The sequence below is a fragment of the Acomys russatus genome, chromosome 13, assembly GCF_903995435.1.
Source record: "Acomys russatus chromosome 13, mAcoRus1.1, whole genome shotgun sequence".
Taxonomy (NCBI): Eukaryota; Metazoa; Chordata; class Mammalia; order Rodentia; family Muridae; genus Acomys; species Acomys russatus.
This window is the reverse complement of record NC_067149.1, coordinates 16,538,063-16,603,992: the sequence shown is the minus strand read 5'-3', so window position 1 is coordinate 16,603,992 and position 65,930 is coordinate 16,538,063. Positions and strand designations below refer to the sequence as shown.

The 65,930-nt window shown below is 45.4% G+C and overlaps 1 protein-coding gene across 4 annotated transcripts; it reads left to right on the top strand.

Annotated features, from left to right (window-relative positions):
• The first annotated feature begins 52,900 nt into the window (after positions 1-52,900).
• On the top strand, positions 52,901-62,360 carry Cnbp (CCHC-type zinc finger nucleic acid binding protein). Of its 4 annotated transcripts, none has more exons than XM_051154868.1 (5): positions 52,901-53,068; positions 59,352-59,468; positions 59,588-59,680; positions 59,844-60,042; positions 61,300-62,360. In XM_051154868.1, the coding sequence occupies exons 2-5, from the start codon at positions 59,366-59,368 to the stop codon at positions 61,415-61,417; spliced, it is 513 nt and encodes a 170-aa protein (XP_051010825.1). In that variant the 5' UTR covers positions 52,901-53,068; positions 59,352-59,365; the 3' UTR covers positions 61,418-62,360. The 4 variants fall into 4 exon arrangements, with proteins under 4 accessions (XP_051010825.1, XP_051010824.1, XP_051010823.1 ...); XM_051154867.1 differs by having other exon boundaries at positions 59,841-60,042; XM_051154866.1 differs by having other exon boundaries at positions 59,352-59,489.
• The last annotated feature ends 3,570 nt before the right edge of the window (positions 62,361-65,930 follow it).

The following is a 65,930-nucleotide window of genomic DNA, read 5'->3' as shown; positions in this document are numbered from 1 at the left end:
GTGTGTGTGTGCGTATATATATATATATAAAATCAGTGGAGTCCAATTTGTTTTTACAAAGTGGAAAATCACTTGTTTGTTGGACAACCATGATACTTCACTGAACTAAGGGGATGAAGCCAACTTACACTCAGAAAGCCCAACCCTCAGTGTCCTGAGTTAATAATAACCTTGTCCCAAAAAAACACTGTCACAGAAACACCCAGAATCATGTTTGCCCAAAGATCCAGCACTTGAGGCTCAGTTAAGCTGACATCTAATGGAAATGTTCACAAGCCATCGCCCCACCTTCAGAGTGTTGGCTGTGCCTAGTACTTGGCACATAGTAGATGTTGTTTTAAAGAAAGAAAATCCCAAATGCTCGATTTTACCAAAGAAGACTCAGGAGCCAGATGCTGGGGAGAAAACCTGCTAGCTCAGAGAGGCAGAGAAAGCACCCAGCTGACCTACCTACTCAGCCCACGTCCTGAAGGAAAAAGCAAAACCAAAACAAAACCCAAAAGCTCAAAGCTAAATATCTCCTTCTTCTTCTCCACACTGTCTTAAATACTCTTCTCTCAAAGTCTCTCCTTTCTACTTAATCCATGTCAGCTGGTTTCTTGCTCTGCCTCTTGAGCTGGGGTTAACTTTATAAAACAGAAAGCTCTTGGACTAAAGGTGTGTGCCAGGGCTGAGCCACACCAAACAATAAACAGGATTTTACAGCTCACAATCTTGAGATCCACCATGGGATCCAATATCCTGCACAAGAAGATATTCCAAAAATAGCAGTTAAATGACTGAACCCAGATTCCAGCACCGGTCCGAACAACTCCAGGTTTCTTTATCCATTTATTTTTTATTTTTTAGTAAGAAACTGCTTCAGGTTGGAGGGACAGTTTAGGAGTAGAGTGTTTGTTTGGCATGTGAATGGCCCTGGGCTTGATCCCAACACTGCAAGAAAGCAAAGGCTGGGGATGGAGCTGGGGGAGAAGGGAAGGGACGGGAGGAGGAGGAGGAAGAAAGGGAAAGAGAGAGGGAAGACAGAAAGGGGAAAGGAAGTGAAGGAAAGGAAAAGGAAGGGGAAACAGAATGTTCTCTGGGGTTGGCTACTTGGAGCTGGGCAGCGGTTGCAGATGATCCCTGAGTTTGAGGCCAGCCTGGCCTACCGAGTGAGCTCCAGGAAACCCCCCTGTCTTGAAAAACAAAAGCAAAAGCAGTTTCATGGAGGGAAAAAATGAATAGAAGTTAAATTAATGTCCCTGTAAATGGTGTGGTGGGGAGTTTCTTTTCGTGTGCAAAAATCAAAAGAGGTTTGAGCTGGGTGCTTCGTGGGCCCTCAGATCTTAAGTGGTGAAGTTCACCCCGCCCCCCCACCCCCACCCCATCGTCCTCTTCAATGTGCTGGTTAGCAGAGTAGGCTACTGGGAGCTGCTTTCCTGTTGCTATGGCACCCACCAGAGGAGAAACAGCATCTGCAAGATCCTCCCTCCATCCTGCAGGAGATGTGGTGTAGGAAGAGCTGCTAGTGACTCACCAGAAGCTGCTGACAGTGAAACAGAAAGGGCTTGGAACATCTCCACCCACAGCCAACTGAAGAATAAAACTAAAGGGAATGTTGGGAACTCTGTCTCCCAGGCTCATGGCCCTCCCCACCAAGGTCACCGTGCGTGAGGACTTTCAACACTGGGTTGTCCCTGTGTCCACAGGAACAAGTCTGCCTTTCCCATCCGATGATCGTCATGTTCTCCCCACCCCACACACACCTCAGAAAAATACGTGATACTCTGGGGGTGCACACAGACATAGGTCGACAGAGCCGGAGCACATTTTCTTCTTCAAGGACTCAGCTCCGCCAGCTTCCTGAGAGGCACTGATGTTTGTGTTGGGGCCTTGGGCTTAGAAATACTATGAAAGGTCAATGTCTGAAGTGATTTTATTTTCTCAGTCCAAAATACCACAGAGTGCTGGTGGTGGTGACGGCTGAAGCAATGGTTACTGCTTTTCCAAAGAGCCTCGATTCTTAGCACTCACGTGGCAGCTCACAGCTGTCAGTAACTCCAGCTCCAGGGGATCCAATACCCTCTCTGACCTCCAAGGGCATTGGGGCACATGAATAGTGCACATATACGTATGCAGGCAAAGCACATATACATATTTACACACACACACCACCACCACCTGTAGGCATACTTTTTTTTTTAATTAATTTATTCTTGTTACATCTCAATGTTTATCCCATCCCTTGTACCCTCCCATTCCTCCCCCCCCCCATTTTCCCATTATTCCCCTCCCCTATGACTGTTCCTGAGGGGGATTACGTCCCCCTATATATTCTCATAGGGTATCAAGTCTCTTCTTGGCTACTTGCTGTCCTTCCTCTGAGTGCCACCAGGTCTCCCCCTCCAGGGGACATGGTCAAATGTGAGGCACCAGAGTACGTGAGAAAGTCATATCACACTCTCCACTCAAGGTGGCTGGAGAGACAGCCGTGGGTGCTGGGAACCGAACTCTTATATTTTTGGTTGTGAGCCTAGCCTTTAACGGCTGAGCCATCTCTCCAGCCCTGTAGGCATACTTTTGGGGGCGCTACTTAATTGGGTTCCTATAGTTACCTCCCTTCTCCACCCCAATTCCTTCCAACCCTCAATACTAGGTAGGCAAGAAAGAAGGTTAAAGGGGAGATGGGGCAGAGACTACTTCCTGCCGATTAGGGAGGTCAAATTCCTTAGGGCAGGGTTAGTCTTCACTGACAGGATATGCAAATACTTCTATTTATTTCTTTGCTCTTGACCACTTGACAAACCACAGCAAACTACAGCAGCATTGGCAGAGGGAGCAGCAGCAGCAGGGGGAGCAGCAGCTGCCTCTTCAGTGCTTCAGATCCCTCTTAGGGCTGTGGTATTGATCCCCTCTGAAAAAACTTCCGGAATTCCAATTGACTATCTTCAGCCAACAATCACGCCCCTGCCAGTGCACGACACACATTGCAGTCCGCTGCTGAAGACAATCCAAAGCAGCGCCACATCCCACACCTGGAATTAAAACAAAAACATAGTCACATAACATAACTGGGTTTTTAAAGAAACCAAAATTCTCACTACCACCACCACCATCAGAGGCCTTGTACGTGACAAACATAAATTGATGGGATTGGCTGGGGAGAAGACACAGACACAGACTGCCTACGAGATGACACTCTGAGTCTGTCTGCATCTGAGCCCAACAGGTAACTAGAAGAGAGAAAGGGGAGGAGAGAGAGAAGGGACTGGAGAGAAGGAAAATACTGAAGAAAAAAGAAAGCGCTATTTATCCTTCATAAACGATGAAGGGGAGAAAAGCAGGCATCACGAGAAGACGCACTGGGCTGGAGAGATGTCTCAGAGGTTAAGAGCACTGACTGCTCTTCCAGAGGTCCTGAGTTCAATTCCCAGCAACTACATGGTGACTCACAACCACCTATAATGTGATCTGATGCCCTCTTCTGGCCTGCAGATGTATATGCAAGCAGAGCATTGTCTGTATCTGGTATATTGGGAGAGGTGGGAGGAGTCCTGGTTGTCACCAGAGTGGCAGCAAGGAATGGAAGCCAAAAACACGGACTGGCTGGAAACGAAGGCGGGAAAGTGCAGGATTTGTTCCTGACTTTCTTTTAACGTGGAAGGAGAGGACAGAACAACAGCCCCGATTGAGAACGTGCCCTGCCACAACCCTCAGGGCTTTTGGACTTGATGACAGACACAAAGGAAGTAAAGCTGGGATTAGGATGGAGACACCAGCTTTATTCTGTGTTTATGCTCATTCAAACAGGGGTACACTCTCCTCACACCACCCTACTTTTGGCAGGCTCTTTACTGATTGGCCCTTAGTCACCCGTTCACTTGCATGCAGACAGTCCATCAGGGCTCACCTGTGAAAGACGTTATAAACCCGGTGCACAGCTTCTCCCCAGGCAGAGTGGTTGGTATCAGCAGACCCTTAGGTGGAGCACGTTACCCCTGCCTCGCCTGAGACCTGCTGCTTGGAGTTGGGGAGACGGGTCCCTACTCCAGCTGCTGCTTTTACTTTCACAGGTGATTTGTTCTCTACAGACGCCCGACTCTGGACACCCACACAGTGAGCTCGCCTGCCATAATTGCCCTGGGGCCAGCGACGGAGAATTCAGAGACCCCACTTCGCTAGCGGAGCTGTCACCCCCGTGTGAGTTTGTTCACCCGTTTCCGTTTGCCCACGACAGTCTTAGAAGGTGGGCAGTACGAAAGCCATACGGGATTCGAAACAGGAATCATCTGTTTCAGTATTGGTCTTAATTCTTTTTTTGTTTGTTTGTTTGTTTGTTTGTTTGTTTCGAGACAGGGTTTCTCTGTGTAGCCTTGGCCATCCTGGACTCACTTTGTAGACCAGGCTGGCCTCGAACTCACAGCGATCCGCCTGCCTCTGCCTCCTGAGTGCTAGGATTAAAGGCGTGTGCCACCATGCCCGGCTGGTCTTAATTCTTTTAAAGAGTTGGGGTCTTGCGGTGTTGTCTCGGCCAGTTCCTAACTCCTGGAGTCAAAGGAATCTCCTACTTCAGACCTCCCCAGTGGCTGTGATTACTTAGACATTAAGAAGTAGTGCCATTGTGCTAAACTTACTGGTCTTAGTTTAAAATTTGTTTCAGAATTAGGGAAACCAGCAAAGCATTCTGGGTAGCTAGCCTTATGAATTTAGGATCTATTTAACCTGGATTATAGGCCGAGTCCTCTACAGGATTTTAAACATGACTGGTTATTTTCTGTCTCTTTTTAATTTTTTTTTGGTTTTTCGAGACAGGGTTTCTCTGTGTAGCCTTGGCCATCCTGGACTCACTTTGTAGACCAGGCTGGCCTCGAACTCACAGTGATCCGCCTGCCTCTGCCTCCCAAATGCTGGGATTAAAGGCGTGCACCACCACTGCCCGGCTTAAATTTTTATTTTATGTGCATTGGTGTCCTGCCTCCATCACATCCTTGTGAGATGTTCAAATCTCCTGGAAGAGCAGCCAGTGCTCTTACCCGCTGAGCCATCCCTCAAGCTTCCAGTGGCTGGTTATTTCTTATATCTTTTTTGTTTTGTTTTCTGTTTGTTTGTTTTGTTTTTGTTTTTGTTTTTGAAACAGAGTTTCTCTGTGAAGCCCTGGCTGTCCTGAACTCGCTTTGTAGACCAGACTGACCTCGAGCTCACAGATCCTCCTGCCTCTGCATCCCAGAGTTCCGGGATTACATATTTCCTATATCTTAAAAAAACTGTTGAAACCAAACTTCCCTGTAGTAGTAGTTTAGGTCTGCCTGAAACTTGCAGTGATTCCCCTTGCCTTAGTGTCTCTGGTTAGTGTACAGATTTCAGGTGCGCACCATCACACTCTTTAATCCCAGCATAGGGGCAATTCCAGGACAATTCAGGGTTAGCCTGGTCTACAGAGCAAGTCCAGGACAGCCAAGGCTACACAGAGAAACCCAGACTCAAAAAAAAAAAAAAAAAAAAAAAAAAACCAAATAAATAAAAGAACCAAAAGAACAGCCAGTTGTGGTGGTGCACACCTTTAATCCTAGTACTCGAGAGGGAGAGGCAGGCAGATCTCTGTGAGTTCGAGGCCAGCCTGGTCTACAGAGTGAGTCCAGGACAGGCAAGGCTAAAACAGAGAAACCCTGTCTAAAAAAAAAAAAAAAAAAAAAGCACTTGCGGTGAAAACCAGAATTTGGACTCAGGCATCCAGCACATGTAGGTGATCCCAGCTGCAAGGGAGACAGAGACAGGAGAATCACTGGGGCTTGCTGGCTTTCAGCCTAGCCAAGACAATGCTAGCCCAAGGTTTAGGGATATTCTGCTTTAAAGAATAAGCTACATGTGGAAGGCAGAGGACAACTTGCAGGTTCCCCAGGCTTGGTGGCAAGCACTTTTGCTTATTGAGCCATCTTATCAGCCAGAACCCTGTAACATTCTGAGCCTCCTAAGACTTGTAAGATCCATTAGCGAGTCAGGTGTGGTGGTGCACACCTCTAGTCCCAGAACTTGGAAGGCAGAGGAAGGCAGACCTCTGTGAGTTCGAGACCAGCCCAGCTTGGTCTACAAAGTGAGTCCAGGACAGTCAAGGCTACAGAGAGAAACGCTGTCTCAACACACACACACACACACACACACACACACACACACACACACACACATCCATTAGCTACCCGAACCTCCTTCTTCCCTCAGGTGAACAATATCTTAATTCAGAGACATAGCCACACAGTAGCAGTTTTGTTTTAAAGATTTATTAATTTGTGTGCTTATATGTATATGTGTTTGTGTCTGTATGAGTGTATGCACACATGTGTGTGGGTATGCACACACCTGTGCATGCACAGGGTATGGGAAAGATTAAGCTTTGTCACAGGTGGAAGCAGTCTTGGCGGGCTTTACCCTGGGGCACCCCATGAATACTTTGTGACAGACTGAGTGGAGCCATCCTGGGCCTGGAATTCAAGAAGCAGACCTGGGAACCCCACCTGGGCTATTGTTTTTCTAATTGACCCTCAACAGGAGAAGACTGCCCTTCCCACGTGACTCAGGCAGGTGGGGAGGAGAGAACAACAGGTTCAGACTGGGCTGGAGCGTGTGTGGAGCAGCGAACAGGCTGGACCAGAACACGGGCCAGAGAGACACCTAAGGACCCGTCCTGTGGAACAGATACCGGAAGGTTCACTCTTTTGTCCCTATAACCTTTTTTCCTTCTTGTGTAAGCTAGTTGGGTTGTATAATAAAGTTTAATTGTTAAGAAACAGAGCCAACATCTGGTGCCCAATGTGGGGCCCAATGGGTTCCACAGTCCCTAATGGTTTGAGGGAAGATTCAGTATTTGAAAGTACAGAAATGCTGTTTCAGGGTATCAGCAAAGTTGCAACTGCTGTTGCAAAACTCTTTCCTGCCTTATACTTAGAGGGAATTCTCTGTTTTTTCATTGTCCTTTTATTACAATATTTCATGCTTAGAAGGATTAGAAGAAAGGCTAATGACATAGAAAAGCTGAAGGGTCAGTAAGTTCTATTCTTTTGGAAAAGATTGCAGGTTTGACTGGACAGATGGAAAGGCTGAGGAAAGAAAATGAAGGGATGGGAAAGCGGATAGAATTTTTGGTAACTGGTAGTGATGAAGGACAGAAAATAGAGAGACTGGAAAGCCAGAAAAAACCGGAAGAGTCAATAAGCTCTATCCTTTTGGAAAGAATTACTGACTTGACTGAACAAATGGGCAAAATGCAGAAAAAACTGGAAGGGCTGGGAAAGCAGAAGGCATCTTTGGTTAATAAGGGTGGAGAAGGTCAGAAACCAGAGGCAAAGGAAGCCAGACCGACCAAAAGGTCTTTGGAAGTAAATGTCCCAGTGGAGGACACCTCCACAGTCGCCCAGACACCTTCAGCTTTTCCAGTCACTGTAAGACATGTGCCCGCGCAAAATGGTGCTGAGGGTTATGACGAAATGGCCTGGAGTCCTGTAGACATGATGGATTTTAAACATTTTAAGGAATCTATCGTCAAATATGGTATGCACTCTACCTTCGTTAAACAAATGTTAAACAGCTAGGCCACTCAGAATAGACTTGTTCCCCAAGATTGGAAAAATTTAGTTTCAGCGGTATTGGAAGCAGCACAACAGTTACAGTGGTTATCATGGTGGCGAACAGAGGCTATAAAAATAGAACAAGAAAATACGGCACGGGGAATAAATATTAATAGAGATCAATTGCTTGGTGAAGGGCAATATTACTAACATTAGAGAACAAATTCAAGCTGAAGATGGAGTGATTGAACAATGTTGTAATGTAGCCTTGAGAGCTTGGGAGCTGGTAGAGGAACCTGGGAAAACAACTACTCCATTTACTAAAGTGTTCCAAGGACCTCTGGAGCCCTTTACAGAATTTTTGCAGAGATTAGGATCTGCTATGGATAAGGTGATGCCAGATTCTGACAACAAACAGGCATTAAAACTTATCATGGCTTATGAGAATGCAAATACTGAATGTAAGAGAGTGCTTAGACCATTAAAGGAAAGAGGCACTCCTTTAGACAACTGGGTAAAGGAGACAGTTAATATTAACTCTCAGGAGTATCAAAATAATATTGTGGGACAAGTTTTAGCCAGAGAGCCCAAATATCATAATACTCGGTGCTTCAATTGTGGTAAAATTGGTCATGTGCAAAGAAACTGTAGAGATAGAAGGTGCAATAACCCAGGAGACAACGTAATTCGTAGGAGAGAACAAGGAGGTTCTGGTTATGATGGTAATGAGGTACCAAGACTCCCAGGGTACTGTAGTTGCTGTGGAAAAGGGAAACATTGGTCTTGGGATTGTCAGTCTAAGACAAGGCAATATCTTGCTAACGGGAAATGGCAGGAGGGGGCCATCGGCTCGGACCCCCGTAAACAATGCCAGCCAAATTCCTTTGGCCAGTCAGGAAGTGACAACCCCGCAGGAAAACGGGAACTGAGTGTTAGTGATCTAATGCATGCTACTGAAGGCAGTGCAGCCTTGAGTGCCTCTTACTCTATCTCCTCAGGTTGAATGGTACAAATTAAATACTGGTGTTTTCGGACCTTTGCCTTCAGGCACAGTAGGAATGGTTCTGAAAAAAAGTGGGCTGACTTCTCATGGTTTTATTGCGCATCCCGGTATTATAGATGGAGATTCTAAGGAGGAAATAAAAATCATGACATGTGTGAAAAAGGAGATGAAAATCGATGCGGGGATAGAATTGCTCAACTCCTACTGTTTCCTTACATTAAGGGCAAAGCCGCTCCAGTGGAAAGGACTGGTGCGTTCGGAAGCACAGGGACACGTGTGTTCTGGCAAACAGTAATTAATGACCAGAGACCTAAGTTAATTATACAATTGAATGGTGTTAAAATAGAAGGCTTAGTAGACAGTGGAGCCGATGTCTCCATCATTTGCCAGAAGTCTTGGAAACAAAATTAGCCACTTAAGAAGATTTATACAGAAATTGTTGGAATTGGTAAGTTATCTCAAATAAAACAAAGTGTACAGTGGCTTGAGTGTGTGGGACCAGACGGGCAGATAGGGAGGCTGAAACCCTATGTGGCTGATATTTCCATAAATCTATGGGGAAGAGACCTCTTACAATAGGGTACTCAGATTACTAGTCCTGCAAATACCGAGATAAACAAGGTTGAAACTATGGGTGAATTGGTACGCACTTCTGGGGAAGAGATTAATGTAAGTGATCAGGGGCGACCACAAGCTATGCCCATTGTCCAACCTCAGAACTCTTTAGGTTTAGAGTGTCAAAATTTATAAGAGGGGCCACTGCTGAGATACCAACCGCCTTGCCCCTAAAGTGGATTTCAAACAGACCTGTATGGCAGGAACAGTGGCCCTTAACAAAAGAAAAGTTACAGGCGCTTCATGGTTTAGTGAAAGAGCAGCTAGAGGCTCAACACATCGAAGAATCTTCCAGTCTCTGGAATTCCCCTGTGTTTGTGGTAAGAAAGAAATCAGGTGGATGGAGAATGATAACAGATTTGAGGGCCATAAACAAGGTGATTCAACCCATGGGTTCGCTTCAACCTGGAATTCCTTTGCCTTCCTTGCTACCTAGGTCTTGGCATATAATTACAATTGATTTAAAAGATTGTTTTTTCACCATACCTCTACATGAGAAGGACAGGGAAAGGTTTGCTTTCTCAAGACCTACTCTGAACAGTAATTCTCCAATGAAGAGATATCATTGGAAGGTACTTCCACAGGGAATGTTGAATAGCCCAACTTTATGCCAGTATTTTGTGCAACAACATTTAGAAATAATTCGTAGGCAGTTTCCTCAGTCTATCATACATGGATGATATTCTGTTAGCTGATTCTGATCCTAGTGTTGTAGAAAAAATGTTTCAGGAAGCACAAAGAATTCTGCCATGCTGAGGATTACAGATTGCTGTGGAAAAAATACAAAGAGGAGATTCAACTATCTATTTAGGCTATAAAATAACTGAACAAAAAATTCGACCACAAAAGGTACAGATCCATAGAGATCAATTGCAAACTCTTAATGACTTTCAAAGATTATTGGGAGATATTAACTGGTTAAGACCTACAATCAGGTTAGCTACTTATGAGTTAAGTAACTTGTTTCAAATTCTACAAGGGGATTCGGATTTAAACAGCCCTAGGTGTCTAACCGCTGAGGCAGAAAAGGAGTTAATTCTGGTGGAGCAAAAACTTCAAAAGGCATATGTGGATAGAATTGATCCTGAACTTGGTTGCATTCTGGTTATTTTGCCTTCAAAACATTCTCCTGCTGGGTTTCTTATGCAAAGGGAAGACAGGATCATAGAATGGATATTCCTGGCAAATAAACAAAGCAAAAATTTGAAAACATACATAGAGAAAATTTCTGAATTGATTACAAAGGGAAGAATAAGGTTGTGCCAACTGTCAGGGATGGACCCGGCGGAAATTGTAGTGCCTCTTACTGATTCTGAGATTATGTCATTATGGGTAATTAATGAAGATTGGCAAAAAGCTTGTAGTAACTATTTGGAAGATATTTGGTTTGGTTTGGTTTTTTGACACAAGGTTTCTCTGTGTAGCCTTGGCTGTCCTGGACTAACTCTGTAGACCAGGCTAGACTTGAACTTACAGAGATCCACCTGCCTCTGCTTCCTGAGTGCTGGGATTAAAGGCGTGCGCCACCACCGCCCGGCTCTATTTGGGAGACATTAACAATAGATACCCAAAAAGCAAACATATACAGCTTATAAAAAGAACTAATTGGATCCTTTCAAGTATTGTAAAGAGGTCACTAATCTCAGGGGCACCCACCTTTTTCACTGATGCAAATAAATCAGGTATGGTTGGTTATAAGTCTGAGAAAATGACTAAGGTGATTAAAAGCCCATTTACATCAGTTCAAAAATCAGAATTATATGCAATACTTATGGTATTGTTAGATTTTCCTGAATGTCTTAATATAATTACTGACTCTCAATATGCTGAAAGAGTTGTTTTGCATATAGAAACTGCTGAATTTACTCCTGAAAACACAGAATTGACTACCTTATTTATAGAACTGCAACAGGTCATCAGAAGCAGAAATTATCCCTTGTATATTACTCATATTCGATCCCATACAGGTTTACCAGGTCCATTGGCACAAGGAAATGAAGAGCTTGACAAATTATTGATAGGTAATGTATTCAAAGCCTCAAAATTTCATGAAAAACATCATGTCAATGGTAAGGGGTTGAAGAAAAGATTCTCTATCATTTGGCAACAAGCCAGAGAAATAATTAATAAGTGTCCTACATGTTCCTTATATAGTCAACTACCATTACCTGCTGGAATTAACCCTAGAGGTAACAAAAGGAATAAAATTTGGCAGATGGATGTGTTTCATTTTGCAGAATTTGGAAAAATGAGGTATGTGCATCATACCATTGATACATATTCAGGTTTTCAATGGGCAACTGCCTTAAGTTCTGAAAGGGCTGACTGTGTGATTACTCATTTGCTGGAAATAATGGCATTTATGGGAATACCTGCCCAAATTAAGACTGACAATGCTCCTGTATATGGTCCCTTAAGATGAAAAACTTCTTTATGTATTATAATATAAAACATGTTACTGGTATACCTCACAACCCCACAGGACAAGCAGTTGTGGAAAGAGCTAATTGTACCTTAAAAGAAATGCTTCTTAAACAAAAGGGAAGGGTAAAGACACCCAGGGACTGATTAAATAATGCTTTGTTGACTCTAAATTTTCTTAATGTGAATGATGAAGGGACGTCAGCTGCGGAGAGACATTGGGTGATAGAAAAAACTGAGGAGTTGGGACAACCAATATTCTACAAGGACTTGTCAAGTATGAAATGGAAACCTGTAGTAGTTTTGAGATGGGGTCGTGAGTATGTGTATGTTTCCACAGGGAGTGAAAAAAATATGGCTACCAACTAAACTTATAAAGATTAGATCTGACCATATAACAAGTGAATCTTAAGAGCTACCTGGTTCTTAACAACTTGACATTGTTTCTTACAACTTGGGGAACTAATGCCCTCTTCTGTCCTGTTGGTGGACATGCAGGTAGAGCCCTGTATTTTTTGCAAAATGCAGGACAATGCTGAAGACGAAGCAGGCAGCATGGGTGATTTAACCCCAAAAGCATGCCTCTGGCACCTCGAGCAAGGTGCCTCAACTGATGTTTCCTTGAAAAATTATATATGTACTAACATACCTGTACTAATGATTTCAAAAGTCTGCTTACCTTCAGAGCAAAAAACGGACAATTATGAAGACCGAACTTCTGCCTTTGGCAATACTGCTTCTTCCAAAAATTGCAGGCATATTAACAATAAATCGGCTAGCCGAAAGGATCGATCCCAAAAGAACTGGACAAAAACAGCTAGCTTTTCCAGTGCTTGGCCAATATATTATTTTTCTAGGGTACTCAAAAAAGATTTTTCTCCTAAACAGCATAAAGTAATTTTGAAAACACGATGCCTCCATTCCCAGTAGGTGGGATGTGTGTTTTTGGTGGGTTACCAATGCTCATTTTTGCCTAAGGGGGTTAGTTACAATTAATAAAAGTTTCATTTGGGGATTTCTTTCTTCTATCTTTCTCTCTTACTTTCTATCCCTTCTAATATTAAGGAAAAGGGGGAAGGAAGGGAGGATACAGGTTTGTAGAATAAAAGGTAGATTATTGAATCTACTAACTTCAAAAATCCTACATTGGTATTGTAGATTGGTGAAAATTTAAGACTTTTGATTGATGGAAATTTAAGACTTCAACTTTCGCTTCACATTGATAAGAACTTAAATTGTATATTGTCATTCATTTTTGCCTTATGTATTGTATGTTATATGTTGACAAAATATTATATATTGTGTGTTAGAAACTTAAGTTCATTTTGTTCAATGTTTGTTTAATGTATTATTCGTGTACCACTAATGTCTTATGAAAAACTGTTCGGGAAGATCGGGGATAAAAGTTGGTATTTAGTTACGTAGAAGTCCTACTAGATACTAACTTACTTTGTCATAGAGCGGGTTTGTTTAATTCCTTGTATATGTCTTCAAAGGAATAGATTGATAACTGTAAGAATAGATAGAGTTGATCTTCTAACTCTTCAGAGATCCACAGAATATGGCATTTAACGATGAGGGCTTTCCAGACAGAGAGAGACATCTGTTCCTGCCCGCATCTCCATCTGCATCATTGAAGATGGTCACTGGACTGAGAAACAGCTCTTATCTCTACTGCTGATGACAGGCTGACTGTCTGCAATGATCAACAGTGATGCTGGAAAGTTGACTGTCCAGCTTTGAAGAGACTAGATGGACCAGACTGTCGAATTTCCTGCTTCAAAAAGCAGTTCGTTGGATGTTTTGGGCCGATAAGGCTGAAGACTGATTGCCCCAATGAAGGAGAGAATCCGGTGACCGTCCAAGCGGTCTGCTCTCTCTGTCCTATGCAACTTGGAAGTTGCCCGCCAGGACTTCCTTTATTAGATTGATTTTTCCTTCTTGAGTCTCTGATGGGATTGAAGACTAGATAGCCACAGTGTTACTAGAAGCTTTAGTTTAAGAATTAAAAACACATTTATAGATTGATAATTGCAATTTCTCATGAAAGAAAAGGACTCTCTTTGGTAGGATAGTGGAATACTTTCTCTTGAAAGGGAAAATTTTTAATTAGCATTAAAGCAACCAGAACAGCAGAGCTCTCTAACTCATAAGTACAGGTTGGCAGGTATGCTAGCCCAAGGTCCCAGACGATAAGTCACAAAGAATGCGGAGCTAAGAGACAAAGGCCTATTGAGTGTCCCAGGGACCGGCTGGCCGTAAAAGATAGAGAGGATAGACAAGGACAAATTCCTGAGAGAAACAGGTACCGGACATGGTCGACTGAGTAATAAGCCAAGACCCCTCATCCAATCTTATGGTGTTTGCTTAATCCTCCTTGAGGCCCGCACACAATGTTCCAGGTTTGAGTTTAACCAGATGTGTCCTTAGCTCAGATAAACATCTACCCTCGGGTTCCCAGAAAAACAGGAACCAAGGACTGTTCCTGTGTGATTAAGTCTGACCTTACCCCAGATCTGCCTACGCAATTTGCTGATGTTCAAATGTTTGAAACATCCAATCGTGTGTGGCCGCGCCAAAACTTCCCGCTCCCCCCGACCTTTGATCATATAAACCCCAAACCCCTGGGCTTCTGGGTCAATCCCTCTGTCTCCTGCATGAGATACGTGTCGACCCAGAGCTCCGCCAATAAACTGCCTCATGCGTTTACAGGAAGAAGGTCGTTTGTGTGTTTTTGGGTGCGCGCCATCCCAAGGCTTGAGTGAGGGTCTCCCTTCGGGGGTCTTTCACTCTCAGGTTAACAAGTATAAAGGACTTGGTTATGTACTTGATACCTGATGTATATATGTATATGTGTGTATATAGTTCTTAATTTTTTTTAAAAGAGAAGGGGGATGTGTGGGAAAGATTAAGCTTTGTCACAGGTGGAAGCATTCTTGGCAGGCTTTACCCTTGGGGCACCCCATGAATACCTTGTGACAGACTGAGTGGTGCCATCCTGGGCCTGGAATTCAGGAAGCAGACCTGGGAACCCCACCTGGGCTATTGTTTTTCTAATTGACCCTCTATAGGAGAAGGAGGCTGCCCTTCCCACGTGACTCAGGCAGGTGGGGAGGAGAGAACAATAGCCCAGGCTTGAGCTCTTGTGGAGCAGCGAACAGGCTGGACCAGCACGCGGGCCAGAGAGACACCTAAGGACTCGTCCCGTCCCGTGGAACGGATACCGGAAGGTTCACTCTTTTGTCCCTATAACCTTTTTTCCTTCTTGTGTAAGCTAGTTGGGTTGTATAATAAAGTTTAATTGTTAAGAAACAGAGCCAACACAGGGTCAGCAGAAGAGACTGGGTATCCTCCTCAATCACTCTTTGCTCACCAACAAATGTGTATTCACCCAGATAGGAGACCTCAAGACTGAGGACCTGAGTTTGAACCCTGGAGCCCACATAGTGACCTCCACAATTGAGCCGTGGCTCCTGTGCCAGCGAGTGTACACCAATACACACATACACACAAAGAATAAATAAAAGGTAATAAAATAAAAGACTTTTACAATTTTACTAGGTCTTTCCTCCAGGTTATAAGGCAATAAGAGAGGAGACTCCCTGTGGGGGTGGAGCTAAGGGACACATTGGTGAACCTTTTAGTTCTCTCTCCCTCCCTCCCTCCCTCCCTCTCTCTTTCCCTCCCTGTCTCTCTCTTCCCCTCCCCCTCTCTATCCCCCTCTTCCTCTCTCTTTCCCCTCTATATCTCCCTCCCCCTCTCTCCTTTCTCCCCCCTCCTCCTCCTCTCCCTCCCTCCTTCTCTCTCTCCCCTCTCTCCCTCCCCATCATTCTCCCCCTCTCCATCCCCCTCTTTCCCTCCTCCTCTTCCTCCTTCCCCGCCCCACTCCTCTCTTTCTCCTATCCTCTTCCTCTCTCTGTTCCCCCTCCTGTCCTGCCTTCCCAAGGGTTTCATGATTTGAAGCAATGCATTAGAAACCAGCCCCTGAAGGCCTAGCTTACATCAACTATTAAGATACTTGGTTACTACTGGCTGGAGTCTCCCTGAATACCAGGGATTGGCAGACAATGAAGGACAGACATTACTGAGAGGATTATGCTGGACAAGTGTTCAATGCTTAGCTCACTGGACTGGGGAAGACCATAATCACAGGAGAATTAGGGGAAATGTTGAAAGCTGGGGAGACGGCTCAGGTGTTACAGGCAATGTAGTTGATCTTCGCTGCTTTGTGGGTTCTTCTTTTTCTACCCTTTGTCCCCACCCACACCCCCTGGTTTCACCCTCTAACACTAGATAGGAGAGAAACAAGGATAGAAGAAAGAGAGGAACTAGGAAAATCCTTGAATATAATTTCTTTCCTTTTGTTTCTTCTTTAACTATGGCAACTAACAAACCACAGCCAACCTCCCTAAATGACCAGCAACCACTGAGCACATCTCTCCGGGCTCTAGCATTTATATACCCTCTGAAAAGTTTCCAGTATTCCAAATGTCACATGATCACAGAAACTCTCTGCAGCTGGCAAAACCACAGCTTCGCTAGAGCATGAGGCAAATCACAGTCAGCTGCTGTGAAGCAGCCCCATAGCCCACACCTGGCATTAAAATAAAAACATTTTTTTTGTTTGTTTTTTTGAGACAGAGTTTCTCTGTGTAGCCTTGGCTGTCCTGGACTTGCTTTGTAGACCAGGCTGGCCTCAAACTCAGTGATCCACCTGCCTCTGCCTCCTGAGTGCTGGGATTAAAAGTGTGTGCCCCACACCTGCTTTATATTTCTGTGTTTTTAAAGAACCCAAAATTCGGCTGGACATGGTGGCGCATGCCTTTAATCCCAGCACTGTCTCCAAAAAACCAAAAACAACAACAACAACAACAAAAAAACCCCACCAACCCCCCCCCAAAAAAAACAAAAGCAAAAAAAACCCCAAACAAACCCAAAATTCCAGAATTCTTGCTACAGGGCAATACACTGCTCTTCCCACATCAGGCAGCTCACAGTAGCTTATAACTCCAGATGTAGAGGATCTGACGCCCTCTTCTGGCCTCTGTGGGTCTCTGAACCCAGGTGTGCAAACCCACACACATATGCATTTATTTATAAATAAATAAATAAGCTAGGTAGGGAGGCACATGTCTTTAATCTCAGCAATTGAGAGGCAGAGGAAGATAGATCTCTGTAAATTCAAGGTCAGCTGGTTTACATAGCAAGTTTTCCAAAGCTACATAGTGAGATCCTATCTGAAAAAGAAAAAGAAATGAGTTTTTGTTTTGTTTTGTTTTGTTTTTTGGTTTTTCGAGACAGGGTTTCTCTGTGTGTAGCCTTGGCCATCCTGGACTCACTTTGTAGACCAGGCTGGCCTCAAACTCACAGCGATCCGCCTGCCTCTGCCTCCCGAGTGCTGGGATTAAAGGCGTGCGCCACCACGCCCGGCAAGAAATGAGATATTTTAAACAGAAAGTAAATCTCAGCACTCAGGAGGCAGAGGCAGGTGGATCACTGTGAGTTCGAGGCTAGCCTGGTCTATAGAGTGAGTCCAGGACAGCCAAGGCTACCCAGAAAAACCCTGTCTGGAACCACCCCCCCAAAAAAGTAGCTGATTTGGCAGAGTATGGAGACTTAATGGCTTTGCTGAGGCACATAGTTGATGGCAGGGGCAAGGAGGGGCTCCCAGCTGTCATCAGTGCAGAAACAAGGATTGAAGAAAACAAAAAATGTGGAAAAACTCCCAGTTGCAATTGGAGTTAGGAACAGACTGTGTTTGACTGCCTGTGACCATGATCTTGGGAGGGCCGTAGCACAGGATGGCTCCAAGCCAAGATCAGGGCACATCCCTGATGCAGATACCTAGTGCGGAGTGTGGTGCCCTGGGGACTGTATCTTCTTCTCCATCACTGCTTGGAGGAAAGAGAAGCAGAGTCCAGGACCTGCCTGGGAACCCTTTTGGCAGGCTTGGCTCACCCTCATCACTTCCGGGTTTCACAGCTCTCTCTTGATTGGTGCTTATTCTGCATGTAATTTACATACACACACTCAGCCAGTTAGAATCTGCCTTGAACCTATGGGGCTTTTGGAAAGTCTGGAGACCTGCTGGTTTCTGGCCAGAGTCCTGTTGAGGATGCCTGCCTGAGGCTGCTGCTGCTCTTCGGAGGAGGAAGATCCACAACTCATCAGGGACTCACTGGAGAGAGATCCTTCCACGATGCCAGGGCCTGCGGCTTCAGCCGCAGGGAGGACACACTTCAGCCTGGGAGACATGAGAAACCCGTTCTACTCCTAGCCTACGTGAGTCTCCTAATCCAGGACTGAGTGACACTGTGGACATCTTATCTCAGTGTCCACACACACACACACACACACACACACACACACACACACACACACACACACACACTCAAGCTCCTTTCTTTCTTCTTTGGTACATAGACACAGAATTCCTCTGCCCCATGACGGGGATCAGAAGCAAACTGAAGAAAAGAGCCCTGCCCTCACTAATGCCCACAGTCCAGCTAACTCTGCCATTCTCAGTGCTTCCCTATTATGGGCCAGGCACGGTGGCACACGCCTGTAATACCAGCACTTGGGAGGCAGAGGCAGCTGGAGCTCTATGAGTTCCAGGCCATGCCTGTCTACTTAGTGAGGCCCTGTCTACATTAACCATTACAATAAAAAGTGGATTTTATGGTAGAGGTCGGGATTTTTCCTCAGTTGGACAGGCCGGGAACTCTTCTGTGAAGAGACCGTAAAAGGGATGAGTCCTGCAGACTAGGGAGAAGCCAACAGGGGATGGGCAGCAGTAAAGACCAAAGGCTTTAATCCGACTGAACCAGGCAAAGAGGAAAAGAGAGGAGCTACCAAAGAGATTCCTCCGAAAAGGAGATCTGAAGTGGATTGTGGTTTGCTTGGTGGGTGAAGCAAGAACAGGTCACAGAAGGAAGTTTTGTTTTGTTGGGGGCTTTAAAAAAATGGTTTCTTTTTGTTTGTTTTTGAGACAGGGTTTCTCTGTGTAACAGCCTTGGCTGTCTTGGACTCACTTTGTATGCCAGGCTGGCCTTGAACTCACAGCGGTCCGCCTGCCTCTGCCTCCTGAGTGCTGCAATTAAAGGCGTGCACCACCACACCCAACTCTTAACTTTTTTTTTTTTTAATTTATGTTTTGCTTGCACATATGTTTGTGCACTATGTGTATGCCTGGTACGCAGAAAGGCAAGAAGAGTGCTGGGTCCCCTGGGACTAGAGTTGCAGGAATTGCATCTGGCTGAGAACTCACTATGTGGACCAGCTTGCCTTCAACCTCACAGAGCTCAGGCTGTCCCGGCCTCCAGCGTGCTGGGATTAAAGGTATGTGCCGCCACACTCATAGGCAGCGGCCAGTGTTTTTAGTGCCTGAGCCATCTCACTAGCCCAGCACTGTTTTTTTTTTTTGTTTGTTTTTTTTGGTTTTTGTTCTTGGCATTTCACTATATATTCCAGGCTGACCTTAGACTCCCAGCAATCCTCTTGCCTCCGTCTCTGAGTGTTGAGATGATCAGCTTCTATTGTAATGCCTGCTGGTATCTGTCGCTGTATTCCCAGCTTTGAACACCAACATTAGTTTTGGAGTGGAGAAGCCTGGAACAGCCTCAGGAGGGAAGTGGGTGGATAAACACATTCCCCATAAATCTAGGAGCCCATTTCCTACACACACACCTGAACCCACCCTGGCCCTCGCTCTTCTGGACACACGAGGTCCACACGGGCAGCTGTTTTTCTGAACTTTAGCAGCAGGCCTCTGCCCTGCTGGCTCCTGTCCAGGCCTTCTCAGCTTACAGCAGAGTGACCTTGCCCACAGGACTCTAGTCACCCCTGCCAAGCAAAGACTTGTGTATTCATAATAGAAACACGCTCTGAGAAGCCTTTTTAGGTGAGGCCATTGATGTGTGGGAACATGGCGCAGTGTGTTCAGGCAGACCTAACTTGACATGGCCTCTTTTTATTTTTATTTTTATTTTTATTTTTTTTAAGATTTATTTATTATTTATACAGTATTCTGCCTGTGTGTGAGCCAGCAGGCCAGAAGAGGGCACCAGATCTCATTATAGATGGTTGAGTCACCATGTGGTTGCTGGGAATTGAACTCAGGATCTTCGGAAGAACAACCCTGTTTTCTATTTTACTTTTTGTGGTGCTCAGAATGCAATTAAGAGATATGATAAACACAAACATTTGAGGGTGCTATGGGTGCTATGGGTGTGATGGGGCACACTATTTTGCCATAAAGTAACGCTGTTTTGAAGAAGAGTCTTACATGCCAGGCGGTGGCTTTAATCCCAGCACCCAGAAGGCAGAGAGGCAGGTGGATCTTGCCTGTTCTACAGAGTGAGTTCCAGGACAGCCAGGATTACACAGAGAAATGCTGTCTCAAACCCCCCCCCCCCCCGCAAAAAAACAAAACAAAAACAAAAAAACAAACAAACAAAAAAAAAACACCAGACAACAAAACCAGGGTCTCACTGTGTTTTCCAGGTTGGTCTAGAACTTCTGGTCTCAAGTGATCCTCTTGCCTTAGCCTTCCAGAGAGGTGTAACTAAAGGTGTACAGTACTGGGCCTGGCTTGAAGAAGTATCTAAAATAGGACTATGAGGATAGTTTTGTGTATATATAAAATATAAACTTAATCATCATGCAAAATCTCTCTCTCTCTCTCTCTCTCTCTCTCTCTCTCTCTCTGTGTGTGTGTGTGTGTGTGTGTGTGTGTGTGTGTGTGTGTGTGTGTGTGTGTGTTTGGATATTTCAAGACAGGGTTTCTGCGTGTAACCTTGGCTGTTCTACTCACTCTGTAGACCAGGCTGGCCTCAAACTCACAGAGATTCGCCTGCCTCTGCCTCCCAAGTGCTGGGATTACGGGCACGCGTGCCACTACGTGGCTTCATCACACATAATCTGTTTTCTTTTCTTTCTTTCTTCTTTCTTTCTTTCTTTCTTCTTTTCTTTCTTTCTTTCTTTCTTTCTTTCTTTCGTGTGTGTGGGGTGCTTTTCTGAGACAGCGTTTCTCTGTGCAGCCCTGGCTATCCTGGAACTTGCTGTTAAACTAGGTTGGCCTCAAACTCAGAGATCCACCTGCCTCTGCCTCACAAGTGCTGGGGTTAAAAGTGTGTGCCACCATACCTAGCTGGTTCATTCCTTTCTTCTTCTTCTTCTTCTTCTTCTTCTTCTTCTTCTTCTTCTTCTTCTTCTTCTTCTCTTCTTCTTCTCTTCTTCTCCTCCTCCTCCTCCTCCTCCTCCTCCTCCCCCCCCTCCTCCTCCCCCTCCTCCTCCTCCCCTTCTTCTTCCCGGACATGTTCTATTTTGATAACAGTGCCACTGTCCGTTCACATTGGCATTACCACAAACACATGAGTAACACATTATACTTAAGATTACTAGGAGGGTTGCATTCCCTAGGCAATGCAAATTTTTGGTTCCATTATGATATTTGGGGCCAGTGTAATGTATACAGTCTGTGTTTGACAGAAATGGCACAGTATGTGATTGTAGCTGCTTCACCTAAGGGTTCAACAAACGCTTTTGAAATGTACGTTTGTACGCTTTGTCACCAGAAGGTCCCCGCACAACCAATCATCTATTCTAGAGCCTTTCAAAAGCTCTTTTTGCTCCAGGCATGACGGTGTACACCTGTGGCGCCTGAGCCACCGAGGTACTGAGTCAAAGGCGAGGAACTGTGGATTTAACTCACACACACGCACACGCACAATAACACAGCGGGTCCTTCATGCTAAGAGAGCAGTAGCAGTGGCAGCGGCAGCGGCGGCAGCAGCTACAACCTTTATTTAGTGTCCAAAGAGCGTTCTTATAGGCAGCAAAACAGGAATGCCACTCGCAAGTGAAATCCCTCAAGAGGTGATTGCACACAGGAGGAAAAGTCCCGAGGAGGGGAGGGGTGTGTTCTCAAAGCAGTAAACATGACTAGCTAACCAACATAAACACAGACACGGAAGCTGCTAGAAACAGCAAGATAAGCAGGCAGCCCAGTCGGGCCTGGTTCCTACACACACCTGTAATCCCAGCAGTTGGGGAAGCAAAGGCAGGCAGATTTCTGTGAGTTCAAGGTCAGCTTGGTTACAAAGGGAGCCCACATCTGGGCCCAGGGGTCCTGCTCAAACTATGACACAGGCAGTAAACTTCGAACCCCTACCCAGATCTAGCCGATGAACAAGACATTCTCCACCGTTGAGTGGAGAGTGGGGACTGACTTTCACACAAACTCTGGTGCCCCACTTTTGACCACGTCCCCTTGATAGGGAGGCCTGGTGGCACTCAGAGGAAGGATAGCAGCCTACCAAGAAGAGACTTGATACCCTATGAGCATATACAGGTGGAAGAGGTCCCCCTCAGTCACAGTCATAGGGGAGGGGAGTAGGGGGAAAACAGGAGGGAGAGAGGAATGGGAGGATACAAGGGATGGGCTAACAATTTAAATGTAATATGAATAAATTAATAAAATATTTTTTAAAAAAACCAAAGGGAGTCCACTACAGCCAAGGCTACACAGTGAAACCTTGTCTCGAAAAACAAACAAAAAAGTCTTTTTAGATTCATTTATTTTATTTTGTTTTGCTTTGTTTTGTTTTTTGAGACAGGGTTTCTCTGTGTAACAGCTCCTGTTGTCCTGGAACTAGCTGTATAGTCCAGGCTGGCCTTGAACTCACAGAAATCCACCTGCCTCTGGCTCCCAAGTGCTGGGAATAAAGGCGTGCGCCACCACCGCCCAGCTCATTTATTTTATTTTGCATGTGTCTTAGTTACATTTCTACTGCTGTGAGGTGACACCACGATCAAGGCAACTTGTAAGAGTAAACGTTTATTGGTGTTTACATCTCAGAGGATGAACCCATGACCATCATGATGGGAGCATGGCAGCATGCAGTCATGGCTCTAAAGCAGTAGCTAAAGGCGAACACCTTGAAACAACCACGAAGCAGAGAGAGAGAGAGAGAGAGAGAGAGAGAGAGAGAGAGAGAGAGAGAGAGAGAGAGAGAGAGAGAGAGAAAGGTTGAGCTAACTGGGAAAGGCACTGGCATTTGAAACCTCAAAGCCTAATGCCAGTGACACACTTTCTTCTACGAGACCACACCTTCTGATACTTCCTGAACAGTTCTACCTACTGAGGACTAAACATTCAAATATATGAGCCCGTGGAGGCTGTTCTCATTCAAACGACCACAGCATGAGTGTGTGTCTTGCCTACATGTGCTTATGTGTGCTAGATGCTTGCCTGGAGGCCATGAAGGTCAGAACAGTACACGGGATGCCCTAGAAATGGAGCCACACGTAGGTGTGAGTCGCTATTGTAGGAGTGGAAACTGAACCCCAGTCCTCTGCAAGAACAAGCGCTAACCCTCTGAGCCGCCTCTCCAGCCCCTCAGGGGACCTTTCTGTTCTCATCTCTGAGATTCCCCCAAAGCTCTCACTTTACCGAGACACCTGGGGTCTCACGGCAAGAGGCAGGGCTTTCACAGGAACTGCATTTAGTTCAGGCAAGTTATTTAAATTCAATAACTTTAGAAGTTTGGGGCTGGAGAGATGGCTCAGTGGTTAAGGGCACTGACTGCTCTTCCAGAGGTCCTGAGTTCAATTCCCAGCAACCACATGGTGGCTCACAACCATCTATCTATAATGTGATCTGATGCCCTCTTCTGGCCTGCAGAGGTACAAGCAGGGAGAGGACTATATACATAATAAATAAATAAATAAATAAATAAATAAATAAAATTTTTTTTAAAGCAGAAGAAGTTTATTGTAAGAGAGATGAACATGTTTTTGTGATGATCCCAAGTGTGGGATGGGGAACAGACTAGTGAGAGAGCAGCATGTTTATCCCCTTAGAAGTCGAACCACTTCATGGGGGAGCTTGGATGTTGCCAGCTGAAAACATCCTGGTAGAGACTCTGAGAGGAGATAAATATATATATGAACCCAAAACAAGGAGAGAGAGAGAGAGAGAGAGAGAGAGAGAGAGAGAGAGAGAGAGAGAGAGAGAGAGAGAGAGAGAGAGAGAACTTGGGATTGTTTTGGCTGTTGATTGCAACACTTCAAGAGACGCTCCTAGAGAGAACTGCTCTGGGGAAAGCTTCAGGGCTTTGGACTCCAGCTGAGGTTTCAGGTTCCGGTTGCTCCAGGTTCCAGCAGCAACTCTGGTGGGATTGCTGGTTTGCTGAGGTCCTGTTGACTACGCCAGGAGAATCGTTCTTCGGAACTAATGTTCTTAAGGTTTCATTATTGTGTTCTTTAATCTCCTTTTCCTATTATTTGGGTTAGTCGGGTTGTAAGGGAGGTAGGCTCGTTTAATAAGTTCATAATAAAAGATAGTTGTTAAGAAAATTGAGCCTATAGTTTATGTGGGAAAATGTTTCTTTTTTTCATCTCTTTCTTTTTTCTTTTTTGGAAGGGGCATCATGTTGCCCAGGCTCACCTTAAATTTGCTATGCAGCTAAAGATGAACACCCCATTTCCGTTTCCCCCTTGGGATTGGAAGGAGGGGAGCAGCTTACCTGGGGCAGGAGGGTGCAGTGAAGAATCTCTGTCAGCTGCGAGTGTGTGAGGAATAGCCTTTCCAGCAGACAGCTTCAGTGAGACGGTTCCTTTAAGTGGGGGAAACAAAGGCTTTTTAAATCTTTGGGGAGTGGGTAGAGGCTTTGGGGGTGAGTGTACATTATTGGCCAGGGCCAAGGTTCTGGAGATTGCCTTATTTGCATGAAGAGGAATTCCAGTGCTTGCTGGACATAACCTTATAAGGAGAGTGGATGTTTAACCTGTAACCTCGCCACCAGGCTACGTGACCACCTCAAGTGTGACAGAGGTGGGGGCAGTAAGGCTACGGTAGTCTGGACATGCTGATCCAGGGCAGGGAGGGAACAGTCTTATTCCTGCAGGTCTCAAGATGAGACTTTTGGGATTTGAACACACCTTAACCTCACATTTGCTTCAGGTCAGCTCCCCTGGTCACACAGCTCCTTGGCCTGGCAGCTGTTGAGGAGCCCTCCAGGTCTACAGCACCAGCTTGGAAAATATATGTATAAATACAGATAGCTATATATCTGTAAATATAGATAAGGCTATAAATATAGATATGTAATTTCTTTTTTTTAAAGATTTATTTATTACATATATAATATTCTGACTACACGTGTGCTTGCACACCTGAAGAGGGCACCAGATCTCATTATAGATGGTTGTGAGCCACCATGTGGTTGCTGGGAATTGAACTCAGGACCTCTGGAAGATCAGACAGTGCTCTTAACCTCTGAGCCATTTCTGAAGCCCCCATATGTATGTAATTTCTTTCATTCTATCAGCTCTGTTCCTCTAGAGACATTGACTAATACAGATAGGGCTCACTGAGTTGCCCAGGCTAGCCTCAAATTCACACTCCTCCTCACCCAGCCTCCTGAGCATCTGGAGCTACTCCCAGATGCCCATGTCCAAGGTGTTTACTAGGGATCAGCACATGGGAGCCCCACAGAGGAGGACCAGGGTTAGCTGCTGAGTCTCCAATCCCAGTCCCCAATAGGTCGAATGGACCCTGTGCCACCTGAAGCTCCAGGAAAACAAAGACAGACGTTCACCATAAGTCACACCGTTAGCACAAGCTGCAGCAAGCACCTCCTCCTGTTGTTGGCTACCACTGGGTCCAAAGCCTCCAGTGGCTGGCCAGGGCCAGGGCCACTGGTGCTGGAACCCACAAGCAATGAGCCACCAACCTGAGCATGTGAAGTTGCATCTGGTGGCTCTTCTTCCTTTAGACACTTTGTCCTGATGCAGGTGTGACAATGCATACCTGTTATCCCAGCACTTGGGAGGTGTCGGCGTGAGGGTCAGGATTTCAACCTTCATTCCTGGCTACCCAGTCAGTTTGAGGCCAGCCTGGGCTCCATAACACCCTATCTCAAACAAACAAATAAACAACCCATCAAAAAGCCTTTTTTTGGGGGGGGGTTTCGAGACAGGGTTTCTCTGTGTAGCCTTGGCTGTCCCAGACTCGCTTTGTAGACCAGGCTGACCTTGAACTCACAGTGATCCTCCTGCCTCTGCCTCCCGAGTGCTGGGATTACAGGCGTGCACCAACATGCCCAGCATTGAAAAGACTTTTCTTCAGTTACTGAACATTAGTTTTCTTTCCCGTTCGACTGTTTTATCCTAAGTCATAAAAATAGTGGGCTGAGCTGGTAACATACCATGGAGCATCTTGAGAAGAAGTAGAGAAACAGCGTACCTGAACTGCTCCAAGGAGCAGCAGTGACAGGAAGTGGTAGGAAGCGAAACCACACAGTTGATCAAGGACTAAAAACCCCAGAATTGTGGAGATGTCTGATGCTGCCTGCAGCAAGCCAGTGTTTCATTAAATTTCAGCACCCAAAGGCTCACAATGCTACTTTTTGGGGGAGGAGTTGGTTTTCCAAGACAGAGTTTCTCTGTGTAGCCCTGGCTATCCTGGAACTCCCTCTGTAGATTAGGCTGGTCTTGAACTCAGAGATCCACTTGCCTCTGCCTCCCAAGTGCTGGGATTAAAGGCGTGTGCCGCCACCACCTCGCTGAAAAGATCTGTTTTTATTAAACGGTACAATTCCCACCTGAGTAAAGCCAAAGGCCCTCAGCCAGCTCACTGGAACACAAGTAGACAACTTTGCCGAGACCGAATTGGGGACACACACACACACACACACACACACACACAGATCCTGGAAAGAATGTTCGGAAAAGGAGCCAAAAGGAAAAGGAGGTAAAAGGTTACCTTGATAAAGACTCAGCAAGTCATAATGGCCACAGTGTAACAACGGATGGAGGGGGCAAAGTCTGAGGGGCCTGTTCGACTTTTGGCCACAGTCTTGATGCCTTGAGAGTCAATATCTCTCTCCCTTAGTTCCTTGTCTCTTAAGTTTGTTCTTGTCTGTTCCCCTGGCCTGTTGTGAGAAGCTCTGTCTGAGAATTGCTTAAAGGAGAAAAAGGATAAGAATCAGGTGCCGGGCCACGGTGGCGCACACCTTTAATCCGTTTAAGCCCAGTACTTGAAAGGCAGAGGCCGGCGGATCTCTGTGAGTTCAAGGCCAGTGTGGTCTACAGATTGAGTTCTAGGACAGCCAAAGCTATACAGAGAAACCCTGTCTCAAAAAACCACACACACAGCCGCGCAGTGGTGTCTCATGTCTTTAATCCTAGCACTCAGGAGACAGAGGCAGGCAGATCACTGTGAGTTCGAGGCCAGCCTGGTCTACAATGTGAGTCCAGGACAGCCAAGGCTACACAGAGAAACCCTGTCTCGAGAAACCAAACACACACACACACACACACACACACACACACACACACCAAACAACCCAAAGAATCAGAGAGAGAGTGCCTGCCATCCATTTCCAGTTACCACCAGCATGTGTTTTACAAACACCCGTGCAGTGTTACCAGAGTCCAGTCAGGAGGAGACAGTCAAAAAAGCAAATGTTTGAGCGACATACATAGTAAGCTTCGTGCGAAAGGCTTTCCTATCCATTAACTTGGCGAACCTCTGCAGCCCTGAAGACCTTGCATGGAGGATATAGCGCAGAGTCCTCACAATTCCCACCTGAGGCCTTCTGAGTCACAGGCTCCTTGCAGCTCCAGTTTCCCACCACAGGGCCTGCCACGGGCAGGTGGCCAGACTGCAGTCTCCAAGATTGCGATCTCCATACAAGGGTGTTCCAGAGTCAGAGACACACTCAAAGAACTAAAAGAAGATGCTTCTCACATTACACTGAACTTGTATTTGGTTTTCTTTTTTTTTTCCAAACCAACACCTGGCATATACTGCATATGACATATGGAAAGAGTCCATAAAGCACTTTCTTCTGTGTTTATGATAATGGTTTAAACTACTCCCTTGGTGCCATTGCTTTAAAATCTGATGTGCTTTAACTGGAAAGGTGGGAAGAAGTTAAAGAAAAGAATCCTAGGGGCTGGGTGTGGTGGCGCACGTCTTTAATCCGAGCACTCAGGAGGCAGAGGCTGACAGATCCCTGTGAGTTTGAGGCCAGCCTAGTAAGTCCAGAACAGCCAGGGCTACACAGAGAAATCCTGTCTCGAAAACAAAAAAAAAAAAAAAAGAATCCCAGTGCTGGGAGGGTGGGTGAGCAGCAGGATACTTGCCTGCTATGCTCTTGTTCAATTCTGAACACCCCCAAATGTATTGTTTGAAACTATACTCAACATACTATTTAAAAATAAGCTGGCCTGGTATGTTGCCTCATACCTGTCTGCCTAGCTCTTGGGAGGGTGTGGGTGAGGCAGAATATTGCTGTGAGTGCAAGATCAGCCTGGGCCACAGGATGGAAGTCTGTCTCAAAACAAACAAACAAACAAACAAAAACTCATTCTGTTTCCTATCTTAATGGTATATTCCTAATATATATATATATATATGTTGTGTGTGTGTGTTATCTTAACAGAACACTTCTGGGGCTGGGAAGATGGCTCAGTCAGTGAAATGTTCACCATGCAAGAGCGAGGGCATGAGTTCAGACCCCAGGCACAGGTGCTAGGTGTCTTTGATCCTAATGCGAGGAAGACAGAGGCAGGCAGATCTCTGGAGCTCTGAGGCTGAATCAGTGAGCCCCAGGTTCATGGAGACTCTGTATCACCTGTAATCCCAGCACTCGAAAGGCACAGGCAGGTAGATCTCTAAGTTCAAGGCCAGCCTGGTTCACAGAATTAGTTCCAGGACAGCCAGGGCTACACACACAGCAACCTTGTCTTTTTTTTGGGGGGGGGGGGTTGGTTTTTTGAGACCTTGGCTGTCCTGAACTCACTTTGTAGCCCAGGCTGGCCTCGAACTCACAGTCATTTGCCTGCCTCTGCCTCCCAAGTGCTGGGATTATAGTCTTACACCACCACGCCTGGCTCAATTTGAATTCTTTTTTTTTGTTTTGTTTTGGTTTTTCGAGACAGGATTTCTCTGTGTAGCCTTGGCTGTCTTGGAATTCATTTTGTAGTCCAGGCTGGCCTCGAACTCAAAGATCCACCTGCCTCTGCCTCCCAGAGTGCTGGGATTATAGGCTGCGCCACCGTGTCCCGCCTTTATTTTTTGCTGCTTTTGGAAATTGAGAGGGTGATGTGAGCCCATTGAGCACTGACTCTTGTTTTTTAGGCTTCTGGGACAGTGATCCATTTGCACAGCACGTGCTTGCCTGGCACAGCCTGTGAGGAAGTCCCATGGCTTCCTTCCCAAGACCAGGCTTGGTGCCGGTCCTCTCTGTGCCCAGAACACAGCAGCTGTCAGCATGTCCCAATGACCCCTGTGGCCCCTACACTGGGATGTAACTGAGCAAGGGGTGTGCTCTAAATAACTCCCACGGTAGCCAAGCCTGGTTACAGCCCTTTCTCAATATAGTCTTTGATTCGCTTTCCAAAGGTCAGCAGCTCACCCGAGTGTGTTTAGGGATGGCCGGTCAGCTCGTGGATAAAAAAGGGAGGTTTTTGTGCTTAGTGTCTAGGAGATGCTGGGACCATCCCTAGCACGGGGAAACGGGAAAAGTGAGACAGAAGAGCGAATTTTTATAATTTGAAAAGTAAGGTTGAGCTCGACAATCTCAGGATCTCCCTGTGAGTCCTCACCTACAGAGGTGCATCTTGACCAAGTTACAATAATACAGGTACAAGCTTGAAGTCACTTAACCCTAGTGTCACGAGAAGGCGCCCCTTTCCACTCCAAGCCACAGGCCTATTTACTTTCCTATTTGTAATGAAAGCAGAAGTTTCTGTTTAACTTTCTCATATGTATGTGGTGGGTGTGCATGTTTGTGTGTGTGTGTGTGTGTGTGTGTGTGTGTGTGTGTGCACACACATGCATGTGTATGTAGAAGCCAGAAGTCAACCTTGGATGCTGCTCCTCAGAAGCCATCCACCTCAGTGTTTGAAAGTCCTTTACTGGCCTGGAACTGACTCAGATAGGCTGGCCAGATAGCAAGCTTTAGGGATCTGCCTGTCTCTCCCTCATAAGAGCTGTGATTACAAGGGTGTTCTAGCTTTTTTTTTTTTTTTTTTTTTTTTTAAACATAGGTACTTGGGATCAAACTCAGGAGCACACAGAGCAATATTTTTACTCTTCCATTTGAAATTATTAAAATATCCCTTTTTGCTGGGCACAGTAGTACATGCCTTTGGTCCTAGAACATAGGTGACAGGGTCATCCAGAGAAAATTGGTTCTATGAGTTGGGGCTAACCTGGTCTACGCAGTGAGTTCCAGGCTAGCCAGGTTTGCATGCCTTTAATCCCAGCACTCAGGGAGACTGAGGCAGACAGATCTCTATGAGTTCAAGGCCAGCCTGGTCTACAAATCGAGTCCAGGGCAGCCAGGGCTCTGTTGCACAGAGAAACCATGTCTTGAAAAAGAAATAAACAAACAAAAGCTTTAAGAACAAACCAACCCTTTACAATATCTGTCAATTTATCTTAAAATTTTCCTTAATGGCGGCTAGAGAGATGGCTCAGAGGTTAGAGCACTGACCGTTCTTCCAGACGTCCTGAGTTCAATTCCTAGCAGCCACATGGTGGCTCACAACCATGTATAATGTGATCTCATGCCCTCTTCTGGCCTGCAGTGGTACAAGCAGGTAGACCACTGTATACATAATAAACAAATAAATGTTTTAAATTTTTTTTACGATTTGAAAGACTTACAAAAGCAATTCAATCCTTTGTTTTTATGGATGAATGATGAATCTCAACGATTATGTAAAGCATAGCTGGGCGTGACCACACTCACCTCTCATCCCAGCACGTGAGAGGCAGAGGCAGGTTCATAATCAGCCAGAATTCAAAGTCAGCCTGGTCTACATAGTGAGTTCCAGGACACAGCCAGGGCTACTCTGAGCTCAAGGCCAGCCTGCTCTACAGAGCAAGTTTCAGAACAGCCAGGATACACAGAGAAATCCTGCATCAAAAAACTAATGAGAGCGAGACAGACAGACAGACAGACAGACAGACAGACAGACAGACTAGGCTACTGAGACGCCCATCTCAAAGGACAATCAACTCATAAAGCAAACCAACATTTCTAGGTGGGTATTGTGTTCCTACTCAGGATGTCCCTGCTGCAGGCTCTTGGCACTGGCTCACTGTAGACGGCAATCTTCAGGAGAAGTCCCAGAACCCTTAGTCAGAGACTGTCAACATTCAAGGGTGAGGACAGCTGTAGGGAACAGTGTGTCCCCATTCCACGGTGGGCACACACATTCTGGAGGAGGGAGAGCTAGCTTTCTGAGACTGATTTGCCTAGGGCACCTGCCCTGTAGCTACCCCAGTGTGTTGGTTATAAGAGTGATTCGAGCTCTCTGCCCACACTGTGGATCTGGAGCATGCCCGTGCACAGCCTATGTGTTATACCGAGAAGACATGTTTACCCTCACAGGTCCTGGGGCAGGCCCTGTATGTTTACATTGATAAGGACCTATACTCAGAGCTGGGGACAAGTCTCCCCACTATCAACAATCGACACATGTACTGTCCTTCACCCCCTTTTTTTGTTCTTTTGGGAGTAGATCTTATGTAGCCCCTGTTGGTCTAGAGTTCAAGGTCAGTTTAGGTAATTTAGTGAGACCCAGTGACAAAAAGTAACAAGAGGGCTGGAGATAAAGCTCAGTAGTACAGGGTGCTTTGTGAGGTTGCACAATGCCCCGGGGCACAAGCTTTCATAACACAACAACAACGAAAGGAAGGAAAGCGGGCATGGTGGTGTACACCTTCCATCGCCAGCATGGGAGGTGGAGCCTGGAGGAACAGGAACTCCAAGGCATCCTTGGTCACAGAGGTAGAAGCCAAACCCGGCTAGATGAGACCCTGCCTTAAAACAAAACAAACAGTAAATAAAACCAAGCGAGGCTCCGCTCCCTAAAACAGAGTCAGCTTGGAGTGGTCCAAGCAAAGTAAGTTGGTTTTATAAACAGAAGAGATCTAAGACAGGTGAGAAAAACAAACAAACAAACAAAAAATGGATTGGCTGTTTCTGCTTCATTTCCTGAGACAGCAACAGAGCAGCGACTGATGAGTCAACACAGGTTATCTCCCAGTACTCCAGTGGGAAGGTGAAGGCCCAGGGGGGCATTATTACCACACTGACTGAAACTGTCTGTCTGGAGATCCGGCTGCTATCTCTCTAATCCTAACCTAAACTTCTTGGAAGGTCAGATAAACATACGGGTTTCCCTTGGTGACTGCTGGACTTTAGTGTGAGTGGTTCCATTGTGATTTTTAGCCTGATCTGTGGGGGCCCCTTTAGTCCAAAACTGTGGACCCCCGGCTGGAGTGTGGCTCAGTGGTAAAGCCTGCACTCAGCTTTGGAGAAGCCCTTGGTTTAAACCCCAGCACCAAATCAAAGCAACAGAACCAGTGGCCTCCTGTAATTTTTTCTTTTTTTTTTTTTTAATTGAACAGCCCTGAATGGAAGGCGCCCTTGGAGATCTCAGCATGGGCACTTAGCTTACAGAAGATAAGCCTGTCCTGAGAGAGGCAGCTAGAGTTCCTGCTGGTAGCAGATGACAGACCCCAGGCTAGCCCCTAGGAGCCTTCACGACGAGCACTGCACACTTCCTGAGGGCGGTCCTTGCTTTGCTGTCCTTTATCTTGGTCCACCTGATTACTGAACAGAAAGTCCTGAGTGAGTCCAGGTGACTCAGAGCTAAGGATTGACGGGGAAGGTTAGGGCCGCGCATGGCAGAGAGCGCTAAGCTATCCAGAAGATGGGATGACTCATAGAGGAAACCAGAGAGGCTTGTGGAGCGTGGCTAGGAGCTTGGCCTCAGGCCAATCAGCTCAGCGGCTGGACAGGAAGGATCTTCAGAGGCAGCTCCTGAGAGAAGAGTCCAGAAGGGTGGAGGGGCCTGCATCCCAGTCCGTACACACGCCGGGCTACAGAAGTGTGGGTCTGTTTCTCTTCTGTCTTGGTGATCAACTATCAGGACACATTTTAACCACTTCAGCGCCTCCTCTTCTTTTGTGTTTCTAGCTTAAACCATTTTTACAAGTTCAGTTCAATAACACTAATTACGTGAATTGCAATACAATGCAATGATCACTATGCCCAACGTTCCAAAAGGAACTGAGCTCCCCATTTCTCCTTCCCCTGCCTCCTGGTGACCTCGAGTCTACTTCGCTTCTGTGAATTTGCCTATTCTAAGCTTTGTTTTCAAGTGTATTTTTATAGTCTCCCTATGTACCTCCAAACTGGCCTGAGACTCAATACTTAGCCCCAAATGGCCTTGAACTCAGCTTCTAGAATACTGCAATTACAAGCGCTGATCACTGGATCCCTGTGAGTTCGAGGCCCGCCTGCTCTACAAAGTGAGTCCAGGAAAGCCAAGGCTACACAAAGAAGCCCTGTCTCGAAAAACAAAACAAAACAAAACAAAACAAAAAAACAAGCACTGATCACCTCGACCCGCTACTCTAGGGAGTGTATGTAAGTGAATACTTTCAGCTCTCTCCAGCACATTTGCTAAAGACGACCTTGAACTTCTGATCCTCCCGCCTCCATCTCCTGAGCGTTGGGGTTAAGATGATAGGCATATGATACCGTGGGGTTTCTGTAGTGCTCAGGCCTGAGCCCAGGGCTCCAGGAATGCCAGGCTGTCATGTTACCCACCGGACTATACGCCCCAATGTTGTTCTCATTGCGTTTTCTTTTAACTCATGTAGACAAGGCCTTATGAAGTCCAGGTGGGCCTCAAACTCCCTCTATAGCCCAGGATGGCCTTGAAATCTTGAGATAAGGCCTGAGTCAGCATGTCCATTATTTGTTTGTTGAGACAAAGTCTTGCTATCTAGCAAGCCTGCTCTGAGACTCATAATCTTTCTGCCTGTGTTTTTGGAGTACCAGGCTCAGTGGGAGTTCTGAGAAAACCCTCAAGACGACTTTAAGTTTTTGTTCCTTTTTTTTTTTTTTTTAATTTGGGGATAATCTTTTAAATTTGCTCACTGCCAAAATGGTTTACGTATGTATGGTGACATCATGTAGAAAAGCAGCATTTTCTACAGTTTTCCAGGGGCACCAGGAGCTATTGTTTTTATACTATTTTGACTACAGCAGGAAGAATTCCTAAAAACACTATACTTAAAATATACATAAAGCATATGTTAGAATATTAAAATAAAGTACAAGAATAAAACAATATTTTTATATTGTCATTTTCATAAAACTTTAGAGAATTTCTGGTACCTATACTTTTAAAAAGATTTATTTTAATTTAAAAAAATATGTTTTTGTGTGTATGTCTCTGTGTGGGCTTGTGCATGTGAGTCTAGGTACCCTGGGAGCCAGAGGAGGGTGTTGGATTCAATGGAGCTGGATTTTAACTCTTTTTTTGCGGGGGGAAGTGTTTTTTGATTGGTTTGTTGGTTTTGGTTTTTCGAGACAGGGCTTCTCTGTGTAGCCTTAGCTGTCCTGGACTCACTTTGTAGATCAGGCTGGCCTCCAACTCACAGAGATCCTGCTGCCTCTGCCTCCCTGAGTGCTAGGATTAAAGGTATGTGCCACCACACCTGGCTCCTATGGAGCTAGATTTATAGGTAGCTTTACAATGGGGCTGCGCCAACGTGAGGGCTGGGATCAGAGCCTCTGGAAACATATGCTCTTTCCCACAACCATCTCTCAAGCCCAGAGCATACAAACCACAGCGGTCCTTCACATACACACCGTGGTATAAATACAATCTCCCCACAAGATAAAGACAGATAAAAAAAGATTAATACAATAAGATTGCTGATTTTTTTTTTTTTTTTTCCGAAACAAGGTCTCTCTGTGTTAGCCTTGGCTGTCCTGGACTTGCTTTGTAGATCAGGCTGGCCTTGAACTCACAGCGATCCACCTGCCTCTGCCTCCCGAGTGCTGGGATTAAAGGTGTGCACCACCACGCCTGGCAAGATTGGTGGATTTATATTGAATTAGTTTATCTTGGGTCTGAAAGCCTGAGGTCATTTGCACAGGGACTTTGCAGACTCATTCACACTTCTCAGAAGCACAGCTATGGAACTCAGCCTTGTGTGAGAGGCCGGGGATGACGTAACACATCTAAAAGCAGTCAATGTTTATAGTTCCTCTGACTCAGCATAATGTTTTTATTCTGGCAAAGAAAACTAAATGATTCTCAGAGACTCTCTACCATCTCCAATGACAGTGCAAGCTTTGAGGCCCTCCTCCAAAGGTTCATCCTTACAAAGGCAGCATGGGGGACAGTGGCCACATGCCAGTGTGCACAGGCGGTGCTCCTCTAGGGCTGCCCAGAGCCCGAGATCACCATGGCCTGCTTCATCTGGAAAAGTCAAGTTGACATGTGCTGTTTTAATTTGAAGGAAAAAAAAGAAAAGAAAAGAAAAGGAAAGGAAAAGGGACTGGGCAGTGATAGCGCACGCCTTTAACCCCAGCACTCAGGAGGCAGAGGCAAGGGGATTGCTATGAGTTCGAGGCCAGCCTGGTCTACAAAGCAAGTCCCGGAGAGCCAAGGCTACACAGAGAAACCTTGTGTTGAAAGGAGAAAAAAAGAAAGAAAAAAAAAATGATAAAAATCCAGATAGGGACTTTAAAAGGATCCTATATAGTGACACACATCTTTAATCCAAGGGAGGGAGGGAGGGAGAGAGAGAGAGAGAGAGAGAGACAGACAGACAGACAGACAGACAGACAGACAGATAGACAGAGACAGACAGAGACAGAGAGCTGTGAGTTCATGTCAAGCCTGGTCTATACAGTTGAGTTCTAGGCCAACCAGGCTAGATAGTGAGATCTTCTTTTTTAAAAAAGAGATGTAAAAGGAGGGAGTTCTGACACGTGATACAACACGGACGAATCTGAGGGGACTAGGTAGTCAGGCAAATGAAGCCAACTGGTCATGGAAGACAAGCCCCTGAGGTCCCTAGGCTCATCCACAGAGAGAAGCATGGTGGATGTCAGAGGCTAGGGAGGGAGACAGCGTTCAGTGGGAACAGTTTCAGTTTGAAACGATGGGGAGTCGTGGAGACAGATGCTGGCTGCACAGCATCAGGACCCGTCTAGGATGTGTAGCTGGACACTAAAAGGCAAATTTCATATCATGTATCCTACCACACACAGTACAATATTTGCATAAAGAATCCACCCCAAGCCGGGCATGGCGGCTCACACCTGTAATTCCAGTACTTGAGAGGGTGAGGCAGTCCAGTGCTAGATTATAGGCGTGTGCCTATACTTCATGCAATGCTGTAGACTGAACTCTGGGCTCCCAACTAACCTACATCCCCAGGCCCTGAGTAACCAGATCTGCTGAGCTTTGCAGCCCAGGGTATGACACACAGATGGAACTGGCTAGACTGGGCCTCTCCCACTCAAGTCTTCCAAGTAACAACTGCAGAAGTGATCAATTTGCTTTTTTTTTTTTTTTTTTCTTTTTTGTTTTTGAAGACAGGGTTTCTCTGTGTAGCCTGGGCTGTCTTGGACTAGTATGTAGACCAGGCTGGCCTTGAACTCACAGCGATCCACCTGCCTTTGCCTCCTGAGTGGTGGGATTAAAGGCGTGCGCCAACATGCCTGCATCAATTTCCTTTTTTATATGTTTTTGTTGTTTTGTCTTTTGAGACAAGGTTTCTCTGTATAACCCTGGCTGTTCTGGAACTTGCTCTGTAGACCAGGCTGGCTTCAAACTCAGAAATCCTTCTGTCTCTGCTTATGGGACTAATAGTGTGCACTGCTGCTGCTGCCTAACAGATTTTTCTTTTCTTTTTCTTTCTTTTTTGGTTTTCAAGACAGGGTTTCTCTGTGTAACAGAGGCCAGGCTGTCTTGAACTCACTTTGTAGACCAGGCTGGCCTCAAACTCACAGCTATCTACCTGCCTCTGCCTCCTGAGTGCTGGGATTAAAGGCGTGCACCACCACAATAGACTTTTTAAAAATAAGACTACACATTTATTTATTTATCACAAGGGAGACACACTTGGGCCATAGCCACGGGGCAGTCAGAGGAGAACCCAGGAGAGTTGGTTCTTTCCTGTCACTGTTAAGTTTAGTAGCAAGCATCTTCTCTCACTGCCATCCACCAGCCACAGATGGGTGTTTAAGTCAAGGTCTGAGGTGGGCGTGGTGGGGCACGCCTTTAATCTCAGCACTTGGGAGGCAGAGGCAGGAGAATCGCTGTGAGTTCAAGGCCAGTCTGGTCTACAAAGCGAGTCCAGGATAGCCAAGGCTACACAGAAAGACCCTATCTCAAAAAGAACAAAGTCAAGGTCTGGGAGTCAGTAAGAGTAAGGGCCGTAGGGCAGAACTGGCACTAAATGAAATAGATGGCTTGGAGGTAGAAACTAGGCAGAGAACTGCTTTGAGGCATGGCTGAGAGAGATGATGAAGGAGACGGAGTGTCCAGTCCTCAGGCCATGGTGCACTGTGATGGCCTTGGCCATTCTCTGGGCATCTTAGGTCTGCTTCAACAGCGAACCCTTGTCATCTGCGAGTTAGTCAGCATAGTCGGGCTTGTCCTCTGGTGACCACGGAGGCCTCTGATGCACTCACCTTCACTCTGCTTGGCTTGCTGTGGCTGGGAAGAAGGGCTTGGATTTTTGAGAGCTTCTCTTCTCCCTTGTGCTTTGCAAGGCTCCCCACAGGCATTGCCTCTTGCAAGCAAAAATCTTCCCCGTTGCTTCTCCATGGCCCAGAGAGTACTTGGCACCAACAGGTTCTCAGGCCTGTATTAACCCTAGCACTGCTAACACAGAGGCAGGAGGATTATGGGTCCCAGATGAGCCTGGGCTACATAGCATGGTGATGTCTAAAACAACACAAGGGATCACAAAGTAAATATCTGGGGAGCGAGCCACAGAATCCCTTGGCAATGCACACGGCACCTGGTTCTCTCGGCCCGGCTGATCGCGTAACCCACAGGGAAGAGCCAATGTCCCTTTAGGCCCTAAGAACCAAGAACTAAATGTGTGCTGTTAACAGCTGCTCATGGGCCGACACAGGTTCACAGCTGCAGGAGAATAAAGCATTGCTGCCAATCCAATTTGGGGGTGTATGTTTTTTTTTACATCTTGATTCATGGCAAAAGTCAGGCAATGCCTATTTTTAAAGTCTAGGCTTACTAACTTACATAATTCACTGAGTGTTTTAAGGAATCTTAGCTCATTTCCTTTGAGCCTTACAAAGTCTAGTGAAGATGATCTCCGTGCGGGCATTTGTTCTTCTGTATTGAGACAGCGTTTTCATTATGTTGCACAGACTAGCCTTAGTCTCATGGCCTTGGGATCCTCCCTCTCGGCGCCCTGAGTGGCTGGCATAAATAGCGCTATGTATTCCTACCCTTGCAAAGGACTGCAACAGCAAATGCCCCAAGCCTCACAGGGGTAAAGACCTACTCTCAAATAAAGTCCAGACTCAGACTCTGCTGTCTGCTTCCAAAATCAGTGCTTTTAAATCATTCAGTTGTGTTCTTGCACTGTAAGCAATAGAAACCACTGGGCAGAGCCAGGCCTAGAGGCACAGGCAGAGAATGTCAGCTCCATTGCATGCTGAGCCAGGATCACTCAGACCTGCTCGGGCTACAAAGTTAGTTCCAAGTAAATCTGGGCAATTTAGCCAGACCCTATTACAAGATACAAAGTAAAAAGAGGGCAGGGGGGGGGTGGTTCAGGGTGATGATACTCCCATGCATAGAATCTTAGGTTCAATCCCCAGATCAGCAAAAGAAAAGCAGAAAAGTAAAGAAAAGCCAGGCATGGTGCTTTAATCCCAACACTGGGGATGTAGAGGAAGGGAGATTTCTGTCAGTTTGAGGCCAGCCTGGTCTATAGAAGGAATCCTAGATCAGCCAGGGCCACACAGTAAAACCCTGTCTCAAAACAAACAAACAAACAATCCCAAAAAGAAAAAACAAATTAATTGTGTATTTAAAGTAAGGAGACTTGGGCTGGGGAGATGGCTCAATGGTTAAGAGCATTGTTTGCTTTTCCAAAGGACCTGGGTTCAATTCCCAGCACCCACATGGCAGCTCACACCTGTCTGTAACTCCAGTTCCAAGGGATCTGACACCTTCACACTAATACACATAAAATAAAAGTAAATTAAAAAAAAATAATAAAGTAAGCTGGGCACGGTGGCACATGCCTGTAATCCCAGTACTCTGGGAGGCTGAGACAGGTGAAGTTCATGGCCAGCCTGGTCTACAGGCTGGTCCAGGACAGCCAAGGCTACACAGAGAAACCCTGTCTCAAAAAAAGAGTAAATAAATAAATAAATAAACTAAGTAAGTAAGTAAGTAAGTAAGTAAGTGGACTTAACAGAAGGCTCATGTGTGACCCTAGAACTGACCCCAGAATGCGGTTCTAAGCTGGACATAGGAAGCCCAGGAGGGCAAAAGGGCCTCCAGCCTGAGTCAGCTGCTTGGTTCTTGTCTTTAAATTCAAATCAAGCACTACCTCTCCTGTAAAGCTTTTATGGTCATCTTTGCTATCCACCTCAGGCTGGATTGACACTCATTGTGCAGCCCAGGCTAGCCTAAACTTGTAGTAACCTTTCTGCACTGGCCTCTTGAGTGCTGAGATTACAAGCGGGCATCTCTGATGTCTCACAGTCGGATTTTTCCTAAAGCCATGCAGGCTTTGTGTTTGCTCCCTTTTAAAACCATTTTAACTTATTGGGGTTACTTCTGCTTCTTTCTCCCTTCTCCACCCCAACACCAGGTAGGAGAAAAAGAAGGTCAGTGGGTAGAAGATGATTTCAGATCTGCTATGGCTGGAGTTATGCAAAGTTGTGAGTTGTGCAGTATAGGTACCTGGAACTGAACTCAGGTCTTCTGTAAGAGCAGAAATACCTCATCCTCTGAACTCTCTCTCCAGCTCCATATTTATTTGGTGTGTGTGTGTGTATGTACACAGAGGACAACTTGTCAGTCCTCCCTTTCCTCCACCTTGAATCCAGGAATGGAATTCAGGCCATCTTGGCCACTAGTGCCTTTGCCCACCCCCCATCCACCCCCACCCCTGAGCTATTTTATTAGCCTCCTGTTTTATTTTTAAATTGCAATGTCCATTTTGGGGTGGGAGGGAGAAAAATTCTCATGTAGCCCGACTGAGCCCAAACTCATACCTAACTAAGGGTGACTTGAACTCCTGATCCCTCCGAACTCTACTTGCCAAGTGCTGAGAGGATGGTTTTTGCTCTACCACAGCCCGTTACTAATGAGTTTCTAATAGCATCATCACACAGCTGCTCCTCAGCCCAGTGAAAGTCCCAGCACAGATGTCAAGGTTTGTATCAGGTGAGGCCTGGCAAACCATCCTGTTTCCTCTTCAACTAGTGATTTCAAAGTATGTCTTTTTAATCTCTCTCTCTCTCTCTCTCTCTCTCTCTCTCTCTCTCTCTCTCTCTCTCTCTCTCTCTCTGTCTCTGTGTCTCTCTGTGTGTGTGTAAGTGTGGGAAACAAAACAAAACAAAACAAAATAGAAGCTGAGCTTATAAAATAGATCATTCCCCCAAAATATTCTATTCTATTAGAGTTGGGCAGGAGGCAGAGGTAGGAAGATCAGGGGTGCAAGGTCTTTTTCTGCTAACTAATGAGTCTGAAGTCAGCCTGGTCTCCATGGGCTCTGACTCAAAAGCTAACAAAAGAAAACACAACCCCCACAAACACACTGCTGTGGGTTATCATGCAGAGATGGCTGCTCAGACATAGGTTTAAGCCAAAAGAAAGTTTTTATTAGCTGTTTGGGATCCCAGTGAGTCCTGAGCCTTTCTCAGGGTGAGCTTTTAAGTACAAAAACCGTGCTCTGGGTTGACATAGTTCAGTTAACAAGAACAGTTAGCCATAAGTGGAACTTCAGATGAAAAAAAAAAAAAAAAAAAAAAAGCAAGCTTACTATATTTAGAGACGTTCCTAGAACTGTGGACTTTGATGGGTTAGGTTTTTGTTTCAGGTTTGGCAGGTGGTGCGGATTTACAGCCTGAATGGTCCTTCCCTCATGGAGTCAGTAGGTCTGAGGGCCTACTCAGGCCTAGGAGTCTCTTATGAAACAACTTTTCCTGTGTGAAAATAGCTATAGAAAAGGAATTGTGGGCCAGGTGGTGGTGGCACATGCCTTTAATCCCAGCACTCAGGAGGCAGAGGCAGGCAGATCTTTGTGAGTTCAAGGCCAGCCTGATCTATAAAGGGAGCTCTAGGACAGCCAAGGCTATGTAGAGAAACCCTGTCTCAAAGAACAGCAACAAAAGAAGAAATGAAGGAGGAGGACAAGGAGGACGAGGAGGAGGAAAAAAAAGAAAAAGGAATTGTGGCCAGGCCTTGTGGATATAGGCTTGTAATCTCAGGCACTTGGGTGGCAGGAAGATTTCAAGTTCAAGGCCAGCCCCAGTTACAGAGGTCAAGATCAGCCTTGTCCTTAGTGATAGAACGTTTGCCTAAGGGGTGTGAGGCCTCCATCTGTGGTTCTTATCCTTCCTAATGCTGGGAACCTTTAATACAGTTCCTCATTTTGTGGCGATCCCTAATCATAAAAAAATGTTTGTTTTTTTTTTTGTTGCTACTTCCTAACTGAAATTTGCTGTTAAGAATTATAATGTAAACATCTGTGTTTTCCGATGGTCTTAGGGGACCCCTGTGAAAGGGTCATTTGATGCCCAAAGGGATAGTTATCCACAGGTTGAAAAATGTTGCCCTAGATTTAATTCTCAGTATTAAAAGAAGAAAATCACACAAGAGGCCTACAGAGATTTGCCTTCATCTGTTTTCATATAGGAATACTTACTTAACTCAGCCCTTTGGAAATACCCAAAGCCTTTTCTTTGGCATTATTTATATAGCACAAATATAAATTCTCAGGCTCCTAGATATCCCAGACCAACACCTGTCTTTATGTCCTTGCTTTGGCATAAGCAGAAATTATAAGAACCCCCCCTCCCCTTCTCCTATAAGAATTTTCACACATCAAACTTTCTGTGTGTTATTTGGAGAATTGTCATATTCATGTAAACAAACTCATGTTATGAAATCAACTCCTGTTACGTTAAATTAAGTGTGCCAGAGGAAAAAAGACAAAGATCATGTGTTCTCATCCAGAAGTTGTTGTAGCAATTTATTTATTTATTTATTTATTTATTTTTGTTTTTTGAGACAGGATTTCTCTGTGTAGCCTTGGCTGTCCTGGACCCACTTTGTAGACCAGGCTGGCCTTGAACTCACAGCGATTCACCTGCCTCCGCCTTCCAAGAGCTGGGATTAAAGGCGTGTGCAACCACCGCCCAGCTTGCAAATGGATTATTAACATTTACTATTAACATATATCAGTATTATGGCAGTTACTATTTAACCTGCCACCATATCAATAAAAGACACAGGCACCTATTAGATCTTTTTCCCCCAAGACAGGTTTTTTCCTGGGTAGCCTTGACTATTCTGGACTCACTTTGTAGACCAGATTGGCCTCGAACTCACAGCGATCCACCTGCCTCTGCCTCCTGAGTGCTGGGATTAAAGGTGTGCATCTCCATGCCTGGCCTAGATTTTTAATGTGCCTTAAACTCTGGAGCTGGGCAGGAATGACCCCCCACTAAGCTATCTTTACCTTCCAGCCCCACATCCCATGCCAACTGCTCTGCTAATCCCTAGCTGGGCTACGTCTCGTCCAATATTCTATAAATACTTGCACATGTATATCATGGAGGCTGCATTCCTCCCTCACCGATCCTCAGAGCAGGCTCTTCTCAGCCTTGTGTTACTTGTTCATGCTAACCCATGGCTGCCCCGCTTCTTCTTCTCTCTCACCCCTGCCTCTCTCCTTCCCATCCTCCAATCCCGAGAACCTTAGCTCCAACTACCTTACGTCTGACCTGCCCAGGTATGTGGGCAACTTCAGCCAAGCAGGCATAATTTGGGAGGTAATGGTCACAGATGTCATTTTGGGTACCTGAGAATCTGCTTGTAGAATAGTAAGAATGGGGGTGGGGTGGGGGAGGAGCAATTAACATCTGAATACGAAGCCCCAGACCACGCAGTAACAAGAAGCTTTAGAAGTTGACCGCTTGATGCCGGCCAGGTGGTGCACATCTTTAATTCCAGCACTTGGGAGGCAGAGGCAGGTGGATCTCTGTGAGTGTGAGTACAAGGCCAGCCTGGTCTACATAGATAGTTCCCGGGCAGCCAATGCTGCTCAATGAGAGAGATGGTGTTGTCTCAAAAATTAAATAAAAATGTTGACCTCAATGAAGAGAGTATAAACATGAACAGCAGAGTCACAGGAAGGGAAGGGAAGGGCAGGGCAGGGCAGGGCAGGGCAGGGCAGGGCAGGGGAGGGGAGGGGAGGGGAGGGAAGGGAAGGGAAGGGAAGGGAAGGGAAGCTTTAGAAGTTGACCGCTTGATGCCGGCCAGGTGGTGCACATCTTTAATTCCAGCACTTGGGAGGCAGAGGCAGGTGGATCTCTGTGAGTGTGAGTACAAGGCCTGCCCTCCCCAGGGCAGGACAGGGGAGGGGAGGGGAGGGAAGGGAAGGGCAGGGCAGCGGAGGGAAGGGGAGGGGAGGGGAGGGAAGGGAAGGGAAAGGCAGGACAGGGCAGGACAGGGGAGGGGAGGGGAGGGAAGGGAAGGGAAGGGAAGGGCAGGGCAGCGGAGGGGAGGGGAGGGGAGGGAAGGAAGGAAGGGAAGGCGGACAGGGCAGGACAGGGGAGGGGAGGGGGGGGAGGGAAGGGAAGGGAAAGGCAGGACAGGGCAGGACAGGGGAGGGGAGGGGAGGGAAGGGGGAACGCAAAGGAGTAGGAAGAGGTACAGTGGGGAGGGAAGGAGCAGGCCCAGTGCTCCCAGCAGGGCAGGGTGACTACAGGACAAGACCACCTGTTGTTCATTTTGTGAAAAACTAGGCAAAGTGAGCTTGAAACCTCCAAATAGAAGGAATGATAAGGAACTGAAAATGCTAGTTACTCTGATTTTATCATTACATGCTATACGTATAAACGTGTGTGTGTGTGTGTGTGTGTGTGTGTGTGTGTGTGTGTAAATATTGCACTAAGTCATTGCATGTCAGCAAAGAAAAACAAGGTTGCTGAGATGGCTCAGACTCATAGGGTAGAAAGCACAGACTGAGTCCTGCAAGCTGTCCTCTGACCTCCAAACCTGTGCTTTCGTGCCCTCCTCAAGAAATAAGTAAATAAAGTAATACAAATTTTATTTTTGGTTTTTTGTTTGTTTTTTGTTTTTTCCGAGACAGGGTCTCTCTGTGTAGCCTTGGATGTCCTGGACTTGCTTTGTAGACCAGGCTGGCCTCTAACTCGCGGCAATCCACCTGCCTCTGTCTCAGGAGTGCTGGGATTACCCAGCTCAGTAATACACATTTTAAAATGAGGTGCCGGACAAATAGCTCAGTGGTGAAGAGCACTTGTTGCTATCACTGAGGACCTGGCTTCAGTTCCCAGCATCCACATGGTGGTTCACAACCATCTGTAATTCTGGTTCCATGGGATATCCAAGTCCCTCTTCTGGACTCAGTGCACATCAGGCATGCACGTGGTACCCATATATACATTCAGACAACACACTCCTTCACATAAAAATGATATATTTCGGGCTGGAGAGATGGCTCAGCGGTTAAGAGCACTGTCTGCTCTTCCAGAGGTCCTAAGTTCAATTCCCAGCAACCACATGGTGGCTCACAACCATCAATAGTGAGATCTAGTGCCCTCTTCTGGTACACAGACATACATGCAGACAAAAACACTGTATATAGTAAATAAATAAATCTTTAAAAAAAAAATCTTTTAAAAAAATGATATATTTCTAAATTTCATTTTTGTTTAAAATGAAGAGCAGGGAAGGCGGGTGAGATGATGGGCCAACTCTTTGAAGCACTGGGGGCAGCCCTGACAACCTGAGTTCAATTCTGAACCCCACATGGTGGAAGAAGAGAACCAACTCCACAAGTTGCCCTGACTTCACACACTCTCACTGTGGCATGTATATGCCCACACACAGAAACACAAAATAAATAAACGTCATACAAATTTAAGAAAGCATTTAGAAGAAAAAGGTCAAGGCAATTGATACATGAATGTCGTTTTACAAGACTTTGAAACAAGATTTTCATGTAGCCTAAGCTGGCCTGGAACTTGTGATCCTCCTGCCTCAGCCTCCTGAGTGCTAAGATCACAGGTGTACACCTGTAGCGAGTGTCTCAGAGATGACTGGCTGACGTGTCAGCCACTGGGCTATGCAGTTTCTGATCGTAAGCTCCATGCACTAGCCACTCCGGCTCCATAAGCGCAGATCAAGGTGGGATAGGTGGTCACTGCACTGTTGTGGCACTCAAGAAGACAGAATTGGCTGACCCTGCTGGGACAGTCCACAGCTTTACGGACAGTTCTGCTGAGTCAGGGCTCCTGTTTCTGCCAAGGAGGAAGCAGAGGCTGGGAGCAGAGGACTAAGAAGCTGCCTGGCATCTAAACGCATGCTGGCTTTGGCTCCTCCAAAGCCCGTTCTCTTCCAAAGTCACTTTGTGCACACTGGCCACTGCACTGGGGTAACCGGCATTCTGTGCGACTGCTGAGGGATGCGTCAGGATTCTAAATTCTAGCTGCAGAGCTGGGGAAATGGGAAGACCGTGATGTCAGCAGCTTCCTAGGGCTGGGCGAAATGCTGGAAAGCATAGGCTAGGTTTGCCTTGAAATGGATGCATCTTAGTGCTTCAAAATATTGGGCAAAAGATCTTCAGAAACAAATCTATGGGCTTTTGACATCTGCTTTCAAGCAGGCAGAAGCTTTGATATCACCAATTAAGGTACACTGCAGTGTGACAGGGAGGCAGAAAGATCTCGCCCTACCCAGGACTGTGTGGACCTCTTAAATCCCTTCCCACCCCTCAGTCTCTGAGTAAAATGGTTTGAGCCCTTCTCTGCCCAGAATAAAACAATCTTGCAGGCACAGAGCAATGCAGAATAAATGACAAGCTCAAAGTGGGGTAGCCTGCAAATGAACCCCTCACTTTTTTTATCAATTGTGCACACCCAAGTTTTAGCCACTCTCCATTCATTTGTAAGCTTAAGCTTTATAACGCTTTGGAAAATAGCAATCATTAAAACGGCAGTGCATCTGATCTTGGGTAACTGACGGTCGATCTTCGTTGTAACTAGACTGGGTTCAGAATTGCCCAGAGATACTCCTCCAAGGGCATTTGTTTCTGGAGAGGGTTCACTGATGTGGAAGACCTACCGTGAATTAGGAGAGGCACCATCCCATGGGCTGGGCTCCTGGACCGAATGAAAAGGAAGGAGCGAGCTGAGCATCAACATTCATTTCCACCTGCCTAGGGGTCATAGATGCGACGTGACCGTGGGCCTCATGTTGCCGTGCTTTCCCTGACCTGATGGACTGGACCCTCACACCGTGAGCCGAAGGAACCTCTTCCTAAGCTGCTTTTTTTCTTGGCAACAGAAAAGTAACCGATACCCTGAAAAAGGACGGGAAATTAGAATGTAAAAAAAACGCCTGGAGCTTGGCATAATGGGTGTGGTGGGTGCAGTGGGTGTAGTGGGTGTAGTGGCACATACCTTTAATGCCATCTTTGAGAGGCAGATGCAGGAGGATCGCTGTGAGTTCTAAGATAGCTTGGTATACATAGCTAGTTCCAGACCAGCCAGGGCTAGATAGAGACAACCTATCTGAAAAACAAAATCAAGCCAGGTGTGGTTGTGCACGTCTTTAATCCCGGAACACAGGGAGGCTGAGGCAGGTAGATGGCTGTGGGTTCGAGGCCAGCCTGGTCTACAAAGTGAGTCCAGGACAGCTGGGGCTCTGTTACACAGAGAAACCTTGTCTCAAAAAGCCATCAAAACAAAACCCAAAACAAAAAAGCAAAACAAAACAAAAAAACCCAAACAAACCAAAAACCAAAACCAAAACCAAAAACTACCCCCAAAACAAACAAACAAACAAAAATCCCCAAACAAAAACATCCAAAAAACCTGGAGATGTAGGGACTGGAGGATCAGAAGTTCGAGGCCATCTTGGCTCTGTAGCAAGTTTGAGCCCAGTCTGGGCTACAGGGAAGCTTGTCTCAAAACAAAACCAGGCTGGGTGTGGTGGCACATGCCTTTAATCCCAGCGATTGAGAGGCAAGGGTAGGCTCTAAATCAGTCTGGTCTACATAGTGAGTTCCAGGCTAGCCAGGACTACATAGTGAGATCCTGAGTCAAAAAACAAACAAACAAACAAAAACAAAAAACCCAGCAACATAAATAGTCTGGGCCTGGTACTGGATGACCTGGTAATCCCAGCACTGGGGGAGGCAGAGGCAGGTGGATCTCTGTGAGTTCAAGGCCAGCCTGGTCTACAAATGGAGTCCAGGACAGCCAAGGCTACACAGAGAAACCCTGTCTTGGGGGAGGATGTAGGGAAAGAAAGAAAGAAAGAAAGAAAGAAAGAAAGAAAGAAAGAAAGAAAGAAAAAAAGAAAACAAAAGAAAAAAAAACAAAAAAGAAAGAAAGAAAGAAAGAAAGAAAGAAAGAAAGAAAGAAAGAAAGAAAGAAAGAAAGAAAAACCGAAAACAACATAAATAAAAAACAAAAAACAAGAAAACTGGTTTTGGTGGTACAGGCTGGAAGGTTATACTGAAGAGATGGAGGGTCATGAGCTGAAGGCCTGCCTGGGCTACCTACACCTTTGCCTGCATTGATGAGGGAAGAGGCAGATCACGGTGCGGTTTGAGGTCAGAGTGGTCTACATAGTGACTCCAGACCAGGCAAACAAACCAACAAATAGTTAGACTTAAACCACCTAGAATCAGCATTGGTAACAGATAACACAAAGGCCATGATTCCTTCATGTCAGACATTGCTATGGAAGCTCTATAGTCATCCTTTTAATGCTTAGCCGTCTGTCCTATCATTGATTCCTTTCTAGGTTTAGTTTTTTTTCTTTTTAATTAAAAAATTTTAAAATAATTTATCCACATTACATCCTAGTTGTTACCCCCTCGCTCGTATCCTCTTGTTCCCACCCTCCCTCCCTTTTCCCCCCCTCTTCCTGTCCCCCTAGTCCTCCAATGGGGGTGGGGGACCCTCTTCTCCCACCATCTTACCATAGTCTATCAGGTCTCATTAGGATAGCCTGCACCCTCTTCCTCTGTGGCCCCTCAAGGTCATCCTGCCAAGGAGAAGTAATCAAATCTCAGGCAGCAGAGTCCATGGCAGAGGTGATCCCTGCTCCCCTTACTGGGAGATCCACATGGAGAATGTGCTGTCCATTGCTACATCTGAACGGGAGGGGGGTGTCTAGGTCCTCTGCATGCATTGTCTTTGATGCATCAGTCTGCACAGCCCCCCCACCCCCCGTCCAAATGTGTTGGCTTTGATGGTCTCCTTGTGGAGCTGCTGTCCCCTCTGAGTCCGTCCATCCCCCCAATTCTTTCATTAGATTCTTAGCGCTCTGCTCAGAGTTTGGCTGTGAGCTTTAGCATCTGTTTTGATCCCCTGCTGGGTGGAGTCTCTCAGAGGACATCTATGTTGGGCTAATATCCACTTATAAGTGAGTATATACCATGCATGTCTTTCTGGGTCTGGGTTACCTCACTCAGGATGATCTTTTCTAGTTCTATTTGCCTGCAAATTTAACGATTTCCTTGTTTTTTGATAGCTGAGTGAGATTCCATTGTGTAAATGCACCACAGTTTATCCATTCTTCGGTTGAGGGACATCTAGACTGTTTCCAGATTCTGGCTTTTATGAAGAAAGCTGCTATGAATATAGCTGAGCTAATGTCCTTGTTTGTTGTATGATGGAGCATCTTACGAGTATCTGCCCACGAGTGGTGTAGCTGGGTTTTGAGGTAAAGCTATTCCCAGTTTTCTGAGAAAGCACCAGATTGATTTCCAAAGTAATTTTATAAGTTTGCACTCCCACAAGCAACGAAGGAGTGTTCCCCTTTCTCCACATCCTCACCAGCATGTGCTGTCACTTGAGTTTTTTATCTTAGCCATTCTGATGGGTAGATTTTTCTTTTCTTCTTTTTCTATGATTTATTTTTAATTCATGTACATTGGTGTTTTGTCTGTATGTTTATCTGTGTGAGGGTGGAACTTGAGTTAAAGACAGTTGTGAGTTGTCATGTGGGTGCTGGGAACTGAACCCGGGTCCTCTGCAAGAGCAGCCAGCGTGCTTAGATGCTGAGCTGTCTCCCCATCCCCATAGGTTTTTTTTATCATTAAAAAAATTGAATTATGTGTATATGTCTTCGTGAGAGCACATCCATGTGTGCTTTCACTACAAATAGGGGCCTGGGATCCCCGGTGCTGGAGTTATAAGCAGTTGTGGTCTGGGAGCTGGACCTTCGCCCTCTGCAAGAGCAGTATGTATTTATTCTCAGTCATCAGGCCATCTTTCTCTGACCCTATAGTCTGTCTTTGGAAACAGGACCTCACACCTTAGCCCTTCTTGGAACTCACTCTTTAGGTCAGGCTGTCCTTACAATCTTCTGTCCTTGGTTTCTTGAATTCTGGGATTACAGATGTGCTGTGCCACACCCGCTCTTGCTTTCAGCATTTAGTTTCTGCTTTGGAGGCACACATGAGAAAGAAACAGCCATCCAGTCTCATCCTTAGCCACATACTTTGCAAGTCAAGTCACAGCAGTGCCCCTGCTGGCACAGGAAACACAAAGGGAAAACCTACGGACCGTCCCAGTTTGACAGCACAGTCTAAGGCATGTGCTGTGCAGTTGGGCATTGGATCGGAAACGAGGGGTTGGCGAGAACAGCTGTCCAACTGTGACCCAGTTTAAGAACTGAATCATGCTGAGTCACAGCATTTTAGCCGGTGCTCTGTCAACCACTCAATACTTTGCTGTGGCCCTTGTTAAACTGCAAGTTCCTCACCGGCAAGGTCTAGGAGATAACTAATTACCTTTGTACCTCATGTAACACTGGACACAATGTCTGACTAATGCTGAACAGGATGGAAGAGCCAAGACCAGAGGCTGTAACAGGAGCCCCTTTCTTCTAGGACTACTGATAGCTTAACTTAAAACAATTTCATTGTATTTTATGTATATCTTTCTGTGTGTATACGCTTTTTATGTTTGGGAGTGTGCCATCACACACGTGCGGAGGGCAGAGGCCAAGTTGGGGGAATCTACTCTTTCCTTCCAACATGTGAGTTCCGGAGATGAAGCTTAGACTGTCAAGCCTAGCAGCAAACACTGTTACTTGCTGAATTGTCCTTGGTCACCCACGACTTAGCTTTTGATAAAGCTGGCTTTTTTTCTACCTTATTCTTAACTGTTTCCAGTGAAATGGTGGTTATATTCAGGAACTACAAGTTAACTTACATTACAGATATCTTTGCCAGTTGTCATAAGGCCTCATGGCCAGTCTGGTTTTATGAAGTGATAATTACAGAAAGTTGGATGCCCACTGGGGAGTCATCAGCTATCACACCATCACACCCAGCTTAAAAAAAATTTTTTTTTTGAGACAGGGTTTCTCAGTGTAGGCTTGGTTACCCGACTCACGTTTGTAGACCAGGCTGGCCTCGAACTCACAGCGATCCACCAGCCTCTGCCTCCCGAGTGCTGAGATTAAAGGTGTGTGCCACTACACCTGGCCAAACCAATTTTTACTATAAGAAACATTCCATCCTTGGGTCTAAAAGTAAGATCAAACATTTTATGTGTGATTCTACTTGGATAGGTAAATTAGAAACAAACCATAACATTATTAATTTATCCTGTATGGTGTTATAAATGTTTTTTTGTTTGTTTGTTTTTTGAGACAGGGTTTCTCTGTGTAGCCTTGGCTGTCCTAAACTCACTTTGTAGACCAGGCTGGCCTTGAACTCACAGCAATCCGCCTGCCTCTGCCTCCCGAGTGCTGGGATTAAAGGCATGCGCCACCACCACCTGCCTGGTGTTACACATCTTTAATACCAGTAAAAAGAGGCAAAGGCAAGCAGATCTCTGTGAGCTCAAGGTCAGCCAAGACTACACACTGGGTCTCTGTCTCAAAGGCAAAAAAAAAAAAAAAAAAAAAAAAAAAGTTTATGGTTCTCACACCCTGGGGCAGCAGATGCATGCAGTCTGCACTTTGAACACAGCCTTGTCTCCCACATACTCACTGCCAGAACTTAGCAAAATGCTGCTTGTCTGCAACTGCTTTATCTTAAGACCTTGTCACAGTTGTTGCTGGTGGTGAGCACCCGTAAGCCTAGCACTTGGGCAATAGAAGCAGGAAGATCAAGAGTTCAAGGTCATCTTCAACTATATAGGGAGATTGAAACCATCTTGTGCTTGGAGACACTGTCTCAAACAAGGCAGAAAGCTAGAAAAGATACTAAAAAAAAAAGACACCATATCTCAAAAATCCTAAAAAATTATTAACTATTAAATGATTAAGTAGACCAGAAAGAGGAACTCTCTGTCTATAATGCTGTGTAAATTTCCCATTAAGAAATAATTAAGCCGGGCGTGGTGGCACACGCCTTTAATCCCAGCACTTGGGAGGCAAAGGCAGGTGGATCGCTGTGATTTCGTGGCCAGCTTGGTCTACCAACCAAGTCCAGGACTGCCAAGGCTAACATGGGAGAAACCATGTCACAAAATAAATAAATAAAAATAAAATAAAATAAAATAAAATCTACCATTTTACTTCTGGTAGATCTGATGTTATAGCTTAACCAATTGCTAAGGATTTATTCAACACGATTGGAGATGTGCTCTTTTTTGTGCTAACAATGAAAACATTTTATGTAAAAAAAACCATTTTATGTTTTGTCATTTTTGTTTACATAGCAAACTGAATTGTGCAAGAGCAGTGTGGTTTTGTTTGGTTTTGTTTTCTGAGGCTGGGTCTCAATATGGTTAAAGGCTTTGTCTTGGTGGGCCTGGCGAGGGAGTGGAGAGCCTTGTACAAGCCCAGGTCCTATGACTAAGCCGTATCTCCAGCCCACGGGTTTTCCCATGCAGCCACGGCTAGTCGGCTAGTCTGAAACGTGCTCAGCAGATCAGGATGAACTTGGGATGACAGAGCTCCCACTGCCTCTACTTCCCAAGTACAAGGGATTAGAGGCATGCCCCGCCATTCCTAGCTGCAAGTAGTCTTAACTGCAGGCCCATACTTAAGTTTAAAGAGTACGTCATTAGCGGGAACAAAGAGTCTGTTGCTGGGACACAATAGTCACAATATGGCTAACGAAGGTTAAGTATATAAGTATTTAGACAAATCTTATTTATTGCCTTTTAGAACTAGAGAGACTTGAGACTTCCACATTTTTCATGTTTGTAATAAAAATTCATTCCAAAATGGGACAGAGTTCTAGAATGTTTTAGTTTGTACAGAACAATTGTGTGTTTTTGTGTTTGTGTGTTGGGGTGGGGATGTTCGGCTGGGGAGCAAACCCAGGACTTAAAATGAAAATCTACATTAAAGGTTTCTGGTTTGAGTCAGGCATGGTGGTGTTTGCTAGTACTTAGGAGGCTGAGGCAGGTGGATCTCTGTGAGTTCAAGGCCAGCCTTGTCTACAGAGTGAGTCTAGGACAGCCAGGGTTATTATACAGAGAAACTCTGTCTTTCTTGAGAAAAGAAAGAAAGAGAAAAAGAAAAGGGCAAAGGCCTTCTGGTTTGAGGACCTATGACGACACCAGCAAATCCAAACTGAAGGTCATTTCTGAACCGGGCAGACCAGGTCAATGACTTTTCTGGCCTCCTCTCTCACCCATAAATCCTACGGACGTCACTCATTATGGGTCACAAGGAGTGTTGTGACACAAATCTCAGCACACTGTCACCATCTTCAACCTCATTAGGCGTTTTCGTTTGGGAGGATTGCAATCCATGGGTAACTAGCAGGGCGCTGTCCGGCTCTACCCAGGAGACGCAAAAACCAAAAGCATCTCATGGGCGGTTATGGTAGCCAGAGCCAGGCTACCACGACCTTCCCCCAAACCTAAGTGTGTGAATTCTGGAAACCTGGCCTGCTCCTGAGAGCCACCGGCTTAGGGAGGCGCCGGATAAGGGGAGGTTGGCCCCTGCAAGCCGCGACCACAAGCCAGGGACAGTCACTTCTGCATCGGTTGGCCTGAGTCGGCACTCGGGGTTGGGAGAAGGCCGTCAAAGGCTCGAGGGACGAACTGCTTGAAGGAAAGCAGCGAAACAGCCATTGGAGTCACGGAACAGCTCCTGGCGGGAAGCCCGCGCGCGGGGTACCACGGAAGGGGCTAGGCGTGGGGGTGGGGGGGTGGGAGGGAGGAGCTTGTCCCGCCCCCCCGCCGCCCTCGCGTTAGGCCGCGCTCCCCGCGGGCGCTTCTGATTGGCCGGCTTAGCTCCCTGCGCTGATTGGACGCGTGGGCGAGGCGGAGGCGAGCCGTGCGCAGCGGCGTGTGTGGGGCCGTGTGCAGACCCGCGTGTGGCGCAGGCAAGGACCCTGAAAATAAACAGCCGCTGCTTTGCGAGGTCGCTTTCCCCGGGGTCTGCGTCCGAGTCTCCACCGCTGTGGGCCGCTCAGACGCCGAAGGTGAGGGCTTGAGGGTGTAGCCCGCGGGATGGAGGCCTTGGGGGTTGGCGCGGCCGAGACCGACGGAGGGCCGGAGCTGCGAGGCGCGATGGCGGCCGCACCTTGGCCTGCGCCCTGCTGCGTCAGGCGCGGGGCTCGGCCCGACTTTCTGGCCCGGCGCGCTGGGGGCGGCCGTCTTGGCCTGTCCTGCGGCCCGGGGATTAGGGCCGGGGCGCGGGGCTGGAGGGGGGAGCCTCTCTCCGGGCGCCCACGGCCACGCAGGCCTCGGGCGTGCGGCGATGAGGCCCGGCGCCCTTGGGGGCCGAGGCGAGGAGGGTCTCGCGTGGGCCTAGCGCCCAGGGCCGGCGTGGCGGGAACTCCCGGGGACGGGGCGGCGTGGCGGGGAAGGGCGCCCGGCGGCGGGTGGAGGTCCGCAGGCCGAGGCCCGGGTGAAGGCCTGGCGGGCCATGTGCCAGCGGCTGCGGGGCCTCATGAACCGGCCCGTGACTAAGCCCCGCGCACGCCGCCGGGAGGCTCCGGAGTCTGGAATCGGTTCTCCATACCGCCGACCTTTAAATCGCTCTTGATTTCTTGTGATTTGTAGTCTTAAACGGTTTAGTCTACGTTGCTGCGCAAAAGGAACCACCTTTCCCCGGATCGATGATTCCAGTCTTTAGGCCCTTAGACCCTATTATGGGTTGGGCGGGGGTGGGGGGTGGGGGTGGGAAGGACTAATGGTTTTGTCAGGCCTTTAAGGCCATCACGGCGGCAGAAGTCTTGGCCAGTATTTCTCGGACGAAACGGATATAAATTACAAGCAAGCCTCGCAAGTAGAATTGGCAAAGATCAATGTAGGTTTTCATTAGTGTGAAAACCTGTTTTAGAACGGCCCCCACTTAGGTTTGGGTTCTGATTTTTTTTTTTTTTTTTAATAGGTAAAGCCTTTGCCACATGTCACGCACATGGCCTCGGCCACCAAGCACTTTCAGAGGAAGTGACTACTTTTGGTCTTGGGGTGGGGGTGGGGGTCTCGGGAAAAGGAAATATCACACAGCATCCGTGTGATGAGGTTTTTGCAATATTCCTGAGGACACAAAACAGGCGAGATAAATCACGATACTTAATTTGTCTGCATTAAAGTAAAAGGGAATTAAGTTATATCCCCATTCAGCCCCCATACTAAGTTTTATGACATAAACTCTACATTTACAATTGTTTGACCCAGTTTTTGAGAGATTTACGCCAATGAATTAACTTTTGTATTTAATTTGAAAGTTTCTTAGCCATTTGCTCCTAGTATATATTGAATGTAAGATTTTGAGAGTTTAAAAAAGATAAAGAAGCTTCAGTTTTTATTGCTCAATTCTTTAACTGAAAAACTTTAAAAGTTATCCTGGTTAAAATGCAAGCTTATCAGATTGTAAACCCCCATAGTCCTAGGTACATTTTTTTTTTAAGCTTGTTATACTTGCTTCTTGTCTACAAGGAACTCTTTGTATGCTGGAAGATAAAGGGAATAATTTATTGGAATCTCAAGGGCTGAATTAAGGGCTTAATTTTCCCCCCAAATTACAACTCTGGCAACAAGTTTTAAAAACCTAAAATTGCTATATCTATGTACTTAACCTCCTACTTCACATAAGACAATTTTGTATTTGAACTTTCCTTTAACAAGAGGTAATGTATTTCAAAGAGATGTGCAGTTTGTAAGATGGTTTGACCAAATTAGTGGAAGAACAGGGCTTATGTATATTCTAGCAACTGAACAACTGCAGTGGGCAGAAATGTGATTTTAAAGTATTAAAGCTTTTGTGATGATGTATGGCTTGATTTTTCTTGCCTTTTAGAACCTAATAAAATTACATAGTAAATAACTTACTGCTGGCTTGCTCCGTAGGTAAATAGGCTCCCAGAGAGGCATTTTGCCTTCTTCCTAGCTCCTGACAGCCAGCAGCGAGCCAGCCGACTAATAGCAGGGCGCCCTGGCTAGCTGTGTGGAGAGTGCCCTTTTCCATGTCGCCTCACTGCATAGGCCTGGTGTCCTGGCAGGGTCTAGTTTCAGGTTGTCAAATGCTTGGGATAATAAAGTGAACTCAGGGTTTCAAATTCAGGTTGTAAATGGGGCTTTGTACATTAGGAATGCAAGCCAGGTGTGGTGGTTATAGGCCTGTGTCACACCAGCACTTGGAAAGGATGGGAAGGGTTACAAATAAATGGTAGCCGGCCTGGGCTACAGAGTAGAATTTGTCGAAAAAGGGGCAGGGAAATCCAGGAATGGTGACACTCCTCTAATCCCAGAACTCGGACTGAGGCCCAGTCTCTCAATCGGAGAACTGCCTCCTAAACATAATAAATTCTAGGCCAGAAAAGGCTGAGTGAGACCCTATTTCCAAAAGAGGTGGAAGAAATAGAGCGCTACTGTAATGATCCAGAGTTGACTCCATAGTTACAAATGAGGTATTTAGCTAGTGAAATAAAGCTGCCAATATCTGTGTGTGTTGACACTCAGAGGGTTAAGGGTGGGGCAGGCACATGCCTTTAATCCCTGCAGAGGCAGCCTGGTCTACAAAGTAAGTTCCAGGATAACCAGGGCTGTTACACAGAAAAACCCTGTCTCAAAAGAGGGGTGGAGTGGGGCAAAAAAAAAAAAAAAAAAAAAATCTCTAAAGGATTACTGTGAATAAATTGAAAATGGCTCCACTGTTTCACCTGTTGTAGTTTTTATTTGGTTTATCTAAAAGAATGAAAGCTTTCTGCATTGGAATTCGAATTACTTATAAGTATTTTCCTGTGTGAGTACTGTTCATTATCACTTAGCCAGCTCTAGTTCTATGAAGGTGTTAGAAGTAAACTTTTGACATCTTGTTAGTACTAGGTTCTACCTTTATGGCTTTAGTAGGTAAGTCACTTGTTCTCAGATCTCTTGTTATTAGTAGTAATTGTTTATTTTAGTTTCTCTTTGTAGCTCTGGCTGTCCTGGAACTCACTGTGTAGAGGAGGCTGTCCTTGAACTGAGGCGCTTCTGCCTCCCTGTGCTGGGGTTAAAGGGGTGTGCCAACACATCCAGCCACCCCGTTTCCTTATTAAAAGACAGCAAGGATACATAACGTGGAGAGTGGTTGAGATAATAGATTATGTATTTATGGCTGACACAGTAGATACTCAGCTATTAATCAAGACCTTGCACAGGTAGTCAGGGCAGGCAGAAATGGATGTATTTTACCAAGGTCAGGCAGTGAACTGTAGAGTAAAACAGTTCCTCCCCATATCATGGTGGCCAGAATCAGGTAACACTGTATCTTGCTTCTTTTTATTATATCTAGTTTATTACAGCAATGGAGTGTGGTGTTATGGTACCAAGCCAATTTACTGGAGTGTAAAATGAGTATATTCAGAGGGACAGGAACTGCCCTATGGTCTCAGAATAGCAGCCCTGATAAGGCAGGGATAACCCTGAGCTTGGGAAAATTTAGGGATCTAGAGCATACAAATTAATGCAAACCATCGTGTTAAGGAAAAGCCAGATGAAGTAGTAAAATCAGCTCACCACACACAGTACTTGGTGTTGAGGGCCATGTTTCTCTCCAGATTTCTGTTATACAATGAATGCATTTTCTAGGAAATCTTTACGATTAATTTTTCCTATGTTGCAGTAGAACCTTTCCTGAGTGCCACTCTACCACTACGCTACACCTCCATCCTAAAAGATGATTGTCCTATTTATTAGAACTCCTGTCGTTAGTCTTGGCTGTATATTGTTAAATCATTGACTGGTTTTGGTATAAAAATGTGGTGTTACTGAAAATGAAGACAAATAGCTATAAATTCTAGTATTTAATCTGTAAAACATGAGTATTTTCAAAAATCTGTAAAATAATCAAGGCTCTTAATTTAGCATACCTGGCTGGTAAGTAATCTTTCTCAAATTTATGAGACAGCTGATTACTGTCTTCTTTTGAGTGGCATGTTCTTACCACATCATGGCAATGTGACACGCAGACTTGAGGCTTAGAAGCGCACTAAGTCATCTGTAGCCCATGAGTATGCTTCCCCCTTTTGAGATTGGTCTCATTCATGTAGCCAAGGCTGCTCCTGCCTTTGCCTCCCAAATGCTGATATTGCAAGCCAGTACCACCACACCTGGCTTTATTTTTCTATAATTTTAAGTTTTAAGAAACATTCTTGAGCCAGGCGTGGTGGCACACGCCTTTAATCCCAGCTTTCGGGAGGCAGAGGCAGGTGGATCACTGTAACTTCAAGGCCAGCCTGGTCTACAAAGTGAGTCCAGGACAGCCAAGGCTACACAGAGAACTCTGTCTTGAAAAACAAAACAAAAGAAAAGAAAACCATGCTTGATTTCTAGTAGTTGGAAATTAGCCTGTATTGCTGGTAAACTTCACCCTTTTCTTTCATCTAGGCAATTGACTTTAAGACAGGAAGCTTAAGTTTGTACAGTTAGTCCCACACTAATCCGTATTAGTTTTAGTTCTAGTAAGTAGCCTAAATTGGAGAAGATTTAGGATGACTTGGTTGTACAGAAGTCAAAGCTTTAACAGGTGTTTGAAACAGCTATAAAGTAATCTGACCAGATCAGTTTTATTACTTCCCTTTTACAAATGAGATAGAAGCCAGGCTTGGTGGCACACACCTTTAATCCAAGCTCTCAGGGAGGCAGAAGGAGAGATCACTGGGAGTTTGGGGTCAGCCTGGTTTATAATGAGTCCAGGACAGCCAAGTCTACACAGAGAAATCCTGTTTCGGGGGTCGGGGAGATGAGACAGAACAGCCATGGGGCTGGGGTAGGCATATGTGCCCGGAGTAGCCCATATTGCCTTCATATTCAAATCCAGAGTCTCCTTTAATGTCATTGGACCCAGCTAGGAATATATCTTTGAGGTAACATAACAAGTGGGTAGCCAAGTTAACTAGCTAACCTGGACTTAAACTTAATCATGGTTCTAGGATCTTTTTATGTTGCCAAGGTACAGCTGTGTAGCATAGTTGATACTGGGTTTTTAGCAGAAGGAAGCTGTGAAAAAGAATATTCTGGGTTTTGGGTTGATTTTTGTTGAGATCTTGTCTTACCACCATATAACTGCCAAATTGGTCTAAACACTTGATCATCTGCCGCTGTGCTTGATATTTTCCCCCTTTTACAGTCTTAAACAAGTCTAGCCCATATTTGTTATTCCATACTGACATTTTGTGTAGGACTTTATGATGGTTAATTCTACAGAACTCTGGATTCTTAGGTTAATAAAAAGCTTTTATGACAAGTTGGAGTAAGATGGAGATCTGGCTGCTGGCACATTTTAGTTATCCCTGGTGAAATGTCTCAGCCACTCTTGGGTTATTAAATAATACCCTTTTCTCCTCTTGGAACTTTCTTGATTGGCGCTCTCTGCTAGCACCACCTTTTTGCAAGTTTGTGTGTGCACCATGTGCAATACCTGGTGCTAGTGGAGGACAGAAGAGGGTGTCCAATATCCTTGAACTGGAGCCAGTGCTGGGAAGAGAATTCAGTCCTTCTATGAACAGCAAGTGCTTATAACTGCTGAGCCATCTCCAACCTGGAGTTTTTTTGTTTTTTGTTTTTTTTTGGTCTGGTTTGTTGTTTTAATCAGCAATTCAGCAATGTCCTTAGAATGAGCCTTGATCCCTATTAGAAGAAGCAGTAGTCTTGGCTCCTAAAAAATCTGCTTGTATATGATTTGAGAAAGCTGAGTTTGACTGTACCCTTAATGAATATATAATTGAAAACATTGCCACAGTAGTACATTATAGTAACTCCTGTGATAACAAGCATACTTAGTGCTTTGCTGTTGGTATTTGATTAGTTTGGATTGGAATGACTTCTGAGCCCACAGGATTTTGGTTTCAAGTTTTTGGGAAAAGACCTGAATGTATGTAGCTCAGGCTAGCCTAGAACTCAGGATTCTCAGCTACTGCTCTTGGCTTGAAGTTTTAAATTAATATTTCTGGCCAAAAGTAAGCTTCTAGTTTACTTTTTTGTGATTTAAGTTTCCTTGGGCACTAGGTACATATAGGTACACACATAGATACATGCTGGTAAAACAGTTTTTTAAAAAACGGTTGACCTGGAATGTTGAGGTTATTACTGGGATTATTAACAAAGGCATATTAATCGACATACAGTTTATTTAGAAATTGTAAGGTGCAGTGTTAGGGTTTTTCTTTTTCATATGGTTGTAGGTATATATAAAGCGTAAGTAAATATATGGTTGTTTATTAACCAGTATGAAGTAATTCCAAGTGTTTAATGTTACTTTTTAATATTCCAAAGCTCTAATTGCAGCTATGAGCAGCAACGAGTGCTTCAAATGTGGACGATCTGGCCACTGGGCCAGGGAATGCCCTACTGGTGGAGGTCGGGGTCGTGGGATGAGAAGCCGCGGCAGAGGTGGTTTTACCTCGGATAGAGGTATTTTTGTCGAATAAAAATTTTTGAAGTACTCTGGAATTCATTAATACCAAGGCTGGCCTGATTATCCCAATTCTTTTTGTTTCTGCTCAAAATAGGGTTCCAGTTTGTCTCCTCGTCTCTTCCTGACATCTGTTACCGCTGTGGTGAGTCTGGTCATCTTGCCAAGGATTGTGATCTTCAGGAGGATGGTAAGTATTTAACACTTCATACTCTTGGGAGAGGTGAGTGTGTATCTACACACAGCTTTGTAAGGTTTTCTAGCTTTGGGGGTTTGTATCATGTGGTTTAAATGTAGCTCTACTTTGTAAAGGTTTTATAGTCTTGGTCTGCTTCTTTTCCTTATTGTTGAAGCCTGCTATAACTGCGGTAGAGGTGGCCACATTGCCAAGGACTGCAAGGAGCCCAAGAGAGAGCGAGAGCAATGCTGCTACAACTGTGGCAAGCCAGGCCACCTGGCTCGTGACTGTGACCATGCGGATGAGCAGAAGTGCTATTCTTGTGGTGAATTTGGACATATTCAAAAAGACTGCACCAAGGTGAAATGCTATAGGTGAGTCATGAAGTTAAAGTGGGATGACTCCTGTTGGAGATTTTTGTGGCAGTGATATCTGTTAAAGGGAGAAGCTTATCAGTGCATTTGGTAAAAGAGCTGAAGGCAGCTTGTGAAGTTGTTCTCCCTCCATAGGGCGGGTCATTGGCAGGCTTACTGAGGACTCTTTGTTTTGGGTTTTGTTTTTCGAGACAAGGGTTTTTCTCTGTGAAGCTTTGGCTGTCCTGGACTTGGCTTTGTAGACCTTGAACTCAAAGAGATCTGCCTGGCTCTGCCTCCCTCAGTGCTGGGATTACAGCTGTGTGCCACTATGCCTGGCTATTTGGTTTTTGTTTGGTTTTGAGATTATTCACTATGTAACATAGCCCAGATTGGCCTTTCAATTTAAGGCAGGCCTGCTGCCTTAGCTAGCACTCCTGGCAAAGGCAGACTGCTACTATTATTTCTTCTGTGGTACTGGATATTGGACCTCAAACCTGGTAGGCAGACAACATCTCTGCTAATGTTTTGGGTGCGGCACTGGTTAATCTCTAATGACAAGGCTTTTGAGAACTTAGTTCTTTCTTTCTTTTTTTTTGAGACAGGGTTTCTCTGCTATCTTGGCTGTCCTAGACTCACTTTGTAGCGCAGGCTGGCCTCAAACTCACAGGGATCCACCCACCTCTGCCTCCTGAGTGCTGGGATTAAAGGCCTGCACCACCACGCCCAGCCTGAGAGCTTAGTTCTTAATCTTCTCTGTTTCTAGTTAAAAAATATGAAGTCCATACTCTTAGCTGGATGTAATATCCTAAGGAGCACAAGGCTAGAAGGTTGTGTTTAAGGCCCACTTTGCCTTATATCTGAGACTCCAAAAGTTTATAGATAGTCCCTTTTGTTTTTTTAATGATTTTTACTTGTGTTGATGTTTTGCCTGCATGTATGTCTCTGAGAGGGTGTTGGATCCTGGAGCTGGAGTTACAGAGAGTTGTGAACTGTCATGTGGGAAATTGAACTCAGGACCTCTGGAAGAGTAGCCAGTGTTCTTAACCCCATCTTGTCAGCCCTATAGATAGTCCTTTTAAAAAGGAAGGCTATAAGAGATTAAAGGGGGAGGGGGCATGCGGATTGCCTGGGCATTAATATCTCCCAAAATGTGTGTAGTCTTATTAAGAAAAATGTGCTTATGTTACTTGCTTTTTCTTCTGTATTGACCATTGATTTGATACAGCTTTATTTGTTCTGAAAAGCAGTGTGAAAACTTTGTATGTTTGTTTTTAGGTGTGGTGAAACTGGTCATGTAGCCATCAACTGCAGCAAGACAAGTGAAGTCAACTGTTACCGCTGTGGCGAGTCAGGGCATCTTGCACGGGAATGCACAATTGAGGCTACAGCCTAATTATTTTCCTTTGTCGCCCCTCCTTTTTCTGATTGATGGTTGTATTATTTTCTCTGAATCCTCTTCACTGGCCAAAGGTTGGCAGATAGAGGCTGTTCCCAGGCCAGTGAGCTTTACTTGCAGTGTAAAAGGAGGAAAGGGGTGGAAAAAACCGAATTTCTGCATTTAACTACAAAAAAAGTTTATGTTTAGTTTGGTAGAGGTGTTATGTATAATGCTTTGTTAAAGAACCCCCTTTCCGTGCCACTGGTGAATAGGGATTAATGAATGGGAAGAGCTCATCAGACCAGTAAGCCCTTCTGGGTTTGAGTGCGTTCCCATGTAGGAGGTAAAACCAATTCTGGAAGCGTCTGAGCTTCCATAAATAACTTTAATTTTTAGCATAATGACGGCCTTGGATTGTCTGACCTCAGTAGCTATTAAATAACATCAAGTAACATCTGCATCAGGCCCTCATAGAACATACAGTTGAGTGGGAGTAAATGGAAAAGACAAACGTGTTGGTGACTGTGCCAGGGAAGCTGGGATAGAAGCTTCATCCTGGTGTTGATGCTGGACATACAGATGGTGATGGCAAAGGTGTAGAACACATTTTTTTCAAAGACTAAATCTAAAACCCAGAGTAAACATCGATGCTCAGAGCTAGCATAATTTGGAGCTATTCAGGAATTGCAGAGAAATGCATTTTCACAGAAATCAAGATGTTATTTTTGTATACTATATCACTTAGACAACTGTGTTTCATTTGCTGTAATCAGTTTTTAAAAGTCAGATGGAAAAAGCAACTGAAGTCCTAGAAAATAGAAAATGTAATTTTAAACTATTCCAATAAAGCTGGAGGAGGAAGGGGAGTTTGACTAAAGTTCTTTTGTTTGTTTTAAATTTTCATCAATGTATATAGAGCAAAATGCCATATTAAAGAGGGGAATGTGGAGGACTGAAAGATGGCAGTTTGGACTTTTCTTTCTGTGCTAATAATGTCTTCGGTAAGGAAAGACTGGTGACAGAAGAAGAGCACAGTGGTTTGGGTGCTTTAAATTGCAGAGTTCCCTGTGGGTCTGCTAGGTAGTCTCATAAAGGTGATTGTCATGTAAGCTTGGTGACCTGAATTTGCTTCCAAAGTCCATGGAAAGGTAGAGAAAAAAAAAGAAAAAAAAAAAAAAAAAGGCTGACTCCAGAGCTGTGCTTGGGCTTCCCCTGTGTACGCTGAAGACAATTCTTTGACCTGTTGTAACAATGCCCTTAGTTCTTCGTTTACTCAACAGAAGAGTATTTTAATTACTGCTTTTTATCATTTTATAATTCTCCTGGGCTTCTGGGGGATCTGAAATGTGGATTCCTTGCCCCCCACCCCCTACCCCAGGAGCATCTGGTATAATGCCTTCACTTTATAGATTAGATAATGAGAGCAATGGTTTAGGGCTGATCCTAAACACCCACTTCCTGCCCTGCTTTTCTGCTGGTTCTCCCATTTATTAGTTCTTGGGCCCCCCTTCACATTTGGGTATATATATATATATATTTTAAGATTTATTAGTTAGTATGTATACAGTGCTCTGCCTGCATATACACCTTCAGGCCAGAGGAAGGCATCATCAGATCACACCATAGATGGTTGTGAGCCACCATATGGTTGCTGGGAATTGAACTCATGACCTCTGAAAGAGCTGTCAGTGCTCTTGACCGCTGAGCCATCTCTCCAGCCTGGGTGTTTTTGTTTTTTAATCCTCTGTAAATAGTTATGGTCAATTTTGATGGTTTGTCACATTGATGTCCGAGTCGGAGTGTATTAGCTATGATGTGACATGACATTTCCTCTGATTTACCCCAAGAGTCCTGGTTTTTTTTTTTTTTTTTTTACCGAGCAAGTAGTATGTCTAAGTAGTCAGTCAAGACTATTAAATACCCTAGTAAGTTTGTTTCTAAAAGTAGAAAGTAGCATAAGGAATGACTTATTTTCAAACACCACTTTTAGGGCTGGCGAAAGGCTTAGTGGATAATGGTACCTGAACCTGGAACCTTGTTAAGGTGGAAGGAGAACTGGCCTTCACAAAGTCCAAGTAACCTCCACACACGCTATGACATACACATGAGTACATGGATTTTTTTTTCCCAAGATATGATTAGTTCTCTGTGTATCCTTGGCTGTCCTGAACTTTTTTTGTTCTTCTTTCCGAGACAGGGTTTCTCTGTAGCCTTGACTATCCTGGTCTCTTTGTAGACCAGGCTGGCCTGGAACTCAAAGTGATCTGCCTGCCTCTGCCTCCCAAGTGCTGGAATTAAAGGTGTGCACCATCAACCACCCAGCCTGGACTTTTGTAGACCATCGTCACCTGGCCAAAACTTGGAATTTTTAAATGCAGTTGAACTTGAGGTTTGGGGGTTTTCTGTTTAGCCCTGGCTGTCTTGGAACTCCCTGTAGACGAGGCAGACTTCTAACTCAAAGATCCACCTGCCTTTGCCACCAAGTACTAGGATTAAAGGTCTATACCTGCCGGGCGTGGTGGCTCAGTGATGAACATCACGATGTTGGTTCTATCCAGTGCACGTGTGTGTATTGTCTCAGTATTACAAGAGATTTTCTTTGGCCAGTACAACAGGTTCTTGGATTGCTGACTACAAGCTGAACATCAAAAATCCAAGATTAAAAATTGAATGCCAGCAGGGCATGGTGGTGCACGCCTTTAATCCCAGCACTCTGGAGGGAGAGGCAGGAGGATTGCTGTGAGTTCCAGGCCAGCCTGGTCTAAAATGAGTCTAGGTAGCGAAGGCTACACAGAGAGACCCTGTCTTGAAAAGACCAAAAAATAAAAAAAGGTAAAAATGAGGGCTGGGGGAACTGGAGAGATGGCTCAGAGGTTAAGAGCACTGACTGCTCTTCCAAAGGTCCTGAGTTCAATTCCCAGCAACTACATGGTGGCTCACAACCATCTATAATCTGGTGCCCTCTTCTGGCCTGCAGGTGTACATGCAGGGAGAGTGCTGTATACATAAGTCTTTTAAAAAAAATGCCAGCTGTGCCTGGAAAGAAAAACATAAAATGCAGTTGCACTAGGAAGCACCTGGTTTGCATGTATGAGGGGTATATGCACATATAGTCAATGTCATGTTTAGACTTGGGATCCACACCCTAAGATATATTCATATATTGCAAGACTAAGGTACTTAAAAGTTCCCAAACACCAGATAGGAGGTAGGCTGTAATTTCTGAAAAACATGGAATACCCACAACAGACCTGACCTGGAGTCCTTGGTATGCTAAAGAGTTAAGTGCGTGTGTTGTGTGACTTTTCCTAGGGAGATAGGAACAATCTAGCTTCATCCAGGGTATGGCACCCAGGGTATGTCAAAATTCCAACCCAAATCTGGCATGGTGAACCAGTGAGATTGGGCGGGTCATTGGTTTCTACACTGAAAAGCTCGCCCTAGGAGCGTGTTCCAACTCCCTTTTAGCTTTCTGTACAACTGCCCTCGGGCATTGGTTTTTACAGCCTTGGGGGATAAAGGCCTGAGGCTTGTAATTCGCTGGGCTTTTGATCCTCTCTTGAGCTTTCTTAGTTTTAGGAGCCTCTCTTCAGGATAGGATGTTTTCAATTAGGACATAGCTATATGGCAACATACTTTGTTTCTAAGTTTCCAATATTTGGCATAGAGAGTAATTGGTTGATAGTCTAAATCTCCATGGTTTTCACACTCAAAGTTAGAAGTATATGGCTTTTCTAGGTCATTTTGAGTCCATTGCTTGTGCAAAGTCTTAATGTATTAATCAGGTGAACAGTGTGCAAACAGTATTCCCAACCGTTGTTAACCCATAAATGCTTGTTCTACAAATCATAGTCCAAGCTTCCAAGTACTCTACTCTGCCTATATGGGTTCAAAACAAAGTTCCTATCATAAGGAGTAGTTGCTAGTATTACCTCTATCGAAATTGGAAATTCAAATTTGGCTTAAAATGTTCAGAAGTATGATTTGAGCCATTGATATTTTTTAGGCTTCCAGATGGCCCTAAAGTGCCACCAGATTGAAAACTACTGGATTAGGTGTTTCCAGGAGTGACCGTTGGAGTAGGAATTTCAGAATGGCTATGGTGTTATTCTCTTAATTACTGGGGTTTCAGGTTTTTACTTGTTTTGTTTTTTTATGTTCTACATCTATCTACTTTTAGCTGAACTACAAAGCTGTTATTCATAATCACTTAGTAAAATCCTCATAGTAAGTTGTGATATTAGGCAGCTAATGCTTAACTATGGTTGGGTTTTCAAGACAGGGTTTCTCTGTGTACCTCTGGCTGTCCTGGAACTCAAAGATCTGTCTGCCTCTGCCTCCTAAGTGCTGGGATTAAAGGCATGCTCCACCACTGCCCAGCTGCTTAACTATCTGAGGGTAAGGTACTTTCAATCTTGTAATCTACATTTATACTGACTGGCTCAGGCAGAAAAGATGATGAGTGAGGAGGCATATTTACCTACTGTTTATGAGTCAGCAACATGTGGTCACTGGAGTGAATGGCAAC

Bases quoted from the DNA above. Each gene is read 5' to 3' on its own strand.
- Cnbp (XM_051154865.1), top strand. From the start codon at position 59,366: ATGAGCAGCAACGAGTGCTTCAAATGTGGACGATCTGGCCACTGGGCC. The intron at 59,490-59,587 runs GTATTTTTGTCG...TGCTCAAAATAG, and splicing joins TGGTTTTACCTCGGATAGAG to GGTTCCAGTTTGTCTCCTCG. The intron at 59,681-59,840 runs GTAAGTATTTAA...TCCTTATTGTTG, and splicing joins TTGTGATCTTCAGGAGGATG to AAGCCTGCTATAACTGCGGT.